Here is a 69,745-nt window from a genome sequence, read left to right as displayed (position 1 = left end):
TAAACCCAAAAAGAAAGAAATTCACTGCCATGAATAATAAGACAACAAAAGTGAAGTATATCGACAAAAGACTAATAAAACACAAAGCATATATCGTTTTAACACATCCTACAAACCAAACATAAAGTCCAAAAAAGATAATGCCTATCTTCCATTGAAAAGTTCTTCTAAATCCAATGTCAAATCAATTTTCTTTTTGCTCAAAAAGAAAATTGACAAAAAATATAAATAAATAAAAAGGGAGAAAGCTACCCTGTAGCGATGAAACTGATCAGCAGCCATATCCCCAGTGCTTCCATCGCATATTTTTCCTAACCAAAGCAAACCTCAAAAAACAAAAACAAAACAAATGATTAAAAAAGAACAGAGAGAGTTGACTATTTACCTTGAGTATGTGAAAACGAATCCCATATGCTCGGACCCCTTCCTCCCTCTTTACTTCCACCTTCAACCTTTTCACCATTTACCAAAATTCAAATAATAGCTCATTATATAATGGGAGATAGTAAAGAAAATATTACTATGTGTGTCCCAATTTATGTGATGCACTTTTATTTTTGGTCTGTTTCAAAAAAAAATGACACATTTCTATATTTAGAAACAATTAACTTTAAAATTTTCAGTTTACCTTTAATGACAGGGGTGGAACTGAAAGGTTAAGTACGGGTTCGGCAGAACCTAGTAGCTTTAATCCAAACTTGTATTTTTATTAAGAACTCATCAATATGTACAAAAATTAAATTCAGAAACTAACTACTAATACTCGATATCATTATCCTAGAATTTAGAAACATAAAAAAGAACTATCCAAAAATAGTCGCGGATGTATAATATATGTATAATATGTGTATGTGTATAAGCGTGTATAGTTAGTGTATAATCTATGTATACCGGCCACAAAAAGTAAACAATGAATCTAGCTGGCTATTTGTGTAAAGATCCCAAACATAAAATTTAAATCTTATCTCCGACTCTACTTAATAATATGATCAATAGCCATACAAATATCTACGATTTATTTTAGATCATAAATTTCAAAAAAAAAATCTTTCTTTATTAAACTCTGTGTAGAGTCAAAGTGCATCATATAAAATGAAACGGGGTGAATACCGAGAAAAATGACAGGAGCAGTGAAATGGAAGAAACCTGGTAAGCAGAAGTGGCAACACCGAATATGAATTGGGGAGGGAAGTCAGAACGAGAGAGTTGGTGCTTAGAGCTATAAATGGAGTTCCATTCTTCCTCTATTTTCTTCTTCTTCTCTAAACCCATTAGTTTTCTTGAGTTTACACTTGAATTTGTTTCCATTTCTATTAAGGGGTTTAATTCTAAAATGATTTTTCAGAACTTTAAACTGAACGAAAATGGAAGTGAACTGTGAAATAGTGAAAGTGAAGAGAATACGGCGGAGTGCGTCTCAACTGGACCTTTTCTTTTTTGTTTTTCCTTTTCTTTTCTTCTTTCCAATCTACATAGTTGTAGTAGTAATGACACATTTCTAAATTTGGAAATAATTTAACTTTAAACTCTTTATTTTATCCATTTTACCCTTAATGAGATATTTTTATAACCACAAAAGTATTATGGCCCCACAAAGCTTTTACCCCTTAAGCTTTTAAGACCAAAGTTTCAAAAGTCTTCTTTTTTTTCTTAAACTCCGTGCCGAGTCAAACTACCTCATCTAAATTAAAACGGAGGGAGTATTACATTGACACAATATAGTTGAATTTAATATTTTCTAAATAAATTTAGTGCAATTAGTGATTTAGTTCTATAGTGTTTATAGTTATAAATATTATATTATATAAGATGCAAATATGCTATGTTATTGTATCTCACCTAGCATCTTTTTATTACGTTCATATATCATTATACAAGATTCAAAGTTAATCAAAATTATAGTTAAGCTAAGTTGACTTCTTTTTGTGTAAAAAAGTTATCTAGATCCTTATTAATACAAGTCTAAATTCATGTTTTGCACGTTCATCTAACACCAAATAAAAGTTAATACTATCCGAAACTCACTCCAAATAAACTCTGCCTATAACGACTTTGAAATTTCAAGAGTTCACCACTTTGAGGTCAATTTTGTAAAATTATAGGGAAAAAATTAAAAATTTATAGTTATTTGAAGAGTTTCAAATACATTGATTTATCTTAAATTTGAAAAACTAACTGTAGTTACAATTTCACATTGTAGGGTTGTAGCTTAATTTAATTTTTAAATTAATGTCATATTAGTTTAAACTTCTAGAAATTTAAACATAAGATTAAATCAAAACTCTTAAAAAGTTAACAGGAAAATAGTGAACAATGTGCATTGATGATGGATGATCCATATTTATAGGTAATCAATTATCAGTAATTTGTGAAAAAAAATAATACTATATACTTTAGAGGCTAAGAATTAAAAGAACTTTAATGGCCAAGTATTAAACTCCAAAAGGAAACTTATAAAATCTAGTCAAATAAGGAAAGATAATAAGGTTAATTTTAATTGAATTTGAAGTCCTAAATATTAAGATTTTCTTAAATTAAATTTTAATTGATTTTGAAATCCTAAATATTCTAGTGTGAAATCAACTTTTAAAGGGTAAAAAAAAAGAATGACATTTCAATAGGGCCTTCGTGCTTTTAATATGTTATAGATTTAGTTCTATCTAAAATACGTATCATTTAAAGTTTTGACAAATCTATCAGAGATTTAAATTATAAATTTGTGCTTAAAAATTAAAATATATATAAAATCATAACTTTATAATATAATACGTTGGATGCTAAAAACTTTAAATATTAAACTCATAAAATTTAAATTTTAAATAAATGAGTAATATAAAATAGTTTACATTATGAATGAATTTTTTAACTTGCATGATAGTAGCTTATATGTTATCATATACCGATTATTTTGTTTCTCACAAAAAAAAATTATAATTTTAATGAGGGACACATTGACATGTTTGGACAGTGTCATTTATGATTTTATATTACGCGCTTTCTATTCCTTCAATTTGTTTGACGTTATATATACACAATATTACGAGTAAATCTACACCTGTATAACGGGACCAATAACCTCCTTTGACTCAAAAATCAACAGGTGAAATCTTGGTTTCAGTATCATGGCCAACAATATATCTCAACTAATTTATCGGGTACTTGTTACCTCTTGCATAATTTTTAATAAAATCTCGTAATGGGATCACTTGACATGTTTCAGTATCATATGATCTGAAGAGGCTAGTGATAGGAGTCCCCAGCCAAAATGCATCACGAGTATTACAGGCGACATACAGGAAATCATTGGGAAATGCTTTTATTTCGTTTTCAAACTTAAGTGTTCATCCTTAGACCAAATCAAGAACATAGCACAAGGCATGATCCCTCCAAAAATGAACAACTCGATAGTACAATGGGCCTGCATAAACATAGTATCTTCAACTGTTGCTTCACTACCTATATACCCGGCTCAACATTCTTGGAGAACAATCAAATCGAGGATTCGGAGGAGAATTGGCCATTCAATCTTGTGAAGTAGTCGAGACTGGAACTGGGAAAAGAGATTCTACCATAATTAGTAACTACAACAACCAAACCAAGAACAAATTCCACCAAAAGGAAAGGTAAAAGAAATTAAGGTAACTAGCTTATGAAAAAGATGGGCAATATTGATGCCTCCATGCTTTCGACCTATCCATTGTTCAAGCTCTGCCAAAACAAGAGAAACGGCTAATTAGTCCAAAACCTCATAGAAGAAAAGTTCAACCTTCAAAAGCCAGACTACTGGATATCTCAAAGATTAGATACACTTCAATCATTGAACAAATTTATAAATATACATAACCATTTTCCACCTATTACTATGATGAATCCCAGAAAAATCGAAATGTGTGGACAGTGGTGGCAAGAGGACAAAGGACGAATGGAAAAATATGACAACCACAGGAGACTAACAGAACTTCAAGTTCTTACCTGCTATAACAAAAAATGTGCCAAGCAACACCACAGAAACATCTGGAGGATACCTATTACAATAAGTATGACTCGACGACAGTTCGCCCAAACTTTTCTTCAACATCCTTGGGTGTCTCAATCTAATCCAAAAATAATCAAGAAGAAGTCAAAGTTAGAAAACAAAGAAATGGGGCAGAGTGGAGAGTAGCATCAGAACATAAGCAGAACATTTGACTTACCGCATTTAGAGCTTTGAAAAGAGCCTTAACTGTGTTATGTGGGTTCCTTGAGCCAACAACCTGCCGGAGTATGATGTTACAATGATGGGCACGGAATAAATACCAAATTTCAATATTACGTGACCTGCTTGATAAGAATTATAATACAATACCTTTGATTTTACATTCCTGAAACCAGCTAAATGCAAAATTGTTTGGACGGTTCTACCTGCTTTCATCCCTGTTTGAGTAGGAGCGGGCCACAGATATACCTGCATTGAGGTGCAAGTAAGCAAAGGTTCAAGACCAAAGAGTCAAAAAATGAAAAATAGAGAAATTTTACCCTTTATAAACAGAAAACTAAGACTCCTCTTTTTTTAAGTAGGCATAAAGAGAAAGTCACGATGCATTTGCTACGTGTATGAGCAAACAAAAACTTAACAAAAGAAAGACTAAAATTCACACTCCAAATAGTTGGCACCTTGGTCTTTTTGTAGCTTGTTTGAACTGCATGCGAAATTGTATGCTCCTCATGCCGCTCGACATAATGTAGGTTCTGAAAGCATTTCTCATATGCCTGCACAATTCATTTTAAAAACAAAAGTCTTGTTTTAGCAGAGTTTCTGAAAGATTAATCATCCAATCCAAGGCATTGATCAAAATGAAAACATGCCTTTAAATGGAATGGTCAAACAATAAACAGACTCCTGTACCTTTTGCAGGGCAATGGGAATAGCTGGACCTTTTGCCTTTGCGAAACCAACAACTCCGTGATAGTTCCCACAAGCCAACAAAGCAGTATACTTGACAACTTGTCCCCCCTGTATCACATTTCAACCATTATTTGTGAAATTGTTTATTCAAGCTCCATTAAAAAAGAATGAGAAATCCATTGGAATAGCCGCATTACCTTAGTAACCTTACATGTCCTATTGACATCAATGAGTTTCACATCAAAACCCTGCCATTGTCAATAAATAATAAGTGAAAATGAAAGAATGATCGCGTCCAATTCCGTGAAACACAGATTTTACGAAATAACTCAGAATATACCCATAAGAATCATAGACATAACATCAGAGGGTGATTTGTTAATGTAACGTTCTTGAGGAACAAATAAAAGTTCTCAACATAGAAACAAATATATGCAAATGTGGAAACAGGGTTCCCACATCACATTTCACTTAAGAGTCCTAGGAATACCGAAGATATTAGCATATATTACAAGCTCTCATTACTTGGACTTAACCATGATCTGAACTCTTGGATGAGCTACTTCAATAACGATTACTTATTGAAATTTGCAATATGCCGGAGGATTCTCGGATGGTCCCTCTTATCAGACAACTAAATGTATACTGCCCATTTTGTTTGGTCAGAGAACTCTTAAAGGCAACCAAACTAGATGAAGCGTTTTGGAATCACCTAGTTTTCCTTTCTCAAAATGAAACGTTATTGGGAGCACAAGCCAAGAATGAGAATTGATTAGTCCATTTCGTGTCAACATCCACTCTTCCTCATTCTATTTCTTAATTTTTTGGTACGGACATGTCAGATGAACTATTTAGTTTATCAGAAAAAAGAATGTCAAAATGCGCTATTTAGCAGCGTCTCAACTAAAAGGTCTCCTACCATATACTAACACGGAAAGAGGGGCAACATGCACCTACTTCCCCCAAACAAAAAGAGGGGAGCTTTTTCGGCTACAGACTAATCTACTGGACATTAGGAGTTTTTGTCCGCTGCATGGGCGCTAAAAACAAAACAAAAAAAAAAGATATACATAGCATGCTTCTACTTTCCGTCCAGCAGATTAGAATCTGACCTTTAACTAATAAGATTCTCATTCTTGCCAAACAGCTTAGGAAAATTTCATTACTTGCCAGACAACTTCTATCAAAATAAAATCAATTATTAACCTGTTCCTCTAACAGTATGAAGAACACAACCAAATTTTTGCTTTTTGAGAACCAACACAGCCAATTTTCCTAACACCACAATCATTTCAAAGAAGCCATACAGGGAAATTAAATCAAGAAGCTGAAGTGATATAAGAAAAGTGATTAGTTAAAAGCTATCCCTATTCCCTTCTATATGCTATGAACCAAAATACTAGACACGTGAACATAGTGTACGTGTGAGTCTGGCCTCGAAGTATTTGGTACCATCAACATGCTTCTTGTAATTTTACTTCATTTTATTGCCAGAAATTTTGCAGGATAAACGTTTTCCAACTAAAACGACTTTCCCAAAAGTTAAGTCTCATTTGCAAGAAAGTTAAAACCAATGCTTTCATATTATAACCAGCATAAGACTTGGCACTTACTTTTCTGTACAGAGGTCTTCTTTTCTTCTCTGTCAACGAGTTCCTTTCTTCAGCAAGATCTCTGATTTCCTCTTCTAAGAGCTTACCCCTTTTCCCAAAGGTGTGGTCCAATTCAGCCAGTTTCTCTTCAAGTTTCCTATCAATGGCATTGAGCTTCTCTAACAATATATCATCCTTCTCTTTCATGTCATCAAACTCTATGTCATCGTCGTCATCTCCTCCTTGAATCATCTCCTTTTCCTTTTCAAACCCAGCATGTTCTAAAAGATCTACATTTGGTCCCACCTGCTCATGTTGAATGATTCCGTAATTCTCTGGGTCATTGGGATCATAAGCTTCCTTCCACTGCACCATTCGCATGGCCCTATTTATCTTCTGCTGCAAAAGAAATCTTTCCTTACCCTCGGCCACTTTAAGGCGGTTCATCAGTTCACCAATCACACGATACTCTGGTCTCAACTGGAAATGCTTTTGCTCAAACTTGTCAATTCTATTCATCCATTTGAATGCATCATCAAGAGTCTCTGGTCAAAACTTCCGTAATTTGTCAATTCCAATTCAACAACAAAATGATATGAATTTGTTTTGCAAGTCCTTTCACATAGTTGACTTTCACATATATACGCACAGACAAACATAAGTCTAACAGTATGTGATTATTTTCTCATATATATTCCAACCTAAACCCCAAGAAAAAACTTACCCAACATTTACATTAACTGATATTTTTGGCCGTACTGTTCACATCCATCCTATAAACAACATAAACCTGAGGGTAACTTCTAATCCCACCAATTATCAAGCTTTCTTTGTGTTAATAAACTAACACTATTTTCCTCTTCTCTCCTCCGCCATTTCCTTATGAGAGAAGTCATAAGCAAATACACCTTTAACTTCTAGGGAAAATGTCATTTTACTGCAAAAAAGATCATTTTTTTCGTTTACTCAAAATCGAAAACCTCTTCACCTTACTATAATACTTGGGTTCTAGAAATATTTACACAATCAGTTCACTAAACGGTAATTAAAAAGTAATTGCATGTCACTCTATTTTTTTGATAACCAATTGCATGTAACTCTATTTAATAGCATTCATTAATAGCCTATAAAATTTTGTAAGTAACTTGTTATAACACATTAAGTTACAGCGGCGGTGTAAAACATATTACAATGTCAGTGTATATAACTTAGACCCAAGCTATTGATGTTTCAATAACCTATTATGACACGTTAAATTACCCATATGGCATAGAAAAATATTGAGGCATTGGTGTATATAATTTAAATCCTAACTACTAATGTCTCAATAACATATCATAATGGATTAAATTACACATGTGGTCTAAAACAATATATTATAGTGTCGGCGTATATAACTTAAATCCTAACTATTAATGGTCTCAAAAGGGCATAGATGAAAATTAAACTATCATGCCTGCATCAGTGAAGTTCTTAAGGAGCTCTTCATGTCGCTTAAACTTTTTTTCAAAAGTATCCCATCGTTTATTAATAGCCTCAGCAGTCCACCGTTCATCATCATCATCAGAATCAGAATCCGTAGGCTCATCAAAATAGCTAATTTTTTCTTCCTTAAGCTTTTTTTTCTCGAGCTTCTCAATTAGTGGGCCCACGCCCATGAAATCCTCATTTTCCTCAGCATCAATATCCGTTGTATCTAATCCTTTCTTCTTTCTCTCTTCCCTTTCCCTTTGCTTGTCCCTTTCCACGTCAAGGAATAGCTCTCTAATTACCCTATCCGCCTGCGGTGTTCGGTATGATGCGGAGGAGAATAAACGTACGGAATGCGGCGGGAGCGGCGGATGCCGGAAAAGTGGCTGATTTGCTGCGCCGGCGGCGGACGATGATGAAACGAACCGCAGTTGATTGCGGAGTAGTCGAGCCCAAAACGTCGTCGTTCTGCTACTCATTTTGATCTGCTTTTTCTCCTCTTTGAACTAATAGAACTTCATTTCATTTGGTTTCAAACAAAAATGGTGTGGAGAGTGAAGAAGGAAGAAGTGGATGCAGGGTTTAGGGTATTACGTAACCGGGTCGGGTTGGAGTTGCGGGTCGCTAAATACCTTTTTGCCCTTTTGTTTTATTTTCCTTTTTGTTCGCATTTTGTGTTGATCATTTTTTTATCACTTGTGGTTTTTGCATTGCATGTATACTAATTACCAACCAAGTATAATTCTGAATTAACTCAACTAATGAAGACATACAAAAACAACTATTACAACAAAGATTTAGTTTTCACAAGTTGGTCAGCTTTATGAATCATTAGTGACTGTGTTATCTTATTTAAATTATCTCATTTCAGTTAATTGAAGGGGAGCATTAGCGTAACTGGTAAAATTATTGTCATGTGACTAGGAGATTACGGGTTTGAACCGTGAAAACAACCTCTTACAGAAATACAGGGTAAAACTGCACACAATAGACCCTTATGGTCCGGCCATTCTCCGGAAACCGCACATAACGAGAGTTTAGTGCACAGGGTTACCGTTCATCTCATTTCAATTAATAATGATAATGCTCACACATTTTTATAGCATCATTTTAAATTTTACACCACTATCAACCTTTATCCTTTATACAATAAATTAAAAATATCAACTTTACAAGACTTAGAACCTGAAATCTCAAGGTTTAAATTGCTACCCAAAGATGTCATCACCTGCATGTTGATTTGCATCATTTGGCGGTTTGAAACTATATGAATAATTAGAATCATGCTTCTCTTTGATTCTACAATTTAGTTGAAAGTGTATCCTTCAATTTAGTTATCTTTTCTTTATTTTGAACTTAAGTTGATTTGTTGCACAAGACATTTATGTTATAATCTATTAATGTGTGTAAACTACAAAAGTATATATCATTTTCCTTGGAAGTGAAAATATTTATATATTAGTGTTAAAGTTAGTTAATAGCATTATATCCCATAGAATTGCTACTTAAGATATTTTGATTGCGAAGTTAAGCTAACTTAATAAAATATTACCTGAAATAAGTCTAACAAAATGTGCTCCTTCTTTATCCATCAAATATGTGATGTCCATGACGGCGGGCGACTCACGAGGACGGGTCAAGCAGAACTGGCAAGTTTCTAGGCTAGCAAACTTTTGAAGAATGGGTGTACATGACACCTTAGGCGCAAATCGGAAGGGGGAGAGAAAAGTGGAGAGCTTTACAAGGAATGACACAAGTCACATCGTATGCGCGCTTTATGGGGCTCGAGGTGGCGTTGCCCTAAAAAATTCAAATCCGTGCGGATCTAGACCCAAAGCGAACAATACGTATCATGAGCTTGGATCGTAACAAAAATGGTATAAGAGCCGAATCTCCCTCATTTACGATGGTGGGGCAAACTCAACAGTCAATTGAGTTTAGGCAAATCCCATATCCTTGAGAAGGTGGTGGAGCAACCTCAACGAGGACGATGAGTCCCGGGGGAGGGGGTGAATGCGATGTACATAGTGAATGGCTGGACAATGAGGATTGACAAGCTTTTAGGTTGGCAAGCTTATGAAGAAGGTAAGCACATAACACCTTAGGCGAATCCTACATCGAATTGGAGAGTAAAGTGAAGAGTTTTATAAGGTATGACACAAGTTCACATGGTATGTGCGCTTTTGGAGCCGAGGTGGCATAGCCCAAAAAAGATAAACATGTGCGGCCTAACTCAAAGCGGACAATATGTGTCATGGCCGTGATAAAATGCTTCAAAGATTGAAGTCGGACTTGCAACTTATCATTCTGTTGTGTTAGCTCATGGGTGATGAAAAAATATTATATACATGTGTTAATATTTAAATGACCGCATATATAAAAATAGGACGCAAATAAAAAATACCTGAATGTTATGAGTAATATTTGTGTAGAAATTCAATAATAAGATGGTATTTCTGTACGGTTTATGGATTATTTTTTTCATATACGACTAATCGTATCTATAGTTTATCATAGGCATTGATCACCTTTAATTTTGTGAGATAAAATATATTGAACGTAATTTATCTCAAGTTTTATTGGTGTTCAAAATGGCCCCGAGAGTGCAATCGAAAACAAGACCTAGCTAGTCGCAACATAGTGTCCCGTTACGTGAGATTATATGAATTTGCATGGATTGAAATGTTATGATTTACTCACATGAAGAGATAGAGGGTGATGCAGTAACATTTGTGATGATTTTGTCGCGCAAATTCAATTATAATTATAACTTAAATACAAAGACATATAAATTATATACTCTCATGAATATTAAAACTCAAATATACCTTTGTTGTTGCATAAAAAACTCAAAAGGCGGGTAAATAAGATTAAAAGTCAATTGTGCATACAAACATAAAGGTTATAGGCATAAAAACATTTGTTACAGGGGTTCGATAATGATATGTAGATCAATTAAAAATAAATTTCTACATAATTTTGATGGACATTTTAACATATCAAATAATTGAATTTGTACTGCTAGCTAATTATATAGTTGGAAACGAACAAAATTGTTCTAGGAGGATTTCACTCTATTGATTAATTAAATTTAATGTGAAAATGTAATGCAGAACTCTTTGCACACAGTTAATCTCATTGATTTAATTATATTACGATAATAACTTATATAATAATATAAATGAATTTAAAATCACAACTTAATACAATAAATGACATCAAACTATAAATAGAACAATAACTATGCTTATTCGTACAACGGTACAATTGAATTTATATTTTGGTTTATAGATGCGTGAATTAGTTTAATCCAAAAAATACGAATAAACGAGAATGAAATCAAGAATGTAAAAATAAGTTAAAGAACTACAAGTCTGTTTGTGTCATTATCTTCTTCGGAAGTAGTACTATGAACAATATTAAGAACAAAAGAAAGCAAATAATTTTATAATTCGAGAGTAGAATATAGCTTTTGTGTACAAAATATTTTGTCCGTACAATGGATGGTAATTATCCTATTTATAGCTTTATTTAGGGAGACAATATCCCAAAATCAAACTCCTATTGAATGAAAATAAATCGGTCATTGATGGATGCATAATGGTTGGCTATAAATGCAGATATTTTTTGTAACAGTTGCTAATGCTATCCGATGTCAATTATTTGAATCTTTGTTATCGGTTACTCTGTCTTTCAAATTCTTCCAGCCACATCCTACCTGCATCCGGTGCCAGCTATCTAGTAACTCACATCCTACCTGTCTTCGGTTCCCCGTGCTACTTCGTCATTCGTCCAACTGTCGCTAACCAATTTTAGCCCACACAAACTATGCTTTAGTCCTAAACTATCAATAAAACAGCTAAAACTAAACTCTAGAAAGAAAACTTAAACATGAGAAAACAAAATTATTATGTTATAAAAAACAAGCAATTTATACTATATTAAAAGCACGAAGGTCCTTAGTGAAATGTTGTTCGCCCCTTTTACCCTTAAAAAATCGAATTTACACTGGATAAAATTGTAATTTAAGTTGCCTTCCTAATATTTAGGAATAAACATTCAATTACCATTTATGCTAATTTCTCTAAAGTTAGAACTTTAAAATAAACTAGAATTTTATATGTTAATATTTCTTTATTGGATTGTATTACAATGTTATTTGCAATAGGAAGACGTGATTTTAATACACTAAAGACTTGTGTTTCAAAAGAAAAAACAATACTAGCTTTTTACCACGTCCAATCTCCGTATCATTTGTAGAATTTCAAATTAAAACGCTAAAAAAAAGAGAAGATTAATCAAGTACACTACTAAATTGATTAGTTTATATAATACAAAATAACTTACATATCTACCTATCTATATTAAAAGCACGAATGTCTTTAATGAAATATCGTTCGTCTTTTTCACCATTTAAAATTAAACTTCACATTAGACAAAATCATAATTTAGTTATTATCGTAATATATAGTACTTTGAAATCAACTAATTTGGTTATAAAATATTTCTTGTGTTGAATTATGTAGGAAGTTAGGACTTTAATATAAATATTTCTTGATTTTATGTAGGAAGTTAGGACTTTAATATAAATAATTTTCCAGATTTTTTTTTACTTTTTTCGGAATAAGTGTTGATTTTATATTTTAATAAAAATTTCAGAAATAAATATTTTTTTCAATTTTTTTTTACTTTTTTCGGAATAAGTGTTGATTTTGTATTTTAATAAAAAATTTTGGGAAAATATTTTCCACGAAAAAATAATTTTGCTATGGTGATTGTTTAGGTGGATGACCATATAAGCAAATTTAACCCAGTTGACAAGATTAACGGTTTAAGTGTATTTTTGATTCAAAATATAGAGGGCACTGATATTGGAAACATTTTTAAGCTGTTTCAAATAGTTGAAGGGCATTTTTGCCCTTTTCCGTTTCTATAATTACAAGTAAATTATTAGTATCAAAATTAAACGGGGTATCACAGTCCTACATAATCTACTTGTGTCTGGATTGACGTCATTTTCAGGTGGTTCGACCAATCAAATTGTGTATTTCTCTAATACATTCTATGTAATAAAATGAAAATGAAAATAAATAAATAATAGAACAAGGTGAAAATTGAGAAAATCTATATTTGCACAGGCAAACTAAAATATTTACACCTACATCTAAATGACCTTCTTCCCCATTGAATAATTGTCCGAACTCTGTGAAATCTTCACCAATTTCTGATCTATAAACCCACCCACTCCCCGTCCTTTTCTCTAGCTTGTCACATGCTATCTTCTTCCCTAAGATCTTCAGGTTTAACATTTCTTCCCGATGTGAAAACGATAATTTTATGCTATGTTTATGTGAATGTATTCAATTATTGGATTTGTTTTGATTTCGGACTTAGATTTTCTTTTAAAGATCTAATTTTTATTAATCTAATTGTTTTTTTTTGCTTCAGATCGAAATCAGTCGAATCATTGAAAACCGGGTTCACTTGTTACGGTAAAAGTTTCGGCGAATTCATCCTCAGTTCATAACAGACGACGCCGTTTCCTTGCTGCCGGCGGCGACGTCCTTTAATTCCATTAACATCTCAGCTGGTGAGTCTTTTTAATTTGGGGAATTCGCGCTTGTAGTCCCTCAAATATCAACAAATTCTGATTTTGATCCTTGTGATATCTTGCTCTTGGTAAGCACTCTTGACCTTCAATTAATTAAAATGTGTACTTTTGATCCCGTCTGTAAATTCACATAATTCTAATGAATTATTAACTATTATATCATTTATTACCAATGTGTTCTGTTAAATTTGTACTGTTACTTCATATGTGAGAGTAATATAGTTATAAAAAAGTTTAAAAGTAACATATTTCCTATATATAAAAAGACATTAACACACATTTTAATTAGTTGATGGTTAAATGTGATTAGTCATATATCACAAGGATCAAAATTAGATTTACCAATAAGTGAGGGACCAAAAGTGCTATTATCCCTTTTTTAATTATTTATAACCTCGTAATTTTTGTATGTTTCACCAGTTCTTTAATGCTCTATTTTTATGTTTATTATCTGTCTCATTTCTATGTACGAGATCAGGTGATTGTGGGACAGAGCTTGTGTAACTTAGTTGAATTGGAATTTGTGTAGGTGGGAAATTTGGGAATAATCAATGGCAGCTCCAGGGGGACCTCGACCAGGGAATAGACCACCACCCAACTATAACCCTAATGCACTTGCTGATGGTATGCAAAATCTACAATTAAATAGACCTAACCAGTCACCTAGTGCTCCGAGGCCTAATAACCCATTTGGGCAGCAGCCACCTAGTGCTCCTAGGCCTAATAATACACCATTTGGGCAGCAGCAGCCACCTTTTGCTGGTGGACCAGCCGTTAGTCGTCCAGGACCTCCACCACCTGGTGTGTTTCCCAGAGGTCCTAGTGGTGGTCCTCCATACACTGGATTGCCTCCTAATGTAGCTTCTAGACCAACTGGCCCTCCTCATGTGGCTCAATCTGCTCCTCCCTTTGCATCTCGGCCACCTCCTCCTGGTGCAATGCCTCCTTCTATTGGCGGTACAACCCCGCCGTCTGCATTGGGTCCTCGTCCAGGGCCTCCGGGTCCTTTTGCTTCTTCGCCATTGACAACAGGTTCAGCTGTGCCGCCACCATCAAGCATTTCTAGTTCGGTTAGTAATGGACCACCTGCAGGTGGGCCGGGAATGATGCAGGGTGGAGCACGATTTCCTCCTCCAAGCAATACAATGAGGCCACCATTTGGAGCTTCTCCACCAGCTATGGTTTCATCTGGCACTCCTTCTCAGCCTCCGAGCATGCGCTCACCCTTTGGCGGTCCATCATCTGTCAGCACATCACCAGTTACAACACAACCGCCAGCACCATTTTCGGGATCATTGCAGAATGTGCCACCTCCTTCAGGTTCCTCTCCATTTGCAGCACCTGGTCAAGGCATGCCTCCACCCATGGGTGCCCCTTACGGAACACAGTCGTGGCAAATGCCACCCCATCAGGTGATCTTTATATGCGTGTCTTATTGTACTTGTTTTGAAAGGTGAAATTTATGTATTTTTCCATTAAAAAAGGTATGATAGAGTCATTTAGATATGCTATTGAAGGGACAAAAATAATAGAGTTTTCTTCAGATGCATGGTGTTAAGAATTTCCACTAAACTCATTAGCCGAGTATAATTTATTATATGTGATATTTGAAGCTGAGATCTATGTTTAGTTCTTGCCTATGATAGACTACAAAAGAAGGAAGTCATAGGATATATATTTCTTTATCTGGACGGAAGTTTTTGGGTCAACAAGTCACACGAGATGTGTTAATAATCAAATTCTATGCGTTTAATGATCTTTAGTAATCATCAAAATCTAGCGTTGAAGAGATGCTTCATGACTGTAGGATAGAAAGAATCAATAATATTCAGGAACTTGTGATTTCTAATTCATTCAAAGATAATTAGAGAAGTTTTTTTATGAATTTGTAATAAAATGTACCACTATTTTAAATAATTGTCATTTTAGTATTATGTGCATTATGTTGCTATTGCTTCTTTTTTCATCTTTCCTTGAGCCGAAGGTCTATCGGAAACAATCTCTCTATCTTCTCACTTCTCAAGGTAGGGGTGAGGTATGCGTACACACTACCTTCCCCAGACCTCCCACTTGCGGGATTACACTGTTTTTTTTTTTGTTTTTTTTTTGGTTGTTGTTGTTGTTGTTTGTGCATTATAAATTTTCTTTTTATCTTTTTTTCCCAACTTTGTGTAATTGCTATTAATAAAATTACCTATGTGAGATACTTCTTTATCTTTTAACTTTTAACATGTTTGGAATTCTTTCATTATTCAAAGTTATTAAATAATATTTTTTATTATTGTTTATTTATTTTTACTCCATAAATAGAATTTGTTTTTATTTATAAGCTTTTATATCCTTGCTTGGGATTCGGACGTTCTTGAAAATTATTAAAAATTTCTTTTGAGTATCATTTGCTATTTATCTAAGTTAATTCAAAGTGTAAATAATGAAATCCTTCTATGAATTTGTTATCTAATGTGCCACTATTTCATATAATCATTATTTTAATATTAAGTATATAAGTATTTATCAAAAATAAAAATAAAATCTTTAGTATACAACTTTGCTGAAGTTTCGCTGGACCATCTGAAAAGGATAACTGTCTTTCACAACTGAAGCTACAACAACCTAGCTATCCCTTTGTAATTAGAAGAAGAGGTATAGCAACCTCACAAAAAATTTACATTTAATTCAAAAACACCCTAAAGTACACGGCACTTTTCCAATATAGTGTTTTCTTTAGTTTGTTTTTGATAAGAAGTGTTTTTTCCTTTGTTTTCTATTGAAATTCTAAAATTCTGTGGATATTTTGGATCAAGTAGATTGGTTTCAATTTGCTTTTATTGTATTTCCACTTTCATGCGAAGTACATATTCTGAGTTTACTTATTGGCAGGGGCCTCCGCCTTCTGCTATTCCTGGTTCAATGCAACCACCAAGTATGTACGGAATGGCGCCTCCTCTTCCAAATCAGGCAGTGGCTTCGATAACTCCTTCTATTGGTCATACCAGCCCATCAAAAGTTGATCCCAATCAAATCCCGCGCCCAATTCCAAATGCCTCTGTAGTTCTGCATGAAACCCGACAAGGCAACCAAGCCAACCCCCCTCCGGTAAATTATCATTTCCTTTAAAGAAAGAAAACATTTGGCTATAATATCTTGCTTGGTTGTATTGGACTGTTGCATTTACGTATGAACTATCTTTTCTTCAACTAGTTATGCTTGCCTCCTAAGGGTTCAAATTAATCTATTTTTTTATTTTTTTTTATTTTACTGCTTTTTCCTGATTTACTTTTATGTACCACTTGAAGCCTGCCACAAGTGACTATATTGTTAGGGACACTGGAAATTGCAGCCCACGGTACATGAGGTGTACTCTTAATCAGGTACTAAACTTCTTTGCATTGTTCTTTTGTCTAAACACAATTCTTTCCTCTATGGTTTCTGCATGTATGCTCTTTCATCTTTCTATGGAAAGAAAAGCTTATTAACCATACATTTTTAATTAATTTTGGTCCTTGCTGTTTGTGTAACAGATTCCATGCACTGTTGACTTTTTGACAACCTCGGCAATGCCATGGGCTTTATTGGTCCAGCCCTTGGCTCTTCCTCATCCATCTGAAGAGCCCCTCCATGTAATGCACTCTTTGCCATCTATATGTTCTTATTTTAATAGCCCTTCTCTGTGCTCGCTCGGGTATTAGCTAATACTCATAACCAAACACCAGATAAATTTAAGCCGACATTTTATACCGCGATTAATATCCTAATCCCACTAATCAAACGGTCCCTAAGGGAATTTAAGAAGGCTAGCTATATGTCTACTTTATTTACAACATCTGAAGTACACATAAAGCTGCAGTTAATAAACTTTGTACCTGAATCTTTGTCTAGTGCGAGATATTAGTTCTGCCCAGATATTTCATCTATATTTTGTGGTTTGCATCAGTAAGGCTTATACAAGAGTATTTCTTGCTAAATGTACATTTACTTGTGTGAAGAAAGTTGGCTGCTGTTACCCATAAAAATTTGTCAATGTCAGCATTAGCTATAACCTCTGATGCCAACCCTATTGTATGAACCTGTGGCGTGGTAGGAAGTCACTTGAAGTAGATGGTAGTAGTGACGAAGGCATCTTTTTATGCTGGACGAGTGTTTCGCACTCTAGTTAGTAAAAGTGTTACAAGTCTTGCTATCTAAGTGGTATGAAGAACGCCGGGAAAATGGTCATACCATAGAAGGAGAGGAGAGCAGAAAAAAGAAAGGTAAAACAAAGATGAGCTAGTCTTGAAACTTTACTGGCACTAGATAAACCGAGATATCTAGAGATCTAACAGTGATCAAGTGCTGGGGAGGTAGTAGTTCAGGAAATGGAATGAGCTAATAAATGTTTGTTATTCTTATCTGTGCTTTTAGGAGATGGTAGTGAAAACTTAGGGATTATACTGACTTTTGGATAATTAGTTGCATCTTTGTGGCTTTCGTTTGCGTACCTAGGTTGACAAATATATTGAGGATGTTCTGTAATGAGAAGTTACCTCATTATGAACATACTTTATGTGATGAAGGGATATTCTTTTAGTTATCCTCCATCCAATAAATAAAAATAAAAATGAATACCTTAATAAAAGGGGAAAAACAAAGTGAAACCACTGCTGTTTAACACTTTGTCGTTTCTTTTACATAAAGAGAAAAGAGTACAAAATTTGGCCTCAGGGCTTTGTTCTAGCGGTAAGAGCACAACATGTGATGTGTGGGTTAGGCAAAGGTCACATGCTTGAACATTGCCACAGTCAAAAGCCTGGTATTTCAGTGGAGAAGGGTGTGAGAAGGCACGGGAGAAAATATGTTATTGATATATTGAATGAATGAATAATACTACACAAGAGGTCCTTATTTATAGCTATACTATACAAGGACATACTACTCCTCTACCAATGTGGGACAATACTACACTATATACATGCTGTAAATTAACACTCCCCCTCAAGCCGGTGCATACAAATCATATGTACCGAGCTTGTTACATATATAACTAATACGAGGACCGGTGAGAGACTTGGTGAAGATATCTGCAAGTTGATCATTTGACCTCACAAACTTTGTAGCAATCTCTCCTGAAAGTATCTTTTCTCTGACGAAGTGACAATCAATCTCAATGTGTTTAGTTCTCTCATGGAACACCGGATTTGATGCAATATGAAAGGCGGCTTGATTATCGCACACAAGTTCCATCCGACTGATTTCACCAAATTTCAACTCCTTGAGCAATTGTTTGGTCCAGACTAGCTCACATGTTGCCATAGCCATTGCTCGATATTCTGCTTCTGCACTAGACCGAGCAACTACATTCTGTTTCTTGCTCTTCCAGGACACCAAATTTCCTCCTGCTAAAACACAATATCCAGACGTAGAACGTCTATCAGAAGGTGATCCTGCCCAATCAGCATCTGAGTATCCAATGATCTGCTTATGACCTCGATCCTCAAAGAGTAACCCTTTGCCTGGAGCCGATTTTATATATCGAATAATGCGGACAACTGCATCCCAATGACTATCACAGGGAGAATTCATAAACTGACTTACCACACTCACAGGATAGGAAATGTCGGGTCACTGTGAGATAATTTAATTTTCCAACCAGCCGCCTATAGCTTGCAGGATCGCTAAGCGGCTCCCCCTGTCCTGGCATAAGTTTAGAATTCGGATCCATCGGAGTGTCAACAGGTCTGCAACCTATCATCCCCGTCTCCTCAAGAATGTCTAAAGCATATTTTCTTTGAGAAATAACAATACCTGAGCTAGACTGGGCAACCTCAATACCCAGAAAGTACTTCAATCTGCCTAGATCCTTAGTTTGGAAGTGCTGGAAGAGATGCTGTTTCAGGTTGGTAATACCATCCTGATCATTGCCAGTAATAACAATATCATCAACATAGACTACCAGATAAATACAGAGACTTGAAGCAGAGTGCCGATAAAACACAGAGTGATCAGCTTCACTACGAATCATGCCAAACTCCTGGATAACCGTGCTGAACTTACCAAACCAGGCTCGAGGAGACTGCTTTAGACCATAAAGTGACCGACGCAAGCGACATACAAGGCCACGAGACTCCCCCTGAGCAACAAAACCAGGTGGTTGCTCCATATAAACCTCATCCTCAAGATCACCGTGAAGAAAGGCATTTTTAATGTCCAGCTGATAGAGGGGCCAATGACGAACCGCAACCATGGATAGAAAAAGACGGACTGAAGCCACTTTAGCCACGGGAGAGAAGGTATCGCTGTAATCTAGCCCAAATATCTGAGTATATCCTTTAGCAACAAGACGGGCCTTAAGTCGATCAATCTGTCCATCGGGACCAACTTTGACTGCATAAACCCAACGACAACCAACAGTAGATTTACCTGAGGGAAGAGGAACAAGCTCCCAAGTACCACTTGTATGTAAAGCAGACATCTCGTCACTCATAGCCTGGCGCCATCCTGGATGAGACAACGCTTCACCTGTAGACTTAGGGATGGAAACTGAGGACAAAGAAGATATAAAAGTATAATGGGGAGATGACAGACGATGATAGCTCAAACCGACATAATGAGGATTAGGGTTAAGTGTGGTCCTTATACCTTTCCGAAGTGCAATCGGTGTACTCGCAGGACGAGAACCAGTTGGGCCTGATGGAGGACGCAAACGACGATGATAAGTCAAGAGTGGTGTTCCTGTGGCCGGGGAACTAGGGGGAACAACACTAGACTCCTCAACAGTTGGTATGGATGAAAACTCTGTGGTCGAAGGTGGAGGAGCTATAGTAAACTCCTCAAAGGTCGGTATAGGTAAGACCTCAGATATATCATGGTGGTCAGCAGAGGTAAAGAAAGGTTTAGACTCAAAAAATGTGACGTCAGCTGACATAAGGTACCTACGAAGATCTGGAGAATAACAACGATATCCCTTCTGAACACGAGAATAACCAAGGAAGACACACTTGAGAGCACGGGGAGCTAACTTATCTTTCCCAGGGGCTAAGTTATGAACAAAACACGTGCTCCCAAAAACACGAGGTGGAAGAGAGTATAAGGGTGACTGGGGAAACAATACTGAATGGGGAATCTGATTCTTGATGGGAGATGAAGGCATCCGATTAATCAAATAACAAGCTGTGAGAACTGCATCGCCCCAAAAACGCAACGGAACACGAGATTCAATTAGAAGTGTGCGAGCAGTCTCAATAAGGTGCCTATTCTTTCTCTCAGCAACCCCATTTTGCTGAGGGGTATAAGGACAAGATGTCTGATGAATAATTCCCTGAGAAGTCATAAATTGCTGAAATTGAGAAGATAAATATTCTAAGGCATTATCACTGCGAAAAATGCGAATAGAAACACCAAATTGGTTTTTGATTTCAGCACAGAAACTCTGGAATATAGAAAATAACTCAGAACGATCTTTCATTAAGAAAAGCCAAGTACATCTTGAATAATCATCAATGAAACTGACAAAGTAACGAAATCCCAAGGATGAACTGACTCTACTAGGACCCCATATATCAGAATGAACTAAGGAGAAGACAGACTCTGCATGACTCTCAACGCTACGCGAAAAGGAGGCTCGGGTATGTTTCCCAAGTTGACACGACTCACAATCTAATGTAGACAAACTAGATAAACTAGGCACCATCTTCTGAAGTTTGGATAAACTCGGATGTCCTAAACGTCTGTGGATTAGATCTGGAGGATAGACATGTTGTGGAAGGACTGAGTGAGTTAAGGTAGTAAAGGCCTTCTGATTCACGTCCTGTACCAATTGTCTGTCCCGTACTGCGGTTCTGCATAATAAAAGAATCGTCAATAAAGTATATACCACAATGGAGGGCACGAGTCAAACGACTAACAGATGCAAGACTAAAAGGACAGCCAGGGACATAAAGAACGGAATCTAGGGTGATAGAAGACAAGGGATTAGCTTGTCCAACTCCTTTTGCCTTAGTTTGATATCTATTGGCTAAAGTAACAATGGGAAGAGACTGTGAATATACAATATTTGATAAAAGTGATATATTACCAGAGATGTGATCAGAAGCGCCGGAGTCCATGACCCATGGGCCAAGAGTGCTAGACTGGGAAACACAAGCAAAAGAATTACCAGAAACAGAAGTATCAGTCTGAGCAACTGAGGCTACTTGTGGAGATGTCTGCTTACTTGCTCGATACTGAAGGAGCTCATTATATTCTTCTTTAGATAAAGAAAATCCTTGGTTACCTGGAGTCTCGGTCTGAGCAATGTAAGCATTTTTGGGTGGACGACCGTGTAAGGAATAACACATTTCACGAGTGTGTCCAAGTTTGTGACAATAAGAACACTTGGGTCTAGATCTTCCAAAACGACCTCCTCCTCGTCTATGCTCCATAGTTTGAGATGCCCGAACATCCATTATCTGGGATGCAAGAACAGAGGAATCAAGTATCTGTGATGAGCTCACTAGTGGACTTGATGCTGCAGCAAGGCGGAGTAATCGAGAGAATAATTCATCAACTGTCGGGACAGACGGACTAGCCAAAATCTGATCGCGTACTGAATCAAGATCATTAGGAAGTCCAGCGAGGGTAAGAACGAGAAACATCTTCTGTCGCTGCTCTTGTTGTTTTTCCACACTAGCCGAAACTGGCATCAACTTCTCAAATTCCTCCATGACTGCCTGTACTTGACCCAAGTAAGTAGACATATCCAATTCCTGCTTCTTTAAGTTTGTCATCCGTGATATCACATCATAGAAGCGAGATATGTCATTAGTGTATAAGGTGCGTGCCTTTGCCCAAACCAAATAACATGTCTGGAATGGACGAAACAAGGGCATCAACTTGGAATCAATAGATCGCCACAAGATGCTACATAACTGAGCATCGATTTTTGCCCAAAGTGCTATTGCCTTTTCATCTCCATCGCTAGACTGTTTGATTAGATGTTCTTGAACACCTTGACCTCTACACCATAACTCGACAGATGAAGCCCAAGCTAAGTAGTTTGAACCTCCCATTAAAGGTTCCGAGGTAATAATAGCACTAGAGTTTCCAGAACTCATGTTTGTAGACCCAAAAGCATCAAATCCCAAAGACATTGTTGCAAATTATTACCAAATAGGAGAAAGAATCAACTGTAATCCACTTAAACAGTGTACGGAAACACAGAAACAGAATACTGAAATACTGTAGCTGCCGGAATCTACTGTAGCTGTCGGAATAGTACTGTAGCTACCGGAAAAACTCAAAGTTGTCGGAATGAAATGAAAACAGTAGGGGTAGGATCGGAATTACCAGGCGACCCAACTGTTCTGAAAGAAGATTTTCAAAAAATGGCCGGAAGTGGTCGTACGCGCCGGCGCGTGAGCTCACGCGCGTGAGCTTCTGGTGGCGCGTGGAGGCGCGTGAGGCTGCTTCTGCCGGAGTTGTTCACTGGGGTTTGGTCGCCGGACAGTGACGACTCTTGTGGTAGTGTTGGATTTTGCACAACACTGACAGAAATGAAGCAGATAGAAAACAACCTTAAAAAAAATACTGATTTCTCTTTCCCGGAATCGCTGGAATTTATGCACAGCGATAAGTCTCTCACAATTGCTCTGATACCATGTGAGAAGGCACGGGAGAAAATATGTTATTGATATATTGAATGAATGAATAATACTACACAAGAGGTCCTTATTTATAGCTATACTATACAAGGACATACTACTCCTCTACCAATGTGGGACAATACTACACTATATACATGCTGTAAATTAACAAAGGGTAGAGGGGCAGGCCCATTATCCACTGATTCGAACCATGCACCATGGCCTTCGGGAATTTCTCGGTTATCAAAGAGAAAAAAAATACAAAATTCGGTAACTAAATTAAAATGTATTCTCTCGTTTGTAAAAGTCACTATCTTATTTGAGCTTTACACGTCTAGCAACAGTTTCTTTCCTAGTTCTCTCATAATGTTTTATGCAATGCGGTTTGAGGTTTAGGAGGAACTTGTGAGTTTGCAGAATTTCGAAGTTTGGTTGAATTGCTTCACAAACAAAGAACTGTACCAGATAGACATGATGTATGGTGATGGGGGGCTGGGGATAACATCATACTTTCTGTTAAATGCTATTATGAAAAGCTTCTGATTAGGGAGTAGTCATTTTTTTCAACACATCTCAATATGGATCCCAAGGGTGTTGAGGAAGGTGTGTTTTTTCACTTGGCTAACTTGCCAAGGGGGTAATCTTGACGGCCGAGAATTGGAGGAAGAGGAAGAGGAAGAGGAAGAGTACTCAGAAGAAGATGTGAATCACCTCTTACATTGTTGGATAGCATATTGTTGTGTGGTGGGAAATTCTGAGAAGGTTTGGACTTGCGTGGGTGATGATGTATGCTAAGATGCACAGTTGACTGTAGTGACTCTTGGCGGCCAGGTGTGGTTTTCCTTTTTCTTATTGGTGGCCAAAAGGGACGAATTGTGATCCCTAGAGTGGAAATTGTTTCTATTAATCATTAGAAGTTCTAGGTTTATGCCTGTTATATATCTGTTAAGCTTACTTCATTTTCTGAGCACGTAGGAGCACTTGAATAGTGTAAATTGATTCTGTAGCTTAATGAAGGCAGAATGAATTAATTTGTTAGTTCTTTTACCTTCTTGTTGCTTTCCTTGATAGGTGGTTGATTTTGGGGAAAGTGGTCCTGTTCGGTGCTCTCGTTGCAAAGGCTATATAAATCCTTTCGTGAAGTTTATTGATCAAGGAAGACGTTTCATCTGTAACTTGTGTGGTAAGAATGAAATTTATTTATTCCCACTAACTTACTGTTATGTGATGTTTGGAGTTTAGAGCACGGCTCTAGATATTATTTAGGGACTCAAGATTGAAATCCAACATAGCTAGGACGTGGTGTTTTGCGAAAAACCACAGGACACTACATAGAAACATCAACTTTACATTGTTCTAGATATTTTCTGCTCTAACTATTTTAATGAAAACCATAAGCACATTTTCAGGCGTCTAATATACATTTTTACTGGTGATCTGAGAACATGTGAGCCTTCTTACTCTTACGCCTTGCATTTCATAAGAAACAATTAAGAAATAAATATCTTTTAACAGTCTTTTCTGGACCAACTTGAGATATAAGTGCTGTTCGAAAGTAACATTGATATATATATTAAGACGATCCTATAGGTTGACTAATAGCCTGTTTGGCCAAGCTTCTAAAATCAGCTTATTTTGAGAAGTGCTTTTCTCAAAAGTACTTTTTAAAAAATTGCTTTTGGTGAGAAGCAGTTTGTGTTTGACTAATTAATTTGAAAAGCACTTTTGAGCAGTAATTAGTGTTTGGCCAAGCTTTTGAAAACTCTATTAAGTGTATTTCTCAGCAAAGTTCCTTTGGAGAGAAGCTACTTTTTTCTGCTTCTCAAAAACTGCTTCTGCTTCTCCTCAAAAGCACTTTTTTTCCTTCCAAAAGCTTGGCCAAACACCTCAATTTTTGGCCAAAAGTACTTTTGGCCAAAAAAGCACATTTGGCCCCAAAAAAAGCTTGGCCAAACAGGCTAAATTCAGGGCACATATTGTTGTAATAATCAGGTATTTACCAACACTAACATTCTATCTCTCTCTCTCTCTCTCTCTCTCTCATGTTGGGGATTCACATAGACAATGTGCGCACAAGCTGGCTTCAACATTGGCCATCCTATTTTTAGTGATCTGGTCCTGCTTTGACAGCAAGACCTCTGCCATTTTCTATGGTATAGCTTGTATTTCCTGAATCATCCTTCCTAGCAGGGGCGGACCCACATGGTGTCAAGTGGGGTCAGTTGAACCCGCTTCGCTGAGAAATTACATTGTATATATTAGTAAATAATATTTGAAACAACGAAAATACGTATAGAAATATAAATTTGAACCCGCTTTAACAAAGTGCACTGTCTGTTGAGGTGGTAAAGAGGGTTCAAAATGTATGGAAGGTGTTGTGTTCCAATCCCACTTGTGGGCGTTCCTGTACATTTTGTTTTGTAATCTCTAGTGGGCCGGAGTTATGTGTGCACAAGACAGATTATCCCTTCTGTATTTATTATTCTTACTTTTGTCTGTTTTCTATTTCACTTTATTTTTTTTTCCTGAAATCAATACACATTATTTTACAGTTTTACCTACTTCAAAAATTAACCTATCTACAAAGTGAATTTGTTTATTTCTTTCTTAAATTTTGATAAAACATAAAAGTATATTTGTTTAAATTATTTAAGAACAAAAAAAGTGTTCAAACCCTACTTGTCTCACCCGATATTACTGATGTGAATAGCCACCGTCATCTTTTATTGAACCCGCTTGTATAAAATCCTGGGTCCGCCACTGCTTCCTAGTGGATATGCATGATTGTGATATAGTAGAAAACGTTCAATCTCCTTGTTGAAGACCAATTGGCCAGTGTCTATGCTATTCACAGATTGCATATTTCCAAAACAACCGACCCTAAAAGGAAAATGGATTAAACTCCTATTGCCATCAGCTTCAGTGAATAAATCGAATGTAGAACCATTTTCAATTTCCTAATGCTGCATTTTGAATGAAATTGTGCTGTAATGTAGTTATGCTTGTTGGCTTCTTTTTGCAGGGCATACCGATGAAACTCCACGTGACTATCACTGCAACTTGGGTCCAGATGGCAGGCGTAGAGATGCTGATGAAAGGCCCGAACTATGCCGAGGAACTGTTGAGTTTGTCGCTACCAAGGAATATATGGTTGGTACCTTTTAGAACATTGGTTTGGGATGTGATTACATGACTTTATAGCTGTAATGTCATACTAAGTTGACATTCCTGACGCTGAACTTTCAGTTTAAGCATCTTTGAGCTTTCAAATTTACTATCTAAACTTGTTTTAATGTTCGGGGAAGCTAGGAAATGGACCAGAATAGAGTGGAATGAATACATAGGATTTATATTGCAATATCAACTAATTTGAAAATGAGGTTGTTATAAAAAATTTACTCCCTCTGTGTCAATTTAGATGACACATTTAGCTTATTGAGGGAGTAATAAATAATAAAGAAAACACTAATTTGAGATTGAGGCATAGTGGATTGTAATTCTGGAATCTTGCAGTTCACAGCACCCTTTTCTATCTATTCCAAATGTCGGCTCTTGTGTTACCTTTTTAGCACCAGGTTGTTGCTATCTGTCTGCTATTCTGTTGCTGATTTAACTTATTCAAAAAAAAAAAAAAAAAGGAAAAAGGAGAAGAAAATATTCTACTGATGAGCATTCTTTTGGTGTCTACCTTAGACTTGAGGAGAAAACAGTTGTGCTGTATATTATTCGTCACAAAATCTTTTTCAGCATTGAACTCCTGAAGTAGTATAAATATAATACATACAGAGAGAAAGCTAGAGAGGAATGTGGGGAGGAGGAGAAGGGTCCAGTAAGCAATGAATGGGAGATGTGAAATGTTGAACTCTGGTAGACTTGTCAAATTATTGCTCCGAGAATACTGTGTGATTTGTTGACAGCAGAGTCAATAGGTTGAGGGTGTTAGTAGTGTGGACGAGTAGGATCTCACATTTAGAAAATTAAACTAATACTTTGACAGAGACATTTATTGACAGTTCCTTAATTCAAATTTTAACTTCATGAATTTTGCAGTAATAACTTGGAATTTTGTCTTGTATTTCAGGTGCGAGATCCCATGCCGGCTGTATATTTCTTCCTAATAGACGTTTCCATGAATGCCATACAGACTGGTGCAACTGCAGCTGCTTGCAGTGCGATCAGCCAAGTTATTACTGATCTCCCTGTAAGTCGTTTATGGTGATGCAGCATGCAGTTTTTGTACCTTTAGATTACCGAGATAGAAAAGTATTTGTTTTGTCTTCTCAAGTGGAATCATCATTAATCCGTCACTGTTTTGTACTAAATCAGTGAGGTTAATTAGAACTTCTGATGTAGCGAAGCAAGCTGAAGCTAGTACCCGTTTAATTTGTCTGTTTGAGATGACGAAAAAGGTTATTGATGTGTATGATTTATGGAGAACCCAGTTTGTCTCCATCTGAATACTGCGGTGTTGCGCAAATGCTGCCCGGTAACCTTGGTTTATCCAAGAGAGCGTTATGCGTCTGTGGCTGTTTTTTTTTTTTTGGGGGGGGGGGGGAGGGGTGTTTAGGCAAACTATTGCCTGTAAGATGAAGAGATTATGACGCGATAACCTGTGATTCACATCTCCTTAGTGATGAAGCAATGTCTTTAATCATTCCAGAAGGTCTAAGGAAAATGATGAACATGACAAAAGGATTTAGGTGAACCCTTGAATGTCTTCGATTGAGGGGTTCTTTCCTCGTCATCTGGTGTCATTTTTACTAGCTGAATGAACCAGAGGTGATGTGGTAAAAACAGCTACCTATGATCTACTGGAACTTGGGAAAGATGGGGTCAGCAAGCGGTTAGAATTTCGCGTTCACTGCATGGATTAGGGAATAAATACTATTTTTGATATTATTCAGCTAAGCTGCACTTTTGTATTTGATTTTAATGCATAATTTTAATTCTTGGAAAGTTTATCAGCTGTCTTTGACATTGACAACTTTTATTGCAGGAAGGTCCTCGGACATTGGTTGGAGTTGCTACATTTGACTCAACTATCCACTTTTACAATCTCAAGCGTGCATTACAGCAGGTTTGACACATTCAGATGAGTTTGATTATGCTAAATTAAGCTTTAACATCTGAAATTAAAAGGAGCTTTGAAATCAGTGTTGAATCTTAATCAGTTATCTTTGCCTTTTTCTCTTTGTGTGCTAATGATGAATTGACAATTACTTTTAAGGGGAAGAATGCAAAACTAGTGAAATGGTTCTTGTTGGATTTCAGGAAGGTGTTGCCCAGATGATTAACTTAATGCATATCTGAAAGAATTTCTATAAAAAACTGTGTTTTTTCATATCATCTAACAGAATTTCTATAAGTGAATAAAAATAAACAAAATCTTTAACCAAGACATCTGGGGAGAGGGAGTTAGCAGCACTTACTAAAACAAAGTAAATTTGTCCTTATTCATTTTTCTTGTCTTGTCTGTGATTAAGTCATAGGGTGGTAGGAAAAAAATATTAGCCTTCACAAAAGAGTTACTTTATTGCCCTTCTAGACTTCTCTGCCTTAATTACCTGCTTGTCTCCTTTACTGCCTAATTGCTCTATTGTGCTTGATTATGCAGTTCTCTCTTTATTCTTCCTGGTATATTTGGATTCTATTTCACTCATGCCATTCTTCTCCGATATGATTTGTTCGTTGTTCTTTTGAAATAGATTCTAAAATGGAATTAGGGTTGTGGAAAATGGTTTATGTTGGTGAAGTGCCTGTTTTCTGATAAGTCTATTCTGGATCTACCTTTGCAGCCATTGATGCTTATAGTCCCTGATGTCCAAGATGTTTACACCCCCCTTCAAACCGATGTTATTGTGCAGCTCTCGGAGGTTAGTTCTGCATGATGTTGACCAACTTTCTGTTCATTTTCCCCTTAAAGCGAAACGACTAAGAATTTCAGTGCATCATGTGAATGTGGTTGCTCGGTTGTGTTTTCAGTGCCGTCAGCACCTAGAGCTTCTCCTAGAAAGCATCCCAACAATGTTCCAGAATAACAGGACTGCTGATTCAGCTTTTGGGGCTGCAGTCAAGGTACCAATGCTTTACATGAAGTTAGTTTCCCAAGTTGTATTTGATCACACATCCACTTGTTTTATATTGCCTCATTGATCCATAGATGGAAAAAGTATTTTCTGCATTCCTTCTAAAATGTGACTAGTTAGCTCACCACGGTTGCGTGAGACTTTTCCATTCTGAGAAAGAGATTGGAAAATTTATTATTGTGTTGTTGCATGCAGATGAATGATTGCAAGTATAACCATCAATCTGATGGTCAATTGATTCTTACTTTGCGTTTTGTTACTTCAGGCTGCTTTCTTGGCAATGAAAAGCACTGGAGGCAAACTTCTTGTGTTTCAATCAGGTAAGGTGTTAAGTGCAGTGAACTATAAGTATCATGTACAACCTTCTGTGTCTAAAATCAAGACTATATCTTTCTCCGCGTGCTTGTGTTTAAAATGTTTTAGCTCTGATTTCTCCCTCTCTTGTTTGCAGTACATTGCTGATTGACTGTTTTGCTTTTATTAATTTATGCTCAACTTCGGTGTCCAATGCAAGCTGCTTAAATAGGATGATCCATAAAAGGATTGCTTTCTATGGCACTGTCCGGTGGTTTTAATATTGAAGTATTACTAGGATAGCTATGTTTGGATTGTATTTTCAGTAAATTCATGGTTTTGAAACTCTCATCAAATATTTGGACTGAATACTTTGTAAAATAGAAGCATGCTTTAGGCAATTGTCTTATAATTCCTTTTTTCTCCTTCACCTGGTGCATCAACAAGTTCACAAGTCCTATGATGTTATATTTCATGGAAATGATCTGTTGCATGAGTGGGCACCTTTGACCACACAAATTGTTATACATTTCTAAGTGTTGGATGTACTTGCTATTTTTATAGTCCTGCCATCTACTGGTATTGGAGCCCTTTCTGCTAGAGAAGCTGAAGGAAGAACCAATGTATCAGCTGCAGAAAAGGTAAATTTGTTGAACCAGTTTTTAGTTCAGCATGTATCCGTCCTTTAGCTGAAGCTTTTTTCGCTTAAGTTTTCTTGTTCTGCCTTTTCCTTGATTGCTAAAGGCTTCTTGCTACTCCACCACTGGTGTCTCTCTTTTAGATTGTTGTGTACCCACTGTCCCCTAGTTTTTGCCTTTATATCATATTTGAATGTCCCAAAACATTGTACATATTTATCATGTTGGCTCTGCCATAAAATTGTCCATATCCAGTGTTGAATACATAGAAACTTCCAGTATGGTCCTTAACATGCATAAGTGTGAGAGCTGTTGTGTTTTAATTGTCAACTTTTATGAAAGGGAAAATAGGAAAATTAAATAGGCATTTCAATTTATTGACATGAAAAATGTCTACTTGAGGTGATGCCAGACACTGTTTAAGAGGAAATGTTCAGTCAGAGTTATGGTAGAAGGAGAAGACGCAGGGCGTGAAAGCTTGCGTCACTAGCACTTGTGTGGGTCTTTTAGAGGGAAAGAAATAGGAGAGCTTTTGAGAGTGTATAAATTAAACTTAATTCAGTTGGGGAGTAGTATTTTATCCCTTCTTTCTTTTTGGTGCACCCATAAGGTTCCCTTTTGTATAGAAGATTGGTTGTCGTTCATAGAAAATCATCTATTCTATTTTTGTAGGTTTTCTACTTTTTGATTTACTTCTCCTATACGGGCATGCTTTTTTGCCCAAACATTAATATAATTTATTACAACAACAACAAACCCAGTATATTCCCACATGTGGGGTCTAGGGAGGGTAGTGTGTATGCAGACCTTACCTCTACCTAGTGAAGGTGGAGAGGCGGTTTCCAATAGACATTAATATAATTTATTACTTTAATAAAAAAAGATATTTCAATTTTTTTTAACAGAAAATGTGAGCACTTTTTTACCAATCACATCAACTCTCTATTTTTGGTTTCAGCACTTCTATCCAAACACGAACTACTTATTCATAAATTCAGCCCAGACACTTGAGAAGTGCTTTCCAGCACTTGATGCTTTTTTCTTATGAGAAGTTAAAGTAATTTAATAGATAAACTAGCATAAAGGGTGTGTTGTTACAACTCTAAAATATCTTCAGAAGCAAAACAACCAAAATATGTCCTTTCTAATCCTGTTGGGCTTCTAACATTTGTAACACTGATTCAACCTCGTCTACATGTCCAATCTACACCAAGAGCAGAACAAAATTATACAGTTAGATTTTATTCATGATAGAGTTAGCAGAGTCTTCAAAACATCTTCTATTTCTTTTAGTCCATTCAGTCCGCCATATGCATGCTGGGATAGCATACCACCACCTGCGCTTGCTCTTCTGTAGCCCTGTTTTATACCAGCCCTTTTCAGCACGTCATGCTTAAAAGCCACTTAAATTCAGCTAGCACAAACGAGCTCTAATTCCTTCTTCAGGTCTATTTTGGCCTTCGGGTGAATATGGTACATTCATATGACTTGGATAAGTGATAAATTTCATCACATGTCTCCAGGAGTAACGTGGATCCGAGTTTTTGTAATGTACATATCCAGCACCAATGTGGCGATGAATAAAACTTTTCTAGCTTATCCCCCAAAAAAAGAAATCATGGTGTTACTTATTCAGAAGAGTTGAATATTTTCCTATTGCAGGAGGCTCACAAGTTGCTTCAGCCGGCTGATAAAACTTTGAAGACAATGGCTATTGAGTTTGCCGAGTATCAGGTGAGTTACAAAAGCCTGTGGAAGAATGATTCATTAAGCACAACTAGAATGTTAAGAATATCTTTGGTCTTTTCATATTATGACCGTTCACATCAATTAATTAGATCTCAACTGCTTCAGGTCTGTGTTGACGTGTTTCTCACAACTCAATCATATGTAGACATTGCCTCCATCTCGGTCATCCCTAAAACTACTGGTGGGCAGGTAACTATTTTAGCTTGTCTTCTCCCCGAGGCCCTTGGTTACGATGCACTTACTGTTAATGGAATTTATGAACATTCTTATTATGCAACTTACGATATATGATAGCCACTTCACTTCATATTCCTTTTGATATCTTTTATATCTAGGCTTGAGCTTTAAGGATGTTTCACTTGTGCCAGGTGTACTACTATTTCCCTTTTTCTGCTCTTGCTGATTCTGCCAAGCTATACAATGATCTTCGATGGAATATCACTAGGCCCCAAGGGTTTGAGGCAGTAATGCGTGTAAGATGTAGTCAGGTATGCTTCCCAGTTTTTGTGTCTTCCTGTGCTTCTTTCATAGAACTAGCAGCAACATACAGCATTTATGGAACTTAAGTGTAAAATTCATGTCGACCGTGTTTCATTTGCAGGGCATTCAAGTTCAGGAGTACTCTGGAAATTACTGTAAAAGAATTCCAACAGATGTTGATCTACCTGCGGTTTGTCTCTCTATCTCTCTACTCCCTCCCCCCTTCGAAGAAGATTATGCACTTCCCAAGCAAAAAGTACAAGCACAACAACTTAAAATGTAATAGATTAACTGTGCGCTTCTGTATTAAGTTCAAAGCATCTGTGGCAGATTTCTTGGGGAATACCAAGCATCCCCATATTATGTTTGACTATAGTTGATAGTTTACTATGAGGCAAAGGTGCAGGCTCAATATTTTTATTTTGTCTGATTCTCTATCGATTCCCTGCCGGATTTTCTAAGTGGATTTCGAACGATGTTGATTTCTCCACCATACAGAGTTTTGTCCTGCCATCTTTTTCAGACTGTCTGTATTAGGTTTTAGTTGATAAATACAAACTTCCACGGTCATTTCTGCTGCTTATTTGCTCTGAATAATTAAGCTTGCCTGTCAATTCCCCTTTTTTGTGTGCATATTACACTGTTGATTCTCCGTTGAATGTGCTAGTGTGACTAACTTCTGAATTGAGTGTATTCATTTCTAAAGGAGCTTTCCATTGTGCAGATTGACTGTGACAAAACAATTATGGTGACATTGAAACATGATGACAAATTGCAGGATGGTTCAGAATGTTCTTTTCAGGTACAAATTTGTTTGCATCTTCAGCAATGAGTTTTTGGTCAATGCTGTTTGCATTGTTTCTGTATGTCTATTTTTCCCTACCCCTGCTCCCTCATTTATTCCTTTTTCTTTCGTGGTGCAATTTGATGGCCATTTACTAGAGCTTGTTTCTGTGTTTCTAGTCTGCCGTTCTTTACACTACTATCGATGGCCAAAGAAGAATCCGAGTGTCAACTTTGGCTCTGCCTTGCACAACTTTGTTGAATAACATGTTTCGATCAGCTGACTTGGACACACAATTTGCTTGCATCTTAAAGCAAGGTAGAGTATACTATGTCTTAATTCACTGCCACATTCTTAAGTACAATATTTATTTCACAGTTCAGCCTCCTCATCCGCCTTCCCAATGGTTGGGGGGGGGGGGGGGATCTTCTTTTTTTCTTCTCAATCAATCCCCAAATTTTGAAGTGCTAAAATTCCTGGGAAAATTTTATGTCTATAATGTGCTTTCTGCCTCAGTAAGGATCTTTGGTTTCTGCGACTACGCCTCCTTTCCCCTCTTTGTACCAAGATCTTTGACACTTCATTTTTTCTTTTTCTTATAATGTATGCATTTATTTAATTCCGAAATAGCTGCACTGGTTTTGCTCCTTTCTCATATGTGCATAGCCGAGATATATCTAAAATTGTGCGTGGATACCTCCTCCAATTGACCAGGCAGACTTGTCCATGGGCACCATATTGAATCTGATTATTTCTGTAATGGTACTCCCCCGTTTCTATAATCCCCATAACCATTTTTCTGCAGATTTGGAACGAATTGGGGTTGTAAATTTTGTGTCTAGATCTGTGATTTCGGATGCCATGCGAAAGCGAAACCACGGATGAAGAAATTGAGGGACAAAGAAAAATAAGTGTCTTATCAAAAAAGAATTTAAGAAATTTTGCCACTGCTGGAATAAGTAGAGGGAACTGGTGTTTGTAGGATGTCACCTCTTTTATATCTTTTGGCAGACTGGCTAAATGATATTTTCCTTGTTTTCCTCAGGGATCAATTCGTTTGGATGTGTAGGAGAAAATTAATAAACCGTATATTTTGCCGTAGAAATGCATAATTAATTAACTCCTTTTTTTTATTTCACATTTCTTCTTGACTAGTCAACGCCTAACTTGTCACCACTCTTGGCATTTAATGAATTGGTATATGGAATCTAGTCAGCAGCAAATTTGTGCTACTGTACTTAGCTTCCATCTTTATTTCCTTTTTCCTGTGATTTTTCGTCAAAGAAGAATCTATATTGTATCTCACGAGGGCTTAACATCTTGCTCCTCTCTCTCTCTCTCTGCCTCTGCCAGAGGCTAGTACTTTTATTTTTTTTATATGTTAATATCCCCTCCTCCCCCTCCCCCTCCCCCTCCCCCTCCCCCTTCCCTCCCCCCCCCCCCCCCCACACACACACAAAGATAAATATCCCGAAGCAAATAATTATTTTCGTCCTTTTCAAGAGTCCACGGTGTATTTAATTGTTTATTTTTGATAAATGAAAAAATTGAAGCTAGAAAATCAAAGCTTCCAAATAAATGGAATAGAAGTGCCTATGAACTGCTCTGGTCTTCTTTATTAGAAGATAGCTCTTTACAGTTTATAATTGCAGTTGTGGTCCACATAATAACTAGCATGAGTCATTAAGTGGCCTACACTACTTGCTTCTGATGTTTAATGTTATCTCATGCCCTGTTGCTATTTCATCATATTGTTCCTTATTTTCACCTTGTTTATTATTTTAAAAGAGTAATTGTACTTATGCCATTTTTCTTGCATGCAGCGGCCAGTGAAGTGCCAACTGCTCCTCTCTCAAAGATCAGAGAGCAAGTGACAACCCTTTGCATCAACATTCTGCACTCTTATCGTAAATTCTGTGCCACAGTGTCATCCTCGGGACAACTTATCCTTCCGGAGGCACTTAAACTTCTTCCTCTTTACACACTGGGTATATCTTGCATTCCTTTTACCCTAGCCTTTCATTTCCCAAAGATTTAACAGAGTTGGTTTATACATGCAGTATAATGTACAATTAACTCTCTTCTATAATTTTCTTTTCTTTTCCTTTTTATATTTAAGTTGACATATTGGTCAAAATGCCTATACCCCTCTCCTCTATGTTCCACCTTGGTTTCCTTTTGTTGTTATTCTTTAAGATTGTTTATTCAGTGTATTATATTAGTTGAGCTAATGTTAATCATATGAAGGAAAATAGTGCCAAGAAAAGCTAAATGAATCAATGATCACCCACTCTTTTCATCTAAACATTATGTGCATTTAGCTTCCGAATGCTTCGTATGTATAGCGAATATTGAATGTCTGCCTGCCTGCCTCTAGTCTCTTTGTTGCTACAAAACTATTTCCTGTAACTTGTTTGAAAAAAATAATGTAATAGCTATGTTAATATAAGTTTTCTTAATTTTTCAGCTTTGCTTAAAAGCACTGGACTTAGAACTGATGGACAGATCGATAGTAGGTCCTTCTGGATTAATTACGTTTCCCCACTCTCTACTCCATTGGCAATCCCTCTGGTCTACCCTAGATTGATAGCCATTCACGAACTCGATACAGAGGTATGGACATGTATTTATGGATTTACTTCCCTTTTTTCTTTTGCCTTTCTAAGTCAACTTGGTAGTTTTATTCATTTTCTCGATTCATTTTGAACATTATTTTAGGATTACATTTCTTACATCTCATTCTGTAACTGAACTTGCAGGAGAATGGCGATTCTCTTATTCCTCCTTCTATTCCACTTTCCAGTGAACAGATCAGTGACAACGGGATCTATCTTCTCGAGAATGGCGAGGACTGTTTGATATATGTTGGGAACTCTGCAGATCCTAGTGCTATCCGTCAGCTGCTAGGCATTTCATCTGTTGAAGAAATTCCTGCTCAGGTAAATTGGCATGTCTTTCCCTGTTGATTGGTAATATTATTCTAAATGTACGAGGAGGTAAAAGAGGGGAAAACATTCTCAGCACCTGTTTTCCTAGGATCCTCAGGAAGGAGAAAAAGAGGGGGGTTAAAGAAGGTGTTTAGGCTGTATATATTATTCTTGATTGCTTCGGTTAAACTGTATGAATCCATGGTGGTCAGATGTGTCAGTCGGGTAAGTTATTGCAAGCAAAGTATGATGCTTGCATTCAGCCACCCTCTCCTATTTGATGGTTTGTTTTTGTGCCATTTCGTTCGACAAAGTTCCATCTTAAAAGTAGACTTGGGTTTGTTTTTTGGGTGGGGTTGGGGTCTCCTGTATGCTGTTTGTTTATACTTTGTTCTCCAACTTATTAGTCTCTTGGGTTTGTTAGGTTCTTGATGGACAGAGCAATCAAATGTTTCTTTTTTTTTTCCTTGGTGAAGCGAAGCAATTACCTATTATAATTTAGCTCCTCTGCTTAAATTCTGAATTTTCCATATTTCTCCTCAGTTTGTTCTGCAGCAGTATGACAATCCACTTTCTAAGAAGCTCAACGATATCATTAATGATATTAGACGCCAAAGGTGTAACTTTCTCCGGTATGATTCTTCTTTTTATGTGTATTTGCTCCTCTCTTTACTTCTACCTTTTAGGAGATGGTCCCTCAATTACATTTCATTACTTATAAATCAAAAGGAATGTAAATGGTGAAGTCTTACCTATAACACTTAATATTTCTAATTTCTGAAATGTTCTCATTCTGATCTTTGCAGCTTAAAATTATGCAAAAAGGGGGATCCATCAGGTTTGTATCCACACCATCTTTTCTCACTTCTACCCTCAGTCTTTTAACACCCACCCCCCACCCACCCCACAAAATTGCACAAAATCGTAAATTAGTCATGAAGTGGATGAAAGGAGAAGGGACGGAATAACTAATCATCAAACTGATCTAAATAGTTTAATCATTTTAATCAATCAAATATTTACCCTGCATTCATAGCTGCCTGGTGTTAATACTTCATATGAGATCTTGCAATGACTAATCATCCTCGCTTTGTTTATTAACTCACCTTTAGCCATTCCAGATTTGCAAGTTTTAAAAAAATCACTATTAATTCCTAGGTTTATGTGAGGTTAGAACTATTGTATCGTAGCAGGCTGTCTTCTACTCTTCTTTTAAGCCGTATAGCTTTAAATACCAATGAGGCAAAAAGAATGATTATACAAACATCTCCCAAAGGATTTCTACATGCAAGAAGCATGCTCCTGTCAGATTGATTTGGAATGAGAAGCTCAAATGTTTTTCTTCATATGATGTTCATTCTTGGTCTTGCCACTAGTATGTTCTTAACGTTTGAATTTCTCTTTGTTAGGCATGTTATTTTTCTCACACATGGTAGAAGACAAGACACAAAGTGGACTTTCATACGTCGAGTTTCTAGTGCATATCCATCGGCAAATTCAAAATAAGATGGCTTGAGAGAAGATGTCCAGTTCTCTTCATGAATTTTGACGATAGAGAAGGGGTACAGATGGTTTCAGTATGAAGAGGCGCAAATAAGCTTTCGAGGAGCGGCCTCATCCATGAATGTTCTGTTGAAAAGCAGGAAAAGATAGTTTAGATGTCGGAGCCCTTGAAGAATTTTTGAAGTGTAGCACATAAAGAATGAAGAAGAAGCGTGATTTTTTCTGTACTTTCACAGTGATAGTGTGTTATTTATTCTGTTTATTTTTCTTGATGTGATTTGTAAAACTAAAATAGATAAAAGGGTTTTGTTGACTACATGGAGGATGGTGTCAAAAAAGTGGTTCTTTTTCTACCGTGTCTTAAGTAGCGAATGATGTCTTGAATCCAAGAGCAGCATTAGCTGAACCGAACTCTGAAGATAGAGCTATTTGAGCTTTTCAATTGACTGAATATGCTCAAACTTTGTGGATAGAGTTACCCGGTACCTATGCCGGTGGGAAATCATAGGTGCCTCGTGCAATTAGTCGATGTGCGCACAAGCTGGCCGGGATATTACGGTTATAAAAAAATAATACTGTTTCAGTCGAGCTATCAAATTTCCCTCAATACTCTGGGATTTTATTATTAAAAAGCGTATCAGGAATTAAGTTTTAGTTCTCACGTTAGTAAAACAATAACTTTCCATCATAAAGATTAGTGTGAGCTGGCACAGGGGAAACAAGTAGGCAAATATATGAATGAGTGAGTTGAATGGTTATGAACCCTAGAAAATTGTTTTCTTATTGATCCGAGCAAGCAAGCAATTTGCATGGTGAAAAAGGGTATTTCAAGTTCATTTTTACGAGCATACAAGCCAAAGAGTCTAATTAATGCTTTTCTGTTTTTACTTTATGAGATATGGTCATATTTTTGCATGTTTAACTGTTTTAAGTGTCAATTACAGAGACGACGACAACAACGACCCAGTGAAATCTCACTAGTAGGGTATGGGGAGGGTAGTGTGTACGGAGACCTTGCCCCTACCCGAGGGAGTAGAGAGACTGTTTCCGAAAGATCCTCGGCTCAAGAAGACGAAACGAGACAATATAGAAATAATAACAGCATTATAAAGACCAGAAAATAGATGAAAAGCAAAAGCGATAGCCATTATATAGACTTGGCGCTATGAAAAACGAAATAGCAGTAAGACACAACATTAACCACTAGCAGTCTAAAAAAAAAATTCTATCAGACTAGCCTCACAAAGGTACGAAGTAGGAAAAGACTCAACTATCTCCTAACCTACAATCCTAATACTCGACCTTCAAAGCTTCCTATCAAGGGCTATGTCCTCGGAAATCTGAAGTCTCGCCATGTCCTACCTGATTACCTCTCCCTAATACTTCTTAGGTCGCCCTCTACCTCTTCTTGTGCCTTCCAAAGCCAACCGCTCACACCTCCTTACCAGAGTATTTGTGCTTCTCCTCTGAACGTGCCCGAACCATCTGAGCCTCGCTTCCCGCATCTTGTCATCAATGAGAGTCACACCCACCTTTTTCTGAACATCATCATTCGTGATCTTATCCATCATAGTGTGCCCGCACATCCACCTCAACATCCTCATTTCTGCTACTTTCATCTTCTCGATATGTGAGTTCTTAATAGGCCAACACTCAGCCCCATACATCATGGCCGGTCTAACCACCGCTCTATAAAACTTACCTTTGAGTATCGGTGGCACTCTCTTGTCACACAGGACTCCAGATGCTAACCTACACTTCATCCACCCCACCCCAATACGGTGTGTGACATCACCGTCGATCTCCTCTCCTCTCTGGATAACCAACCCAAGGTACTTGAAACTACCTCTACTTGGGATGACATGTGATTCAAGCCTCACATCCACGTCCGCTTCCCTCGGCTTAGTGCTGAACTTTCACTCTAGGTATTCCGTCTTAGTCCTGCTCACCTTGAAACTCTTAGACTTAAGGGCATGTCTCTAAACCTCTAGCCTCTCGTTAACACCGGCTCGTGTCTCATCAATCAGAACTATGTCGTCAACGAATAACATACACCATGGCACCTCCCCTTGAATATCGTGTATTAGCGCATCCATCACCAGGGCATATAAGAACGAGCTGAAAGCAGAACCTTAGTGCAACCCCATAACAATCGAAAAATTCTCTGAGTCGCCTCCTACCGTCCTAATTCGAGTCTTAGCCCCATCATACATGTCCTTAATCGCCCTAATATAGGCAACCGATACACCTTCTGCCTCCAAGCATCTCGAGAGAACCTCTCTAGGAACCTTGTCATACACTTTCTTTTAGATCAATAAACACCACGTGCAGATCCTTCTTCCTCTCCTTGTACTGTTCCAACCTCCTAATAAGGTGTATAACTTCCGTTGTAGAACGACCCGACATGAATTTGAACTGATTGTCGGATATAGACATTGTCCTCCTCACCCTCACTTCAACCACCTTCTCCCAAACTTTCATGGTATGACTCGTTAATTTTATACCTCTATAATTGTTACAACTCTGGATATCACCTTTTGTTCTTATACAACGGAACCACCGTACTCTACCTCCACTCATTTAGCATCCTTTTCGTCCTAAAAATAACATTAAATAGCTCAGTCAGTTACTCCAAGTCTGCTCTACCCACACACTTCCAAAATTCAATCGGAATTTCGTCTGGCCCGGTCGCTCTGCCCCTACTCATTTTACGAATAGCTCCCACGACCTTCTCAACCTTGATGCGCCTGCAGTACCCAAAGTCACAGTGACTTTCGGAATGCTCCAGTTCACCTAGCACAATATCCCGAACCCCTTCTTCATTCTGAAGTTTATGAAAGTAAGCCTGCCATCTCCTCTTAATCTGGGTATCTCCCATCAATACTCTACCATCCTCGTCTTTAATGCATATCACTTGGTCCAAATCCCGAGCCTTCCCCTCTTCCTCTCTCTCTCTCTCTCTTGTCTTGGCCAACCAGAATAACTTCTTCTCCCCGCCTTTTTCCCCCAGTTCCTCGTATATACGACCAAAAGCTGCAGTCTTAGCCTTCGTGACCGCCAGCTTAGCCTCTTTCCTAGCTACCTTATACCTCTCCATGTACGCTAGCCTCTCCTACTCACTTGTGCTCCCTCCTAACTTCAGGCACGCCACCTACTTCGCTTCCACTTTACCTTGGACCACTTTATTCTACCACCAGTCTCCTTTGTGCCCGCCAGAGTAGCTCGTCGAGACCCCTAACACCTCTCTCCTCCCTTATACAATTTGCTGCCGTCGATCATATAATGCTCGCATCACCACTGCTCCTCTAGGCTCCCATAGCTGACAACCGCCCCTCCAACTCCTGAACTTTATCCTTAGTTAAGGCTCTCCACTTGATTCTCAGTCGTCCTCAGATAGACCTTTTCTTCCTCTTTAACATAATACCAACGTCCATCACCAAGAGCCTATGTTGCATAGAGAATGATCATGAACTTTTGCGACATAGAGTATAGGGTGAAGACGCACTAATAAGAATATGCCCGATAATTTTGTATATAGATAGTCAGTAGATATCTTAAACGCATAGATCAACTAGATAATGCAGTTGGTGGACTAAATCTACTAACGATAGTAACTTGTGGGACGTAGCTCATGAAGCGGGCGTGGAAGTAAGGCTTGATATACAGGTTAATTTGAATAGAGGAAGTTTCAAGTTTTGGGTCAATAATTCAAGGTAATGGGAGATAGACGATGATGTCATCCACCGTATTGGGACACGATGGATGAAATGGAGGCTCGCATTTGATATCTTGTGTGATAAAAATGTATCACAAAGGCTTAAAAGTAAGTTCTATATAGTGGTTATTAGGCTGACTATGTTGGATGAGGTAGAGTGTTAGCTAGTCAAGAGTTCACATGTCTAAAAGTTGAAAGTAGCAAAAATGAGTATATTGAATGTGTGGGCATACTAGGATAGATAATAGGACAAGGCATAAGTGGACCCCGTGGTGGACAGTTCGAGCATGTAAAGAGGAGAGGTTCGAATGCCCTAGTGAGAGTGTGCGATGTTGGCCTTGGTGGGTTTGAGAAGAGGTAAATAAAGGCCAAAAAAGTATTGAGTAGAGTTAATAAGGCATGACATGGCACATCTACAGCTTACCGAGGACGTGGATCTTGATAAGAAGGTGTGGAAGTCGAAAATTAGGGTAGAAAACTAGTAGGTAGTCGCACGCTTTATCCTTTTCTTACCTATAGTATCAATAGTATTCTCTTAGGGGTCGTTTGGTTGGAAAAAAAGTTATCCCGAGATTAATTATCTCGGGATTAGTTATTCTATCCTCTTATAGGGATAAAAAAAATACTATAATCCCGAGATAACTAATTTCGAATTTCGGGATTAGTTATACTACAATTTTATCCCCAACCAAACATATGATAAACTCATCTCAAATTTAATTTCGGGATTAATTGTCTCCTATCCCTCGTATCAAACGAGTCCTTACTTTCTTATACTTAGATCTTTATTAATGTCAGTTATTTCTTTTACTTCACTGTTCTTATTATCTTGCTGATGTTGGCACTGCCTCGTGTTACGTCTTTTTCATGATCCTTTCACTACTGTATTTTATTTTAATAATGTTGTGACTATACTTTTCCTGAGCTGAGGGTCTATCGAAAATAATATCTTTAACTTCACAAGGTAAAAGTAACTCTGCATACACATTATCTTACTCAAACTCCAATTACGAAAGCACATTTGTTGTTGTTGTTGACAACAATTTGTGTATCATATATTCTTTTGTAACATTATAATAAAACAATCGTGGTGGATTAGTGTAACAATTAACACTTCATGCTAGTATGTCTAAAACCAATAGATGTCCCTTTATTACTCACAAAAGTCCCAAATAACGTCCAAAAATGAAATTTCCTTCAAATGCCCTTGTTATTCCCTCAACCAACAGTCTTACTACATACTCCATTTTTACTTCATTTTATACGTTTTCATCACCTTTTGAGTTTAAGTTAACGATGTTTTCATTGTACCACCAAGAATATGGTGTGATAAATATAATTTCTCCCTACTTAAACTAGAGGTTTCTATTCAAGTCCGAATAATACAAAAAGCAATTCTAATAGAAAAAGCTTTCTCCTTTAGTGGACCTAACACGATGCGAATTCGAATTACTCGGTCTAATGGTTCCGGTCGCCGAATGCTTATACAAAAAAAAAAAATTTCGTTGATTATGATTCGTAGTTTTAGAATTTTTCAGTAATATAATATCTACTATATAATTTATTTTTGTGAAATTCCTTCATTCTTTTATTTTTAAAATGAAATGAAAATGAGTGTATTTAAGGCCGAAGTGCACAATTGGCCACTAATTAGATATGTCTTTACTCTTTAGTCACTGTTTAAAATGTATTTACTCTTTAGCCGATGCTTTATAATTGTTTACCCACTCGGACAAAAATACCCCTATGCTAAACATGGGTGATGTGTAAACATTAAGGACATTGTGTCCTTAACTTCATGAATGCTGTGTAAATATTAAGGACAAAGTGTCTTGTATTTGCACCTTCCGTTGTTAAACATTAGGACATCATGTTCTTAACTTCATATGTGCAGTGTAAATGTTAAGGACATGACGTCCTTAACTTCGTATGTGCAGTGTAAATGTTAAGGACATAATATCCTTAACTTGTATTTGCACCTTCTGTTGTTAAACTTTAGGATCTCGTGTCTTTAACTTCATATATTCAGTGTAAATGTTAAGGACATTGTGTCCTTAACTTTATGAGTGTTGTGTAAATATTAAGGACATAATGTCCTTAACTTCATGAATGTTATGTAAATATTAAGGACAAAGTGTCTGTATTTATACTTTTCGTTGTTAAACTTTAAGACATCATGTCCTTAACTTCATATGAGCAGTGTAAATATTAAGGACATGGCGTCCTAAACTTCATATGTGCAGTGTAATTGTTAAGGATACCATGTCCTTAATATTTACACAACACTCGTGAAGAAAGGGTAAATATATCTTTTCGTATTAATTTTAATAAAGTAGTGACTATTTTTGCTCAGCATTAAAAATATTGGATAAAAACTCGGCTATCCCACGCCATTTCTACTGTATTTAATTTGAATGAATTCCCAACTCCAAATCCATATTGCTATTGGCCCATAAAACCTGTTCTGGACAATTCGCACCGGTTTAAAAGATCCGAACCGAATTTGCCCGTAACCTTTTTCTGCAATTGCTTCTCTGTATAGACGACGAAGAGGGTCTCCGCAGCACAAAGAAGAAACTTCTAGAAATTGAAAAGAAACAAATTCAATGGCATCAATTGATGCCTCTGAAAATCATCTTCCTCAACAATATAACGCAGGTTAGTTATAATTTTGAATTATAAATTGCAGCTGCAGATATTGTTCTTCTGTTCATTAATAGTTAGGAGAACTTCTTTTTTCCTCTTCAATTTCATCAATATTTTCGAAAATTATTGCTTTTTTTTTTTTGAAGAAAGGTTATTAAATAAAAGCTACAAATATTGGAAGTAAGAACGTAGGTGGAAATATTGGTGAAAATTATGTTTAATATTACTATCTCGTCATAGAACAGGAGGTTCAAGTATAGGTATTCCTTTTAGGTTTTACATATTTATTTTTTTAATTCTGTAATTGTACTGAAAAAAAAAATCTGTAATTGTGAAATCCCCGAGGGCCAGTGACACATTGCGGCCGTGCCTCTAAGAGGTGGAGCCAGGATTTTAGAACGACCTCAAGTGCTAATAGCAGGGTTCTAAAGTTAATAGTTGTACCTATTTTTATAAATTTCTTTACAGAAATACACTGATTGAACAAAAGCTACTTGGTTCGGTCGAACGCGTAGCCCATGGCCCCTCTATCTTTCTCCACTACTATTGCTTTAAGCTACTGTTGATGCAGGAAGAAAACCACTATAAATAGGTATCTCTACGAGTAAGAATGAGTATATGATTAACTCAAATACATTGACTCGACAATAGTTGACCATGTAGGGGAAGTGACTAATGAGGGGTAACTTAGCTTATGCCAGGTTGAAAGCTTCCTTTTACTTTAATTTAGGGTTCTCTCATTAAATTCAGTAATATAATATTAATTCACATAATATCTTGAATGATTGAGAAGAAGAAAAAGTTGTCACACAATCACTTGAAAGTTTTGTTTTCTTTGGGGTCCAACTAGCGGTAATTTCTATTAGGTTTTACATTTTATCTTTCCATACCGTGGCATCCTTGTAATACGAGACTTTTATCTGTAAAGTTTGAACTTGTGACTTGCGCCTAATTCACAGATCACAGTTTCTTAGTTCCTTTTAGGTTTTACAATCTTTAACTTTTTATAACCGGAAATTCCCGAGGCTAGTGACGCATGTTTGAAACTTGGTGGATAATGGGCCTGTTCCTCTACTTTCTGCAGTTAAATACCAGACTTTTGTCTGCTACAGGGTTTGAACATTTTACGTGAGCCTAACTCACACATCGCAAGCTGGCTCTTACCACTGTCCCGCTTGGGGGACTTTTCTTAGGTTTTACAATCTCATGTGACTTATGTTTCAATATTTTCAAGTACTGAGTTTTCAAAGCAGTTGTTAATTTTTTTCAAGATGTCTTTTTTTTTTGGCTGATGTTGCAACAAAAATTACTGATGGGTTGCTCTAATGGTAAGCACCCTCCACTTCCAACCAAGAGGTTGTGAGTTCGAGTCACCCCAAGAGCAAGGTGGGGAGTTCTTGGAGGGAATGATGCCGAGGGTCATTTGGAAACAGCCTCTCTACCCCACGGTAGGGGTAAGGTCTGCGTACACACTACCCTCCCCAGACCCCACTAGTGGGATTATACTGGGTTGTTGTTGTTGCAACAAAAGTTACTTTACTTTTATTAAGACTTCCAAACACAGTTTTTCGAATCTTTCAAAAATTTAGAAACTAGTTTTTGAGTTTTCATGATATACTGGTTTCATGCTGCCTCTTCTTTTTAATTTTTTTTTTTATTTGGGGGGGGGGGGTGTTCTTGGTGGTGAGGATGCATTATGTTTGGATTCTGGAAATATGCATACTAGGTACTTCATAGGGTAAAGAAGGAGAAGTTTGATTGTTTCCTTAAAAAAAAAAGGTGAAGTTTGATTTTTGGATTTCTGTTGTAGGTGAAGGCAACAGTAGTTTGTATACAACTTCTGGAATGAGCACTGGATTGGGTTGGTATGTGCTTGCACAAGACCAACAGCAGCTAGGCCCATATACGATACCTGAGTTGCGTGGTGAGTTTCTAAACTTCCGCTGTTCAATGAGTAGATGTAAAACATTTTACATTGCTCTCCTTGAATGACTTTTGGTCGAGATGGACTGTAGTTTTCTTTGTTTAAATTGGAGGAATTCGTCTTTGATAACTTTCTTCTTTTGTATAGGTGTTTATTGAGTTCTGAATGCCTTATGCCTCTCCTTTTTTGCTGTCTTTGTTGCTTTTAGTTTTAAAAGTTTCAGTTGTAAACTATCAGCCTTTATTTTGAACAATTGTAGTCATCTGTAGATGGTCTTAGGAGATTTCTAAGCTTGTTTACTTGACATCAACAGAGCACTACTCTGCTGGATACCTACTGGAGAATACACTTGTATGGTCAGAAGGAAAGAGTGATTGGCAACCACTTTGCTCGATTCCTGGATTGCTAACTGATGTACCTGAGCAGAGCACTGATGGTACAAATTCAGGTGAAGGATTTGGTCGCTTAAGAAATGAACATGCAGAAATGTAATAACTTAATACTATGTCGCATTTGGCTGAAACACCTGTTACTTGTTTTCTGCAGGTCCTTTGACTTCTAATGATCCATTGGATGAGTATGAAAAGTTTCAAAAGGAAGTGAAAGAGGCGGAGGATGAGCAAGTAGTTGATGAGGAACAAAGGCCTTCAACTCCTCCAGATGGTGAAGAGGAGTTCACTGATGATGATGGAACTAGGTACAAGTGGGATAAAGCTCTTAAAGTTTGGGTACCTCAGGTAGTATATTACTTCTAGCTGTCTTCTTTGTTCCTTCGCTCCTCAGAAATTTAACTTTGTAACATAAAACAAGTTTGTGATCACATCTAAAGCATAAGCTTTTTTTGTTAATCTGATAACTATTGCTTGATGTTGCATTGCTATTATTATTCTTTATCAATTCTTTCCAAAAAAAAAAAAAAGGAAGAAAGAGAACATCTTGTGACTTGTACTTCTGTACCTTTTCTCTGTTGTGCTTTGAAAGCTGTCTTGATAAAACGAGGTTCTATAGGAAGATCCAACCGAGAAAAATGAGTATGGTCTAGAAGATATGACTTACGCTGAAGAAGAGGAACTTTTCCCAACTTTGCCCACTGACGATTCTTCTGGAAATGAGAACAAGAGCATGGATAACATTGAAGCTGATAAGACTGCTGGAGATTCAACTGAAACCACAGCGGCGACACATAATGGCAAGAGAAAACTGCCTGAAACAGATGATTCTGAAAAGAAGGTTACTCACTCTGTAACTTTTATTTTTCTCCAGGTCAAAGGTTACTTTTGGCTTTTTGTTTCTTGGTTGTCTGGATTCAGGTCTCATTTGCTGTCTTCTTCTTTTGGGATAAAAAGATTGTAAAGTATAATTGATTGCTTTTTCCTCTGAGATGAGCAGGCATTATTCCATGTGCATTCTCTCTTTTTTTAAAATACATATCATTCACACCTTTCTTTTCTACTGCCTGTGCAGGAAGCGAATAAACCTCCAGATAGCTGGTTCGAATTAAAAGTCAATACTCATGTCTATATTGCAGGATTGCCAGAAGATGTCACTGTTGACGAGGTAGTTAGCAATTTTGTTACTTATCACCTAACTGAAGGAGTCCTTTTGTTTGTTCCTGTATATCTCTGAGCAGTGCAGCATCCTTGGCTTCTTTATTATGCTACACTAATGTTGAGATCATTGCAGGTGGTTGAAGTCTTTTCAAAGTGCGGGATCATAAAGGAGGTGCGAAACTTCTGTTTTTACCTTATATATTCATAAAAATTTGATTCTGAAGATTGTTGTGGCCACATCTAGTCTATCGAGGTCATTTTAATTTATTTTCTGCTTAGGATATTACCTGTATTTTGGCAAAAGATGCATTGTAGGTTGTTTTCTTTTGTTACTTTGGGCTTCACTTTCACTAGCCCAGAAACTCATTATGAATATGCAAATGAAGATTGTCTCATGATAGGTGATCAAACAATTCTCATTTACTAACTTATGGGCATGCTCTCAAGGCCTAAAGACACCACAGAGTAACTTAATACGTCCCCAACTGATAACCCTGATATTTAGATGCTGAATTCCTTTTAAACTTATTTCTCTTCCTTGGTTAGTTTGTTTTGCTTGGCTCACTTGACTGCTGTTTTTCTCCATAGACTATTTTAGTTATTGGCATATTATATGTATTAAATGGATCTGAATCCATCTTATATGCACCATTATGGTGATTGTTGCACTGCATGACTTAAAGGAAATGGCAATCTTCCTCAATAAGTTTATTTGGAGCTTTTTGGTTGTTAAATTGTGATCTTTTGACATTGGTTATAAGGTATTCAAAGTTTTGGCGCTACATAACAGTATAGAATTGTTATGATGATCTATTATAAAAATTATAGGATCCAGAAACACAAAAGCCTCGAGTGAAGATTTATTTTGACAAAGAAACTGGAAGGAAGAAGGGCGATGCACTTGTTACATACCTTAAGGTAATGGTTCCTTTCTGAAGTACAAACCATGACTTTTGGAGTTCTTTATTGTAATTGTTATCCATGTTTTTTATCTTTATTGGGTAACCTTTGTGCATTAGGAACCTTCAGTTGATCTAGCCATTAAAATTTTGGATGGCGCACCTTTACGCCCAGGTGACAAAATCCCTATGACAGTTACACAAGCAAAGTTTGAGCAAAAAGGTAAATAGTCAGATGTTCTTTTGGTGCATTGCAAATTGTACTTGTTGATTAGTCTTGCTATTACATTAACCAAATAAAGCATCGGTCATCTTTGTATTTATAGTCACTTGAATGCCTTATTGTTTCCTTTGGATAAACCTTTATTGACTTCGCAGGGGAAAGGTTCATACCCAAGAACGTGGACAAGAAGAAGAAGAAGAAACTCCAAAAAGTTGAGCATAAGATGCTTGGCTGGGGTATGTCTTTTACGTGTCTTTTATTTATAAGCTGGTCTTATGCCACAATATTACCTTTCCGGGTTACTTTTGATTCAAAGAACGGTTTGGTTATCGAGATCCTGAAATGCTCTTTTATTTATATGTTTGCATTACTGTTGCTACAGTTTTCATATCTGTGTAAATGAATCTTCTTTCCGTTTCAGTTTGCTCTGTGTGAGTTTTGGTTTTGATAAGTTTGGAATAAGTTAGCGACTGAAACCAGCATTTCAGTTTTGCAGCAGCTGAACTGACATAATCATTTCTTATTTCTTAATTGGTTACACATATTGTTATCCAAAGCGTCCATCATAACCTGTTTGGTTATAGTCCTCAATCAGTCCGTAAGTTTTTTAATTTGCATTGTGTTTTGGCTCTTCTTGGATAGCGAACATGTTATTAACAGTTTGCTGCCGTAGCATCCTGTTCTATTTCTCTGTTGCATCTTAACTTGCCACTGGCTGCTCAATTAGCCTCTGGAAAGTGCATGATAGACTTACATAATCAGCACCCTTGTCTTCTCATTCTAGGTCATTGATTCCTCCTATCTATACACCCTTAGCCTGAAATTTTCAGCCACCGAGTTCTATCACACATGCACCCTGACAAACTCCTTCCCGGATTAATCTTACATAATCAGCACCCTTGTCTTCTCATTCTAGGTCATTGTCTCCTCCTATCTCTACACCCTTAGCCTGAAATTTCCAGCCACCGAGTTTTATCGCACATGCACCCTGACAAACTCCTTCCCGGATTAATGCCTTTCCTACTCTTCATGTTTGTCCTTACATGCAGAAACAGTAAATCTGCACCATCAAGCAACCCCCTTATTTATTTCATTCGTCTTCAAATTCAGCTTCTCTCCTTCATCCTTGCGAGGTGCACTATCTGCCCGGACCTCGCTCCATTCAGAAGACTGAATAGTCATGAATTCATGATCTTATGTTTTTGAGCTAATTCAAGCTTAAAGATAAAAGAACAAAAACGTAAAGAGAGAAGGATCAGTTCTTGCCTTTACGTCTGTATTTGTATATCAAAAGATAGGTATAGAGCATCTTGTATCAGCTTATACAAAGTAATCTTCTTTGCTGGGTGGGTGGGAGTGCCGATGGGGGTTATGGGAATAATTAGACACTGGCTTTGGAGTTAAAGATCATTGAGCTTTCAAGTCCGCTTCTTATTTGTACCTAGAATTTTTTCGAGTATGGAAAATTATAAGTTGACTCTTGAGAGATATTAAAGTGTAGGCAGAATGAAGCTGGTAAAAGGCATAGTGAATTTCGAAAAAATTTACTGTGAAGAAATGGACTTTGGTACTCAACCCCGAAAGCTAGCTCAAAAGGTGAAGATTGTCCAAGACCATATAAGGAGACCATAACTTGTATCCTCCACCAATTTGGGACAGTTAACACCGCCCCTCACACAAAAAACTGGACATATGGAGTGTGGACAACATAACATGGTGGGTAAACCAAGAATAGGAATGAGTTTGGCTCTGATACCATGTGAAGAAATGGACCTTGGGCCTAAATCCCAAAAGCTAGCTCAAGAGGTGAGGATTGCCTAAGACTATACAAGGAGACAACAACACATTTCCTCCACCAATGTGGGACACTTAACATTTACTGATCTTCTTTGTTGCTTCTCAGTTATTATTGATTCTTTCTTCTATCTCTAATTTGAAACTCGGTTTATGCTAAGATATTATCAGTTAATGCAATGAATGGCTACAACATATATTTTCCTTTTTCCTTTTCCCCTCTTAATTTTCTTTATTACTGGTGGTTATTCAGGTGGTCGGGATGACGCAAAGATATTGGTTCCAGCTACTGTTTTGCTTCGCTACATGTTCACACCAGCTGAATTGCGGGTAATGTTTCTATGTGGATACTCATTTTCTGTAACATTTCAATTCGGTCTGACTGGAACAGTAAATTGTACTCAAAGTGTTAACAAATGAATTGCAGTTGCCAAATTGCCATACCTTTGTAAACTGTTGGCATATCAATGCTGATACTGGCAAACATAACATAGTAATAAGCAGTTGCAGCATATATTAATCACTATGAAGTGGAGGCAGTTAATCTGAAGTTCCAGTCATTTTGTTCAGGAAGCTGTCTTGCTACTGTTTTTACCACCATGTAGTTTTTTCTAGTTTTGCTACTAGTTGAATCCTTGAGTGTGAGATTTACCTATTAGTTATTGTTTCTGAGCCGCCGTTCAGCTAATGCACTTCAGATCTTGTCAATAGGAGGATGAGCATTTATGCTCCGAACTACAGCAGGACGTCCAAGAAGAGTGTTCAAAGTTTGGCCCAGTGGACTTAGTAAAGGTATTGCCTGTTCTGATAAAATCCATTACCCACGGTTTCCGGATTTTATAATATTGCTTATTTATGTTGTGATATATAAACTATGCTCTACTAGGAGATGAGTTATTGATGTGATTTTGTAGACCAATATAGGGTGATATGTGCGCCTTCTGAGTTTGTTGAATTTCTAAATTATGTGGTTCTGTGCAAAGCTGTTTTGCTCTTTTCACCTGTCAGTAAAGTAGGAATTCTGGGCCTTCAAGATTATAAGTACCTTTTATAATTTTAGAACAACAATTTGCAGTAAAGATCAGAGTCGAAATGCTCAACTGTTCCATAAATTTACCGGGTTTGGTTGCTTGCTTCTTGTTGCACTTCTACATTTGTGCAGTTGATTGAAGGTGGGCCTTGATGCTTCCTTGCATCTAGTACCCTCTACATAAGCAACTACTATGCTTCGAAGGAATAGTTACAGTGCATTGCCTGCTTGTTAATTATGTTAAATTGGAATCTTTGTCAATGGATATATGCGTTTTAAATCCAGCTTAAGCTTCAGTTCTCCGAATAGCACATAAATAAGCACAACTGATTATTCTAAGCAGCTACTCAACGTAGAAATTGTCTGGTTGTACATCTGTTCTTTTTCTGCTGATGTCTGGGACTTCTTCTATGGTCATATTGCACTATTTATACTGGAGATTTTTTGAGCGGTTACTCCTGCTTCGACACACCCATTTCGAGTGGGTACAAATTGTGGTTGTTTATTTCCGCATGTAGTTCTTTTTTACTGCCAGTCTGGCGGTGACCGAGACTTCCTTCCCCTTTGTGGCATGTGGAACTCAAGGAGTTGAGGGATTTTATGTGGAGTGGTTTTCCTGTTTTCATACTCCTATCCTAAGAGTAGGAGCGGAAAGTTCAAATAGATTATTTACCAGAGTTAGACAAACAAATATTTAAGTAATCATTTGAAATATGAGAAAATCATGGTTAGTTTACCACATAAAGATTAAGATCATAAAAACTAGTAAAAATTTGGTTACTCGCAAAGTTTGCGTTTTAGGGAAAGGAGTCAAAAAAATCAGGTCAGAAAATGAAATATGTTAACTAATGGATTGAAAAAGATATTGCAGTAGGATTCCGGTGGTTTTATCTCATTCATTGGCTTGCTTTTGCAGGTGTGCGAAAATCATCCACAAGGGGTTGTTTTGGTCAAATTTAAGGATAGAAGGGATGCACATAGGTGCATTGAGGCGATGAATGGACGCTGGTAAGTGATTGCATCTGAAACTTTTGTTATCTCATGCAGAGTGTATTGTAGTTCTTTACCCGAGTCTTATTGTTCCTTCTATTCGATTTATATGACACACTTCCCTTTTTAGTTTATTCCCAGCCTTTCTATATTTTGGAACTCTTTAATTTTAAGTTTTTTGCGCTTAGTGATATATGCTCTTACAGCCACAAAAATGTCATGGGCATGTTTAAGACCACAAGTTCCAATTGTACTTTTGGTGTGTAGAGAGTCTTTCTTTCTTTCTTAAACTCTCCACCAAATACACAACCATATAAAATGAAAGATGGAGTATAAGCAAGCATGTAATATTGTTTATTTTGTGAAGTTGCTTTTCTGTATAGACAGCAGAGTGATCAGCACCTCTGAGAGCTTGAACTTTGTTCCATTATTGTCCTTGTTTTGTTTCCCTTATCTGATTTATATTCGTTTATTGTAACAGGTTTGCTGGTCGGCAAATCCATGCTTGTGAGGATGATGGATCTGTTAACCATGCTTTAGTCCGAGATATAGATGAAGAAACTGATAGATTAGAGAAGTTTGGAGCTGAACTCGAAGCTGATTCATAGACGTGCTTCTCCATGTGGAAATAGTAGCAACACTTATTTTTGCTTGCTGTACAATCCATGCCTCTATGCACTCTTTGAATAGGAATTCGTTCTGAAGGATCCTGGCTTTTGTATTTCGGCGGGTCTCCGAGATCTTGCAAAAAGATTTTCATAGATGTGATATGAGCTGAGGTCGCCACATGCCAACTATATTTGTAATTGCAAGTAATGGGTTATCTCCTAGTTTTCTCTGGAGTACATGTGACATGATCAATTGAAATGAGAGTAGAAATTTCTCTAGTGCTTGACTTTTGTTTTCAGAATGTGACTTGCTCTGTAATTATTGTAGCTGCAAAAATTTGTTCGCTGATCGCTCCTCTTTTTGTCACTGAAAGTCCTTCTAGTTGTCGATTCTCTTTGTTCTCTCCCATTCCTCTCACCAGTATCAAAACTGGACTTGTCTGGTATACTTTTGCAAAGAAATGTACTTCTGTTATGTTTAAATTGTGGAATTCCTGCAGGGTACTTGAAGTTACATGCTTATTTAGGGGTCGTTTGGTACGCGGGATAAGGGTAGCATAAGGTAAGGGATTAAATTATTCTTTATGTTTGGTTGATTGTATAAATTTATACCATAATTTATACTATCAACCAAACATGGTATAAATTTAGTCCCAGACTTAATACTGGATATTCCACTTATCCCGTCAAACTTCAGATTATTTTATTCCACCTCCCAGGTGGGATAAATTAGTCCAAGGATTATAATCCCGGGATAATTTAGTCCGGGTACCAAATGACTTCCACCGTAGTCTGTGTATGAGCAGGAGGATCTTGTGGATCACTGTTTTTTTGGGGCTATATGTATCCGGTATTCGAAATTAGTTGGGTTGACTAATTCGAATTTGGACCGCGTAAATTCATTTTCGGTGAAAATGTTATCTACGAAGAGTTTATTCATTCTCATGGTTCGAACTTAGACGTTTCTAGTTTAGGGTAAAGTGATTTCATTCATTCTACCACTCCTGTTAGTATGTGTTAAGGTATTGCTTTTAGCCAAGTGATAACATAAATAACATAATTTTCATACTGACTACTGAAAATTGGAACGTATCCTCTTTGTTTCATCTTATATGGTATTTTATCCTTTTTAATCAAACTCCAAAAGTAATGAATATAGGATATTTTGACTTTGAAAATGATTTCCCGTTGCTCCTCATCAGCTTAGCTGTAACACCTCAATCATTTTTTGTTTTTATATTCTCTTTCCCACACAACGGTCATATTCCCGATCAAAGTCACAAATATGACCGTTCCCCCTCCACCCCCCCACCACCCCCCCCCCCCACACACACACACACACAAAAACCCCTCCACTTTCTCACCTTATATAATATGCCAAAACTTCTTCAATCTCAGTAGTCAGTTCACTTACAATTTTCATCAACCAAACCCCAAAAGAAACTCTACTAAAATCTCATCAAAACAAAAATGGGCTTCACTAGTTATGCAGAAATTTCTGAATCACTTCATCGTACTCGCAAATTCTTCCTTATATGCAACTACATTCTTCTTGGTGCAGCTTCCAGTTGCATTTTCTTGACCCTTTCTCTTCGCCTTATCCCTTCTCTCTGCGGCTTTTTCCTCATTCTTCTCCACATTTTCACAATTGGGGGCGCAGTCTTTGGCTGCGCAGCTGTTTCCACTTCCTCAGGAACTGGAAAATGGTATGGACCCCACATGGTTTCAACTGTTTTAACTGCCATTTTACAGGGTTCTGTTTTTGTGCTGATTTTTACAAGAACGGGTGATTTTCTTGGAAAGTTGAAGTCTTATGTTAGGGAAGAAGATGGTGAGATGATTTTGAGATTGGGTGGTGGATTGTGTGCTTTGATATTTTGCCTTGAGTGGGTTGTGCTTACACTTGCATTTTTCTTGAAATATTATTCTTATGTGGAAGGTGATGGTAATGTTGTTGGTGGATCAATTTCTATGAAAAGAAGTGCTAAAGTTCAAGATGAGGAAGATATCAAGAATTGGCCATGGCCTTTTCAAGTCTAAGTAGTAATATAAATTGGTCTTTTCTTGGATATGTTTTTGGGGGGTGTGGGATAAAGCTATATATATCATAGCTTCAATGACCTGTTCATTCATTTGTTATTTTCTTATTTTCTTTTGTTTGTGTGAGTTGTGTTCTTTGATGGTTCATTATATACATATATATGTTCTTTTGTAAATGAGGAAATTGGAAATGCAATGTTTTTTTGCTATTATCTTCTATGCTATTTTACTTTATGGTTTGATTTGATAGTCAATATTTTCACAGGTGAAAAGATAAATATCACAACCCAAAAAAAATGTTGTAGTAGTCTTGAATTGTTATTTGTAATTTAGTAGTTCCAACCAGCAACAAAAGTTTTGGCTTGTGTGAAAAAGAAAATCTCCAGAAATCTGTCTATTTTTCAAAATAAGAAATGACCCTCACTCAATTTTCTAAAAGTTTTGTCAAATTAGTTTGGACTTCCTATAATTAGACTTAGGATACTAGGATGGTAAGTAGGATTTTCCGAGCAAGCTGTGGAAAAAAAACGCTTCTTTTGGTTAGGGGCTGAGAAGCTCTTGCTTGCTGCTTGGCTCTATAACCTGTGTTGTAAGCTTTCGGCAAACTCCATACTCCATATTACCTGTGTTGTGCCAATAAATATGCTTCAAAATTAGCCACTGCCTAGTACAAATATAGCAAGAAAAGGACTCATCTTAGGTGAGTTACTGTGAGCCCATGGATCTAAGAGGATGTGTGAGTTAGGCTCACACTACGAGTACATGATATATGAGTTAGACACACGTCACATATATGATCTCTACCGCAAGCTTGATATATTCAAGTAGAGAAGGATAGATCTAGCTGATGTGTGTGTTAGATACACGTCACATAAATGAACTCTACCGCAAGCTTGATATTCAAGTAACAATAGATCTAGCACGTATATGACCTTTGCCGCAGCTTGATATTTAAGTGAAAAAGGATAGAAAGGCGACGCATTATCCACCGAGTTTCGTGCTCCGAGCAAAATCTATCATCAAATATTCTTATATATGCCCACCTATTATTTGATCCACCGATCTAGCAAGTCTTAACCAATACATAAGGGAAAAGTGAAAAGAGAAGTAAAAGGAGTACTACAAAAGGCTCGTCTTTAATGGTGATAACTATGTTTTTCCCCTATGGCCTAAAATACAAAAAGCTAAACCAAGACTCTACTGAAGGCTCTTTAACTCCATTGCATCTTCTAACCAAAGGGATGACAGATTATAGACTTCATAACATACCCTCAAATTACTTAACATTTCTATGTTACCTTTCCAACACAATGCATTCATATCTTAATCTCTTTGTCAAAAATCCAGCTAAAAGGAACAGGGCTCCGCTGCTTCGCCCTTGCTTGTGCTCTCTCCTCCAACTTTCTAATTCGCGGGGCCAATCCACATACATAATCTTGTGCTTTGCGTCCTTCACCAGAAAGACCGGTCAACTTTTCCACTTCCCATCTCGCCACCAGAAATTCCAGAATATCAGCATAGTCCTTGGCTGTGTATACACCAATCCGTTGAGCTACAGCAGAGAAGTGTTCGAAGAGGTTGTCGTCCTTTCCATCATACATCAGATGAGCTGGCATTGAGATTTTCTTCTTCATCATGTCGCCAATAGCCAATATGGCGCCATCTGGATCAACCTCAAGTAGCTTCTCGACGATTTTGGTATATGCAGTTTCATGACGCTTCTCGTCTGCAGCAATTGTACCACATATTTGTGCTAGTTTCATATCCCCGTGCTCCTTGGCGAGCCGAGCTGTGTTTCCGTGTGAAACAAAGGTAGCCCTTTCTTGAAAAGAAGTGTAGATAAAACCTAGATAGGGGTTGTTTTCCGTGCGAGGATCCTGGAAATATAAAAGTGTGGTAAAGTACATGAAGTACAAACCAAATTGAACAGCAATAACCCAGTGTAACCCCACAAGTGGAGTCTAGGGAGGTTAGTGTGTTCGCAGCCTTACCCCTACCTCCGAAGGTAGAGAGGTTGTTTCTTATAGACCCCCGGCTCATGCAAAGCACAAAAATGATTATATCAAGTTCAATCTCAACCAGATGCGGACTTATACTATATAGAGAGGGCCACTGACACCTGTAAAGTTCGACAAAATTCTATGGATACATGTATATGTTTTTAGAAAATAGTGATATATTAGGAGTGACACTCTATATATAAAGCAGATTTTGGTTGAATCCATAAGTGCACCCCGACCTTCAAATCCTAGGTCCGCCTCTGAATTCAACAATTTTATTTATACATAGTGAAAAGTTAGAAACATGTAGCTAATGTACCTCAGCAAACCTGTTTTTTTAATCATGTTTATGATTAAACACCATATGAAAACTTTGGTATTTATTCCTGTAAACTTTTACTAACATATTTTCATCCTCATTTTGAAACTTAAATTGTTGTTTATATGATAGCATAAGATCAGGTAACAATCTTACCATTCCTGAACCAATCAGGTACTGAACTGTCCTTTCAATTTGCTTCATATCAACTCTTCCAGAAAGATAAAGATATTTGTTCAGAAGATCACCGTGTCTATTTTCCTCGGCTGTCCACGCCCGAGTCCAAATAGCCCACGAAGTTAGGCTCGCGCCAGTTTCATCACGAACGCCATCCAACGTGTTTATCATGGTCTGATAAGTCGGAAGTGCTTCCTCTGTGATCATATCCCCGACTAATACAACAAAATAGTCATCGGGAATTTCCTTACACCTTTCCCTTAACTCCTTGACCTGCTCGTCGAATCCCTCAGAGGCGGGATCAGGAAGAAAATCACTAGGCTGCCAACATTTCTCTACTGGCTTTAGGTGCACCAAGATATTCTGTTCAGCCCAATCGCGCAGAGAGTCAAAGATTTCGCGCTTTTCTGGTGGCATGGAATGAGTTACTTGAACATGCACCTCTCGTGGAGGAGTAAACGGCTTCTTCACATTTCGAACTTCCCTACAATTAGTAGAAGCAGACTTAGGATTTAAAACAAATCAACTTGAAGACCTCATAAGCTAAAAGGATAATCTCACAGAGATAGTGGCATACTACTAAAGCAATATTCAAGTTAGCTTTTAACAACTGAAATAATACATGAGATATAAGTGCCAGTCAATTCCATAACAGCTAAAAAAGTTGAGGTGTAGCAAACAGCCATTTATAGAAGAAGCCACCTACTTGCAAACAAGAAAAGAATAACCCACATAGCTATAATTGGAAACATTGACTACAACAACAATGTTAAAAACCCAGTGCAATCCCACAACGTGGGTTCTAGGGACGGTGGAGTGCATGCAGACCTTACCCTTACCTTAAGAAGGTAAAGAGGTTGTTTCCAATAGACTCTCGGCTCAAGAAAAAAAGCAAAAAAAGAAGCAGAAACAACAAGTAGTAACCAAGGGCGGAGCTAGCTCTTTTTGTATGGGTTCGACTGAACCCAGTAGCTTTGGTTCAAACTCTGTATTTGTCTTACGAAATCCATTGAATACGTACAAATTATTAATTTAGAACCCAGTAACTTAAAAGAACTAGAATCTCGAACCCATAAATTTCAAATCCTAGCTCCGCCTCTGATAGTAACCATAGCAAGCAAAGGTGATATATTAATCGAAGAGAAAAAAACGACACTAATACTAATGAAACCGGCATGAAAATAAGCACCCCTAACAAAAGATAAAAAAAGTACCAAAAATGATTTTCCTTAGGACCTTCTGAATATATATCTGCATGTATTAACGCAGTCAAAATCAACAAAATCTAAAGTATGACGAAACTTAAGGAACCAAAAAAATTACAAAAAAGAATCATTGGAGTCATTTAAAGCAAACATAGAATATAGAAACAATCACACACCCCATATATAAAAAAAATCGAAACCACATTAGATTTCATTGTTATCACAACATGCATTGCCTATTAAAATAAATATTAAAGGCAACAAAATGAAATCTTTGATTTGATAAATAAATTTTTAGAAATCAAGGAGGCCATCAATGCCATGCAATAAACTAAGCAATTACGCATAAAAGAAAAAGAGGACACGATTTCACAATGCTAAAAATGTGAATTTTTAATTTAACTTGTTCTTAAAAAGAGCTTCCTTAACATCAATCACCATACCCGATGAAATAACTAGGTGCATGCGAGCTGGTCCGGACACCACCGTCTAAAAAAAAACCAAAATTACAATCATAAAAATACACCAAAAACATGCAATCGTTTTCATTTTCAAATAATTGATAACCAAAATATTCCCATGATAAAGAACATTTTAATTTCCTTCATATGAAAAATTACACCCAATGTAGCTAAAAATCAAGTCATAAACACTAATTCTTGAAACAAAAAAAACTGACCCCACTTCCCAAAAACCATATTAATAGACACCCTTTTGCTTAAACATAAAAATAAAATAAAAATACTCACACTGAAGGTTGATGATGATGAAGTGTTGAAGCCATAAAAACTCTATGATGAGATCTGAATGAAGAAGCATTAAAAAAAGGTTGCATTTTGTGGGATTGAAAAGCTGCGGGATTGAGATTCAGTGCCATTTCAACAAAATTCACCTCGTTTATTTCGCCTGCTTTTTTACGTCTGTGATACAGTTCTATACACTTTGTATGTAGGAGAGAGAAGTGAAAGGTGAAAGGTGGAGAGAGATGTAGGAGAAAGAAGTGAAAGGTGGAGAGAGACAAACGGATCATATCATATATATAAGGCTTTGTAAGTTAAGAAAATGCCAAGTGGAAATGATGAAATTTTAATTTAATGTTTTTTTTCTTTTTCTACAAACTGGGAGTCTTTAATAACTATGGGCGTATGAGTTTTAACTAATAACCATGGGCGTGTTAGATTCTGTAATAACCATGGGCGTATTAGATTCTATATTACATCAGATTTTAGGTGGTGTTGGTTGAGAGATTTTCTTTCATTTGTAGTTATAGATTTGTGCAATAATTATTACGCCTCAATCTCAAGTTGGTGGGATCACTTATTGTAATTTTATAGTAGTAGCTAAAATACATCCGCCCATAGGTTTGTGAATTAACCATTACGCCTCTTTTTCCCCAAACGTTTTGCCAATCCAGAGAAGTAGATGGAAGCAGTCGTCTAGATTAGCAAAATTTTAAATTGTCCAACAAATTTGTATGAATAATTCATATAATTAACCCTAACGCCTAATTTTCTCTGGAACCGGAACTAAAATTGTTATTGTTCTATAATTTAGTTTCAAAAACCAATTGAATTGACCCTTGACAAATGAAAATGACAAATTGACAAACTACAAGGGTATAAGTAACAAAAGGGACTTTAGTTATGGTGTTAACACAACTGAAGCACGTAGGAGCATATCACTTCTCAACCCAAACACAAAATTAGTACGAGCAGAAAGTATGAAATTGCTAAAATAACGCATCAAAACTTAAACACAGACCTGTTTATATTAATTCAGATTCTTAAAATCTACAACTTCAATTGATAAATTCACAATCAAAACAGATGCACAAGGACGTCATAAATGTGTAATACAAGAATACTAGATGTTATATACATACCATAAATTCACTGGAGAAAACACAAAAAACATGCAGATGCAAATGCACAGAGACGTGGTCATCTTACACTCTTAAGGCAATTTGATTTAATTTGTTTTTTCTGATTTGGCTTAAAGTTTGAAAATTTGGCACCATCTCTAAGTGAGTAGCACAAGGGACCAGAAGTTATTAAAGGGAATACTGGCAACTAATTCATGCACAGCTCTTACAAGATCAGATTCTAAAATTAACAAAACCTTTTAGCTGGCATCTATTATATTTGAAGAGGGCATCGAAAATTAAGATAGACCGGAAGCGCCCAAAAGGACTTAACAGAGTATTTTCATTCATGTTTGTATGTGCAGTCTTGCTGTGGCTGGATAGAAACTGAAGTTTTCTGGCATGCTTGCGGGGAAGCTGCGTGCAGATTGATGGCCTTTCCAGAAGGTGGCAAACATCTCTTGGAAAAGAATGTAGCAATGCTCTTTGTCCTGATGCTCTTTTCTGTCAATCATCAAAACTAACAACTTTACAACAAGAAAAGGCTAAACAGAGATGCTATCTTACACTCTTTTACCAGTGAATGTAGAAACTAGAAGCAGGGTTTTTATGCTTTCAATTTTAGGCCTAAAACTTTAAATGTTTAGTCCAAAAGGAAAAGAGAAAAGGATTAGTGCAATAGCACATGAAAGGCTCATACCTGGTGATATTGATAGCCCAAGATTCACAAGAACATCCTTCTTAACCTGCAAAAGCAGGAGGAATGCAGCATTAGTCAACTGCCTTATTCTTCAGCAAACTAGGAAGAAAATTGACAAAGAGCAAACCAGATTTCATATTGCAAGGATCAAAATCTTAATGGATTGGGCAATAACCCACGACCAACAAGAAAAATAGATGTTAAGAGAAAGTAACATGAATCTGTTGCATAGGCAATTCAGACTAGTAAATCAGATAAGACTATTAAGTTGGTATTAGCAAATTATTCCACTGCTTTAAAAAAGCAATCTGACTAATGTTGAAGAGGCACAACACAAATAAAACTAGAATAGCATGAAATTTACAATTTTAATTTGGCTATGCGACAAGAATGTTGTATTAGCTTTAACATAAACTTTCATGGATCATACTGCTTCTCCAGTCTATCTTCAACAGCAAGAAATACTATCATCTGGTACATGATATTGGATTTGATTCTTTATGAATTATCCTACAAATTGGACATCTTTTGCAAATCTTACCCCCTTCAGATTGCAGAGGTCTTTTTTATGTAAAAGAAACTTTATTCTCAAAACTTATTGACAGTAATCCAACTTTATTCTCAAAACTTATTGACAGTAACCCAATTTTATTCTCAAAACTTATTGACAGAGAAAAGAGATTTTATATATCGGAAATCACCTGCCATCTACCATCAATGAACTCTGATATCTCCCGCACCTTGTTTTTCAGTTGGGACTTCCCAATACTTGGGAACTTAAGTTGTAGAGACTCCGCCACCTTGTTTATACCATGTGAGCATGATTGAATAACAGATACCTGGAAAAGAAAAGTTAAAAACTTCTGTAAGCAAGAAATCTGCTTTAGGTTGGCGACAGAAACCAATTCCCAAAACGAAAGGAGAATATTGATAAAAGCGAGTTCAAACTTACAACTTGATGTAAATCTGAGTCTGCTAGAACAGCTGAAGATGCTATTTGTGAGGTACTTGCCTTGCTACCTGACGGGGAAGCCTCAAGACCCGCCTCAACAACATCGTTACAAGTGGATATTGGTATAGATGAATGACCAGGAAAGGAACAGATGGCCAATGCCCCCAGACACATTTGTTCAACTTTCTCATTACCAGTCAGTTCTTCAGCCAATAACAATGGAGCTTTCTCATGCATAAGATTCAATATAATCAATGGCTTGTTTTTCCTTAGAGCCTGTTCAGTCAAATTGTGAAGATATTTCTGCTGCCGAAGCAGCATAACAAACTCTTCACCTTGCACTTCCTGTGCAGAACTAGACAGAATGTTAGGCCCTTCTTCATCATGAGATTCCACTTTGTCAACTTGTACACCCTGCATAACAAAAGGTGAACAAGTTCTGAAGGACTCTCATAAAAGAAATATTAGGTTTTCATGAGATTCATCACATCATCACCAGGGCTAAGATTTTTAAATCTCAGCTATTGCATGCTCTACAACACAATCTCCGCAAGTCATGTAAAGCACAAACTCGTTAAGCAAGGAAATAAAATGGTATGTGTTGCACAATGTATTAACATAATGTTTGGGCACTTCGTATGCAGTATTTTCCATACGAAAAAAGTGGGTATTGAAAACTGCCATACCTCTTCATCTGAGAGATAACCATCTGGCACGAAAAACCCATCTTCACTTCCATCTTCCTCTTCACCTCTTGAACATTCTTCCTCCAAACATTCATTATCATCTTTATCACAATCTGACAGACTTTCACCAGGTTCCTCCTATTTAATCAATTGTCAGTCATCACACCATATTTTACAGACATTAAACTTAGCAAAAATTATCAGAGAAATACCTCTTCCCATTCCTCATCACTATCAACCTCATAATCTAAGTCTGGATCCATTGCAAAGGGATGACGTGCTCCAACAACTTGGCTGATGAGGAAAGTCATAATATCACTAAAGAGGAAAGGAGAAAAAGGAAAAGCCAACACACCCGCTGCCACCCATACAATCACAGTAACTCTCAGACTATAGATGACAGAACAGTACACACATCACAACTTACTATGGAGCTTTAATTTATTTAGATTGCATCAAAATAGCTGAAGCCAATGTCATCTCCCAAAAGAAAATACTCATTTTAATACTACATAAGAAACTTTCATATAAGGAAAGTTGTGATACCACTATTGAGTATCACTAAATCAGAACTAGAAAGTTCATCCAGAAATGTTCCATTACAATTGCCAGAAAATAATTAGCAATGAGAGCAAGTTCAAAAAGACAAACTTATAATAGTAGTATCAACATTCAATAGAAGCCCCTATAACACTCTAATTTCTGCCGGAAATACAAACAGGCAATGGTTGCAGCCTGCAGGTTAACTTCTCTTGCACCAAAACCTTTATCTGCTTTTAAGGAAGTCAAAACAATCAACTAAGTCATAGTCCAAGGTACTGTAAATGATAATAGTTCAGAAAACGCCACAACACATTATAAACAAGACAAATAATTGAGTTTTAAACAGAAACTTGTTTCTGAAGTTAAAAAAAAGGTACTTAACCTCCATTAACAAGACTGATAATGAGGTTTTCTCGTGGTCTATAATAAAATTTAGAGCATATAACACATGAATCACAACATAGCTCACCTTTTCTTCGGCCAAACACCGTAAAATGCAGGCCTATGACACTTATCAAACTGCAATAATTGTTTCCTCGATAAGCCCTTCTGGCGACAAGGAACAGTATTGTTCTCACCAGCACTATATGATGTGTTATTACTGGTAGAGTCAACCCATCCCTCAGCTAGTTTCTCTGTATTATCTTCATCATCACAAGTCAGTTCTCTACTGGCTGTTAGCTTAAGTTCCTTGACTACATCACTCTTGGGCTTTCGACGGATTCCCCAATGAACTCTTCTTTTTGAATGAATCAAACGACCTAAGCAATTCCATGCAGTTAAGTGTGACCTGTAAAGTAAATCCAAGCAACAATTTATATATACCAAAAAACAAGACAGCACGGCATTAAAATGAAAGGACAAAAAGGAAAAAGAACTAACTTCCACAAATCATCAGCATTAAAGTCATTAATTTGTGAAATGACGGAGTCCATTGAGAGGGTAACAGATTCTGGCATCTTTTCATACTTGCAAGGGGCAACATCTGAAGCTGGCTCATCTAAGGACTGGCCATTCTGGGAAGAAGAATTAATTTTGCTTCTTTTAAGAAAGCGATCCATCATTGAAGCTTGCTTTTGTAAAGTAAGTTGCTTTTTAACTTCAGCTTCTTCCTTTTCCTTGCGACGTCGATCTTTCTCAGCTTCTTCTTGTTCTTTCATCATCTGCTTTTTCAGTTTAGATTCTTCTTTCTCAAACTTCTTTTCCTCTTTCTCTGCTTCACTTTGTAGTCGTTTTAGCTCTTTTTCCTGCATAGATAGATTTAATCATAAAAAGGATCAATCGGGAAGTTATTCTAAAGGCATACCAAATATAGCAAACATAGCTCGCAAGGCTTGGTATGCTGGTTTTATTAAACAGCCCTAATAATTTTGTGCAGTGTATCAAACCACTAAGAGCACTCTTTTAAAAATATGCCTGCAGCAATGAGTATAATCAGCAGGTTGAAGAGAATGACTCACACTCTTCAATTTTTCCTTCTGAGCTTCACGCTCCATCCTTTTCTTCTCTTTTTCAGCTTCTCGTTTGTTTCTCTCTAACTGCTTGATCAAAAGCTTCTCCTCACGTTTCACCGACTTCTCAGCCCTTTATCAATCATGAGAATTGAGTAAACAATTGGAAAGAGGAGAGATATAGACAAATTATACTAGAGAAGAAATAGATATCACATACGTTTCAGCACCATTTTTCTGTTCCATGGTTGCAACTAACAAGCGGATATCTGCCTCATTTAATACTTTGCCAAGTTTCTCAGAAGCCTTCATCTGTTCTTGGGTGCAGTTTTGATCAGCTTCCAACTTTTCTAGTGCAGTCAACAAAGCTGCCATAAATGACAAACACAAATACTTCAGCCTATCAAGATTCTCAGCTCATTTAGAGATGGCCGAACATATCATCCACTTGTTCATGCTTTTTCAAGAATTACAAAGCAAACCAACCAGCAAATGTTTCCATAGAGGAAGCAAAATGAACAGAAATCATTAGACGAAAAGATCTTAAAGGAATTGCCTTGAATGAATTAAAAGATTAATGATATGTGTTCTGATTCACATGATATCAATGGATAAGAATCATGGAGTCTCCCAATAGAAAACCAAATATCTGATCAGATTTCTAAATCATCCATATTCAGTATATGTATTTTGTGGCTACATGAATAGAAATAGCCAGCATCAGCGAAAACCTGGCAGAGTATATCCAGAATACAAGCAAATCAAAGCAGTACCACAAATTACCACATAAATGAATATTTTGAGACTGCAGGTAGCAGACTTAACCCAAAGAGAAGCATCAAATTAAAACCGAAACTCCCTCCTTCTCTTAGCTTTAGGGGCTGATAGAGCTATGAGGATAGTGTGGGTAAAAACGCAGTCATTTTTAGATATAGAGTTTTCTTGTAACAAGAAAACTCTAACACGAAACTCTTGAACTCACCAAGAAAATTTCAAGTTTTTCAGAGTGCTCAACTTCCATCACTGAAGAGTACCATCTTTTTAGATATTTTGAGATACAAAAGTTCTTTAAACCAGAATGCCTTATAAAAATACATCAAGCTCAATAGAATGCCTTCTTCACCATAGACAAATTGACATGTACAGTTATTAGTATTTAACTCACCTGAGACAGCAGTAATCCTCTCATGGATTTTTTTCCGACAAGTCCGGCGAATCTTCAAAGTAGCCCGGACTGATTTAGGCAACAATTTAAGATCTCTTGTCTATATAATAAAGGAAGAATTGAATTAGCATTAGCATGATATTTAGACTACCTTGTAGATTGAAATGGACGAAAGCAAATAAATTGTATCATGAGCACGTATAAAGGAGCAAATTATGGGCAGAGTTGTTGTATATGGGTTTCCACTTTCGGGAATCAAATGCATTCACTAAAGTGGCATGCAAAAGTCAATCGCCCAATTCAAAAGTTGAAGCATGTAAAATATTGAATAACTAGCATAACTATGCAAGATTACTAGAAATTTCCATATCAACATTAAATCTAATCGATGAATAGCTCATTAAAGCTGAGTAGATATGCTATTGGAAAAAGACACTCAATTTAACACATCAAGCACAACTCGGATGCAATCTAAACATTAGATACACCAATCAACATTAATAATCTGTGAATTAATAATGCAAATCAATCATTTGCACCATTTATTTAATAATACTAATAATTACGACAATGAAACGCTCACATGCCAAAAAAAATTATACAAGTAAACATTCTTAAAAGCAATAAACTAGGAAAACGAAGCTTCACTAGTAAAGACATAATTTAGGCCAACTAGTAATATTGGTAGAAGAATCTATTGCCAATTTCAATATGGATTTAATTTATACACACTGTCAGTCTCATGAATGTTTTGCACAATCAACCTAATTTAACATGTTATAACAAGTTACTTACCATTTATTAAAAATTACCAATCAAAACTATTTACAATAAGTGACTTGATTGTGTAAATACATTTTACACGGTCAGTGCACAAAAAAACTCCAAAAAAAGATAATCATAAAGACCTAAAATCAATTGTAGATAACACTAAAACAATAATTTTGAAAATTTTTACCTCCCAACACCAAAGTGCAGACTCAGATTCATCCTCCAAAACATCAGCATCTGCATTCGGCATTCCATAAAACATCCTCTGCCCAATCAAAATCACAGCACTTTTCACAGTAACCTTACTACTACCATTACCCTCAATATCCTTAATTTTCTCAAAAATCAAATCCACTAATTTCGATAGCGATAGTTTACTTTCCTCTAACATGCAAGCAATCATAGAGTTCAACGCTAATCCTTTCATAGCATTTTCAACTTCCACTACTTTCTTCTCCAACACTTCATTATAATACTTTAACAATCCGTTCATTTCCTCTTTTAACGCCTCGATTTTAGCGCCTTTCTCTTCAGGACTGTACATTACCAAACTAGACCTCTTTCTCTTCAGATTCTTCTTCACGAGTCCGTTGCTTTGATCTGAACCGTTCATTTTTACTTCATCCACACCGTCGATTATCATCGGCTCCGACATTGCTCCGATTCAACTGAAAAACGCGAAGATTCTAGAAGAAGATTCAATCGAAACCCTAACAATGAGAAATGAAAAGACGGTGAATAGTGGGGGGAAATGAAAAATGAGAAGAGTGCGCTTTGTGTTGGGGGATAGAGAAGAGTGCCGCGTGTTGTGTTTTTTGTTTTTGTAGAATTTAAAATTGTGTGAAAAATTGAGATGTATTTTATTTCCCGCCTATTGGTGGGAAAAAATTGCAGGGACTTTTGAGTTTTCGCGCCGATTGGGAAAATGGAATATTGTGCCGACATCCAAACAAATCGTTGGTGACCTGGCAACTTATAATACACCTAGTAGGCACTTTCACACATAATATAATTATAATTATTATTATTATTTTTATTTTAAAAATCTCTCCTCAGCTTTGGTCTCCTCAAATTAATTTTCCTTGTGGTTTATGCTTATTTTACTTATTTTTATTTTGATACAATAATTCTTTTCATATACTATTTATTATTAATATAAATAAATTGTGATTTGTTAAATTTGCCCTTTCTAATATATTTTTTTGCGTAATTAATTTTGAAATCATCTTTTTCGAAAGGGTAACTTTTTCAAATCACAATCTTTTTACATTAATAATAAATAGATTAAGAAAATTACTATATTAAAATAAAAACAAGAGAGGTGAGTGTATATTGAAAACCACGAGAAAAATTAGTGTTACAAAGCCGAATTTGAGGGGATGTCTTTGAGGTATCCCAGCATTATTAATTTTTAAAAAATGAACATCAAATCAAGAGATATATCAAGTTTTTCATCAATTTGATTTGATTTGATTTTTCTGTTTTCTTGAATGCCCCTACGTGTTTGGAACGGAAAGAAGCACCAATTCAAATAAACATTCAAACTTGAATACACCATCCATTGTGAATTCATCATTTTTATCAACGATTAAGTAGTTTTAATTAAATTATTATATTTTATATATTTTTTTTATAACACATCATCTCACTACCACCTTATAAGTAGTTTTATTATTTTTTTAGTTCTTCATCCGGTATTCGATATGACATAACAAAACCTGATAAATGGGGTTTGCGCAAGATCCATTAAAGAAAAGCTTCCTACCAATAAAAAGAGGTGCAGGCAAAATGTAACGATCCAGCCGGTCGTTTTAAGTATTATAACCTCGTTCCCTCATTTACTGCTCAAGTTATTTTTTACAGTTGTTTTATGACTTACCGGGTTAGTTGGTTCATGTCCGGAAGAATTTCGAAGTGAAATGAGGCACTTAGTCTCATAATTGAAAACTTAAGTTGGAAAAGTTAACCGGATATTGACATATGTGTAAACGACCTCAGATTTGAATTCAGATAATTCCAATAACTCTTTCGTATGGTGATTTTTGACTTAGAAGCGTGTCCGGAAAAATTATTTTGAGGTCCGTAGTAGAATTAGGCTTGAAATAGCGAAAGTCAAATTTTTGAGAAGTTTGACCGGGGATGACTTTTTATATTTGGGTCGAAATCCGATTCTAAAAATTTTAATAGGTCTGTTATGTTATTTATGACTTGTGTGCAAAACTTGAGGTCAATCGGACTTGATTTGATAGGTTACGGCGTCGTTTGTGAAAACTTGAAATTTCAAAGTTCATTAGGCTTGAATTGGGTATTATTCATGGTTTTAGCGTTGTTTGAGACAATTTGAAGGTTCGAATAAGTTCGTATGATGCTATGGGACTTGACAGTATGTTTGGTTGAGGTCCCGGGGGTCTCAGGTGAGTTTTGGGAGGTTAACGGATTATTTTTAAACTTGGCATATTGGCTGAAGATTGCTAGTGTGTTTTTCTAGTTTCCTTTTTCGCATTTGCAAGTGGGCCCTTGCGTTCGTGAAGAGCAATGTTGGGCAACACGATTTTGTGCTTCGCGACGCGAGGGACCTGTCGCGTTCGCGAAGAAGAGAGGTTTGGACAGAAAGTTTAAGTTCTGAAAATGGGATTTCGTCCCATTTTTTATTTTTGACGGATTGGAGCTCGGGAAGAGGCGATTTTTGGGAGATTTTAAAGAAAAATAATGGGGTAAGTGTTCTTAACTCATTATTGGTCAAATTACCCGAATCCATGGTTGTTCCTAACATTTAATGAGTGAATTAAGTTGGAAAGATTAGAAAACCCTCTTAGTTAAATTTGAAGATTTGAGGGTCGAGTCGATGTCGGAATTAAGTAAAATTAGAATGGTTAAACTC

At 36.7% G+C, this 69,745-nt stretch overlaps 7 protein-coding genes across 10 annotated transcripts in view; 3 read left to right on the top strand and 4 right to left on the bottom strand.

The window, feature by feature from the left end:
- Positions 1-1,460, bottom strand: part of LOC107770347 (beta-glucosidase 42) — a 10,407-nt gene extending 8,947 nt beyond the window's left edge. The window contains exons 1-3 of the mRNA XM_016589648.2: positions 1,147-1,460; positions 386-452; positions 253-311 (exon numbers count right to left, since the gene is read on the bottom strand). Coding sequence (XP_016445134.1) covers positions 253-311; positions 386-452; positions 1,147-1,308 — 288 coding nt within the window. The 5' untranslated portion in view covers positions 1,309-1,460. The remainder of the gene's footprint in view (positions 1-252; positions 312-385; positions 453-1,146) is intronic.
- A 1,831-nt stretch (positions 1,461-3,291) lies between these two features.
- Positions 3,292-8,512, bottom strand: LOC107770348 (uncharacterized). The gene is made up of 9 exons (XM_016589651.2): positions 7,934-8,512; positions 6,499-7,022; positions 5,083-5,133; positions 4,886-4,993; positions 4,654-4,749; positions 4,346-4,444; positions 4,194-4,253; positions 3,973-4,094; positions 3,292-3,708 (listed from the first exon to the last, which is right to left on the bottom strand). Exons 1-8 carry the CDS (start codon positions 8,424-8,426, stop codon positions 4,029-4,031), a joined length of 1,497 nt encoding a protein of 498 aa, XP_016445137.1. The 5' UTR covers positions 8,427-8,512; the 3' UTR covers positions 3,292-3,708; positions 3,973-4,028.
- Positions 8,513-13,046: 4,534 nt separating this feature from the next.
- On the top strand, positions 13,047-37,966 carry LOC107827176 (protein transport protein SEC24 B-like). 3 transcript variants are annotated; one of them, XM_075228474.1, is made up of 26 exons: positions 13,047-13,247; positions 13,396-13,537; positions 14,088-14,970; positions 16,439-16,654; positions 16,855-16,929; positions 17,080-17,178; positions 24,226-24,337; positions 26,177-26,304; positions 27,236-27,355; positions 28,151-28,231; positions 28,950-29,027; positions 29,137-29,229; positions 29,506-29,560; positions 30,099-30,175; positions 31,835-31,906; positions 32,027-32,110; positions 32,290-32,409; positions 32,523-32,591; positions 33,126-33,203; positions 33,365-33,503; positions 35,009-35,173; positions 35,653-35,798; positions 35,945-36,124; positions 36,656-36,744; positions 36,919-36,950; positions 37,522-37,966. In XM_075228474.1, exons 3-26 carry the CDS (start codon positions 14,110-14,112, stop codon positions 37,626-37,628), a joined length of 3,276 nt encoding a protein of 1,091 aa, XP_075084575.1. In that variant the 5' UTR covers positions 13,047-13,247; positions 13,396-13,537; positions 14,088-14,109; the 3' UTR covers positions 37,629-37,966. The 3 variants fall into 3 exon arrangements, with proteins under 3 accessions (XP_075084575.1, XP_075084577.1, XP_075084576.1); XM_075228476.1 differs by having other exon boundaries at positions 14,037-14,970; XM_075228475.1 differs by having other exon boundaries at positions 13,396-13,626.
- A 5,849-nt stretch (positions 37,967-43,815) lies between these two features.
- Positions 43,816-53,387, top strand: LOC107830823 (uncharacterized). Its single transcript, XM_016658481.2, has 14 exons — positions 43,816-43,988; positions 45,787-45,900; positions 46,214-46,348; positions 46,447-46,637; positions 46,909-47,130; positions 47,365-47,457; positions 47,584-47,622; positions 48,279-48,368; positions 48,470-48,572; positions 48,728-48,808; positions 50,620-50,696; positions 51,078-51,158; positions 52,313-52,404; positions 52,868-53,387. Exons 1-14 carry the CDS (start codon positions 43,937-43,939, stop codon positions 52,992-52,994), a joined length of 1,497 nt encoding a protein of 498 aa, XP_016513967.1. The 5' UTR covers positions 43,816-43,936; the 3' UTR covers positions 52,995-53,387.
- A 992-nt stretch (positions 53,388-54,379) lies between these two features.
- LOC107830826 (uncharacterized) lies at positions 54,380-55,246 on the top strand. Its single transcript, XM_016658483.2, has one exon. The coding sequence runs from the start codon at positions 54,465-54,467 to the stop codon at positions 55,032-55,034; it is 570 nt and encodes a 189-aa protein (XP_016513969.1). The 5' UTR covers positions 54,380-54,464; the 3' UTR covers positions 55,035-55,246.
- Positions 55,247-56,151: 905 nt separating this feature from the next.
- On the bottom strand, positions 56,152-59,710 carry LOC107830822 (stearoyl-[acyl-carrier-protein] 9-desaturase, chloroplastic). Of its 2 annotated transcripts, XM_016658480.2 has the most exons (4): positions 59,485-59,689; positions 59,179-59,224; positions 57,510-58,014; positions 56,152-56,911 (listed from the first exon to the last, which is right to left on the bottom strand). In XM_016658480.2, the coding sequence occupies exons 1-4, from the start codon at positions 59,552-59,554 to the stop codon at positions 56,351-56,353; spliced, it is 1,182 nt and encodes a 393-aa protein (XP_016513966.1). In that variant the 5' UTR covers positions 59,555-59,689; the 3' UTR covers positions 56,152-56,350. The 2 variants fall into 2 exon arrangements, with proteins under 2 accessions (XP_016513966.1, XP_016513965.1); XM_016658479.2 differs by lacking the exon at positions 59,179-59,224 and having other exon boundaries at positions 59,485-59,710.
- Positions 59,711-60,499: 789 nt separating this feature from the next.
- On the bottom strand, positions 60,500-67,666 carry LOC107768080 (chromatin assembly factor 1 subunit FAS1). Its single transcript, XM_075228473.1, has 12 exons — positions 67,052-67,666; positions 66,094-66,193; positions 65,149-65,296; positions 64,938-65,061; positions 64,360-64,724; positions 63,947-64,267; positions 63,147-63,228; positions 62,935-63,072; positions 62,249-62,662; positions 61,998-62,135; positions 61,297-61,342; positions 60,500-61,100 (listed from the first exon to the last, which is right to left on the bottom strand). Exons 1-12 carry the CDS (start codon positions 67,517-67,519, stop codon positions 60,940-60,942), a joined length of 2,505 nt encoding a protein of 834 aa, XP_075084574.1. The 5' UTR covers positions 67,520-67,666; the 3' UTR covers positions 60,500-60,939.
- Positions 67,667-69,745: the final 2,079 nt, after the last annotated feature.

The sequence above is a fragment of the Nicotiana tabacum genome, chromosome 13 (assembly GCF_000715075.1).
Source record: "Nicotiana tabacum cultivar K326 chromosome 13, ASM71507v2, whole genome shotgun sequence".
Classification (NCBI taxonomy): Eukaryota; Viridiplantae; Streptophyta; class Magnoliopsida; order Solanales; family Solanaceae; genus Nicotiana; species Nicotiana tabacum.
This window is presented reverse-complemented; position numbering and strand designations above follow the sequence as displayed.

What these genes read in the sequence shown, in the direction of transcription:
- LOC107770348 (XM_016589651.2), bottom strand. Translation starts at nt 8,426, where the DNA reads ATGAGTAGCAGAACGACGACGTTTTGGGCTCGACTACTCCGCAATCAA. An exon ending in CAAGCTACAAAAAGACCAAG is followed by an intron (nt 4,445 to 4,653) that starts GTGCCAACTATT and finishes ACCTCAATGCAG; the next exon opens with GTATATCTGTGGCCCGCTCC. An exon ending in TCAGGAATGTAAAATCAAAG is followed by an intron (nt 4,254 to 4,345) that starts GTATTGTATTAT and finishes ATACTCCGGCAG; the next exon opens with GTTGTTGGCTCAAGGAACCC.
- LOC107827176 (XM_075228474.1), top strand. Translation starts at nt 14,110, where the DNA reads ATGGCAGCTCCAGGGGGACCTCGACCAGGGAATAGACCACCACCCAAC. An exon ending in TCGCTACCAAGGAATATATG is followed by an intron (nt 26,305 to 27,235) that starts GTTGGTACCTTT and finishes CTTGTATTTCAG; the next exon opens with GTGCGAGATCCCATGCCGGC. An exon ending in TCTTCCTCTTTACACACTGG is followed by an intron (nt 35,174 to 35,652) that starts GTATATCTTGCA and finishes TTAATTTTTCAG; the next exon opens with CTTTGCTTAAAAGCACTGGA.
- LOC107830823 (XM_016658481.2), top strand. Translation starts at nt 43,937, where the DNA reads ATGGCATCAATTGATGCCTCTGAAAATCATCTTCCTCAACAATATAAC. An exon ending in TTAAAGTTTGGGTACCTCAG is followed by an intron (nt 46,638 to 46,908) that starts GTAGTATATTAC and finishes GAGGTTCTATAG; the next exon opens with GAAGATCCAACCGAGAAAAA. An exon ending in CAGATGATTCTGAAAAGAAG is followed by an intron (nt 47,131 to 47,364) that starts GTTACTCACTCT and finishes CTGCCTGTGCAG; the next exon opens with GAAGCGAATAAACCTCCAGA.
- LOC107830826 (XM_016658483.2), top strand. Translation starts at nt 54,465, where the DNA reads ATGGGCTTCACTAGTTATGCAGAAATTTCTGAATCACTTCATCGTACT.
- LOC107830822 (XM_016658479.2), bottom strand. Translation starts at nt 59,612, where the DNA reads ATGGCACTGAATCTCAATCCCGCAGCTTTTCAATCCCACAAAATGCAA. An exon ending in CATCATCATCAACCTTCAGT is followed by an intron (nt 58,015 to 59,484) that starts GTGAGTATTTTT and finishes TACTAATTGTAG; the next exon opens with GGAAGTTCGAAATGTGAAGA. An exon ending in ACCTGATTGGTTCAGGAATG is followed by an intron (nt 56,912 to 57,509) that starts GTAAGATTGTTA and finishes TTATATTTCCAG; the next exon opens with GATCCTCGCACGGAAAACAA.
- LOC107768080 (XM_075228473.1), bottom strand. Translation starts at nt 67,519, where the DNA reads ATGTCGGAGCCGATGATAATCGACGGTGTGGATGAAGTAAAAATGAAC. An exon ending in GAGGATTACTGCTGTCTCAG is followed by an intron (nt 65,297 to 66,093) that starts GTGAGTTAAATA and finishes CATTTATGGCAG; the next exon opens with CTTTGTTGACTGCACTAGAA. An exon ending in AATGCTGATGATTTGTGGAA is followed by an intron (nt 64,268 to 64,359) that starts GTTAGTTCTTTT and finishes TTTACTTTACAG; the next exon opens with GTCACACTTAACTGCATGGA.